This window comes from Arvicanthis niloticus, chromosome 12 (genome assembly GCF_011762505.2).
Source record: "Arvicanthis niloticus isolate mArvNil1 chromosome 12, mArvNil1.pat.X, whole genome shotgun sequence".
Classification (NCBI taxonomy): Eukaryota; Metazoa; Chordata; class Mammalia; order Rodentia; family Muridae; genus Arvicanthis; species Arvicanthis niloticus.
The window spans coordinates 2,891,285-2,962,194 of NC_047669.1; the positions used below are offsets into that span (position 1 = coordinate 2,891,285).

At 46.2% G+C, this 70,910-nt stretch overlaps 4 protein-coding genes across 7 annotated transcripts in view; 2 read left to right on the top strand and 2 right to left on the bottom strand.

Annotated features, from left to right (window-relative positions):
- Ccdc116 (coiled-coil domain containing 116) overlaps nucleotides 1–1,911 on the bottom strand; it is a 7,319-nt gene extending 5,408 nt beyond the window's left edge. Inside the window, exon 1 of one of the 3 annotated variants that reach the window (XM_076942533.1) lies at nucleotides 1,795–1,911. The gene's annotated coding sequence lies outside the window, so the exon portion shown is untranslated. Of the gene's footprint in view, nucleotides 1–969; nucleotides 1,253–1,344; nucleotides 1,474–1,794 lie in introns of those variants that run through there. The other 2 variants (XM_076942534.1, XM_076942535.1) reach the window with 2 other exon arrangements.
- Nucleotides 1,912–2,017: 106 nt separating this feature from the next.
- On the top strand, nucleotides 2,018–3,977 carry Ydjc (YdjC chitooligosaccharide deacetylase homolog). The gene is made up of 5 exons (XM_034515058.2): nucleotides 2,018–2,267; nucleotides 2,354–2,513; nucleotides 2,719–2,818; nucleotides 2,924–3,101; nucleotides 3,293–3,977. The coding sequence occupies exons 1-5, from the start codon at nucleotides 2,104–2,106 to the stop codon at nucleotides 3,621–3,623; spliced, it is 933 nt and encodes a 310-aa protein (XP_034370949.1). The 5' UTR covers nucleotides 2,018–2,103; the 3' UTR covers nucleotides 3,624–3,977.
- Nucleotides 3,978–6,439: 2,462 nt separating this feature from the next.
- Nucleotides 6,440–51,766, bottom strand: Ube2l3 (ubiquitin conjugating enzyme E2 L3). Of its 2 annotated transcripts, none has more exons than XM_034515059.2 (4): nucleotides 51,663–51,766; nucleotides 29,166–29,261; nucleotides 14,258–14,444; nucleotides 6,440–8,649 (listed from the first exon to the last, which is right to left on the bottom strand). In XM_034515059.2, exons 1-4 carry the CDS (start codon nucleotides 51,687–51,689, stop codon nucleotides 8,495–8,497), a joined length of 465 nt encoding a protein of 154 aa, XP_034370950.1. In that variant the 5' UTR covers nucleotides 51,690–51,766; the 3' UTR covers nucleotides 6,440–8,494. The 2 variants fall into 2 exon arrangements, with proteins under 2 accessions (XP_034370950.1, XP_076798651.1); XM_076942536.1 differs by having other exon boundaries at nucleotides 51,145–51,698.
- A 5,255-nt stretch (nucleotides 51,767–57,021) lies between these two features.
- LOC117717732 (RIMS-binding protein 3) lies at nucleotides 57,022–62,311 on the top strand. Its single transcript, XM_034515055.2, has one exon. It carries the CDS (start codon nucleotides 57,203–57,205, stop codon nucleotides 62,024–62,026), a length of 4,824 nt encoding a protein of 1,607 aa, XP_034370946.1. The 5' UTR covers nucleotides 57,022–57,202; the 3' UTR covers nucleotides 62,027–62,311.
- Nucleotides 62,312–70,910: the final 8,599 nt, after the last annotated feature.

The following is a 70,910-nucleotide window of genomic DNA, read 5'->3' on the forward strand; positions in this document are numbered from 1 at the left end:
CTTCCTCAGCTCATTCCTGAACCTCTTACTCCGTTGGCTTCCTCTTAGAGTCCCTTTCCCTCATCGATGCAGTGTGGATTAGCCCGCATCTTTCTTTTCAAACGAAGAGACATGGTTTTCTGCACAGTCTAGCTCCTGTCCCTGCTTTTTCTTGCTGATGTGACTTAGCCCCTCAACACCAGCTCCTCATAATGGAGCTGAGCACCCTTCCACAAGTGAGTATTACAACACACTCTGCACCTTAGGGACGCTCCATGTAAACTCACCTCTACCATTCTCCTTCCCCCTCCATCCTAGAAAGCCTACCGTTGACAACACATCCACAGCAAGTCCATCCCCCACTGCCACGTTGTTGCTTTCTTGTCTAACAGCTGCACTTCTGTAGGGCAGGAATCAAAGCAGTGAGCCCTAATTCCTAATAAGTTCATTCCTGAGACAGTAGGTGCTTAATAGTTCTCTCTTCCCAATCTGTGGTTCTTAGGGCCCCATGGCCTCAAGGCCTCTGGCCTTTCCAAGAGCAGCTTCTCAGAGGGGCCCAGTGGCTGACTGACACCCGATGGCTCAGCGATCACTATGATCAGACACAGCAGTGTTTATGCCAAGAATTTGGCTGAAGGGTTCTCCAAGGCCTCCAACCCTTACAAAGCATCACCAGGTACTGTTACAATCAAACTCTTTCCCTTCTGCCCGTGATGCAGGGATCAGATAGGAATGATGAAACCAGAGCAAGTCAGGCTCCAACCTGTAGAGGAGAGTTCCTGCTCCATCTCTCTCATGAACCTTCAGGTTTCTTGGCTATAAAACAGTACTAAATTACCAAGATCATGGGCTTGAACCAAGAAACAGACATCCTATACTGAAAACCCGACAAGCTGGGGCCGCTTCTCAGCTGGCAGAATGCTTGCCTAACATGCAGGAAGTCTTTGGTTTAATTCCTGTGCCACATAAACCAGGTGTGGAAGCACATACCTGTAGTTCCAGCACTGGACGGGTGGAAGCTCTAGGATCAGAAGTTCAAGGCTAGCCTCAGCTGATTGAATAGTGAGGTCTGCCTGGTATACTGTTAAGACTGTTTCATAACCTTAAGACTATTTCATAGCCGGGCGGTGGTGGCGCACGCCTTTAATCCCAGCACTTGGCGAGGCAGAGGCAGGTGAATTTCTGAGTTCGAGGCCAGCCTGGTCTACAGAGTGAGTTCCAGGACAGCCAGGGCTACACAGAGAAACCCTGTCTCGAAACCCCCCTTCCCCCCAAAAAGGACTGTTTCAAAACAGTATCAAGACAGCTACATTACATGTCTGTCACCATGGTGATTGTAGGTAAGTCATAGTTAAGAAAACTTACTGGACAAAGTCTGAAAGTGAGGTGATGGATGTAAATGTTTTTTTAAGCTCAAGGTGAAAATGAACTAGTGCTTTCTCAAGTAAATCCGCTGGTTTTCTTGTTGTTTAGAGCTTTTGCTAAGAAAAAGCCTCCCTTAGGAGAATCAGTGAGGAACAGACTGTTTGAAACAAAAGAAGAGAAACAATGAAATAACTTGGCATCATCTTTGAGTGATGGATGGAGAAGGGTAGGTGGCTGGTTTTTTCTTAGAAAAAAAATAATGGAAGGACAATACACTGCCCAGAAACTTAGCAATAGTAAACAGTGGGGGATTTTTCTTGAGTATTTTTTCTCCATTTTGCCATTAAAAAATTACAGTTCAAAATTTTAAAAAAAATTTTTTTGAGCTAGAGAGATAGCTCATTGGTTAAGAAAGCTTACTGCTCTTGCAAAGGACTGAAGTTTCATTACCAATATGTGTTCACATTGTGGATCACAACCATCCTGTGGCCTTTGCTGGTCTCCGCAGGCAGGTGTGCACATGCGCGCACACACACACACACACACACACACACACACACACACACACACACACACAAACAAAAAATAAAATTTGCAGAGCGTTTGCAGGACACTCAGACACCTCTAGGTGGCGAGAACAATGGCGGCGTGCAGTCGCATTTAGGCGTGCGCGTCGGGGTGGGGCCTCGGCAGCGTCCGAGGGCGGGGTCTCGATGCTCCAACCCATTGCCTCTGGTCTCCAGCCAGGGTTTGGCAGCCATGGCTTTTCCCCGAGTGCGGCTGGTTGTCACCGCTGATGACTTTGGTTATTGCCCGCGGCGCGATGAGGGCATCGTGGAGGCCTTCTTGGCAGGAACTGTGACCAGCGTGTCACTGCTGGTCAACGGCACAGCCGCAGAGAGCGCGGCCGAGCTGGCCCGCAGGTGAGGGCGGTCCCCTACAGGACCCGGCGGGTTTAGGGGCTCCCGCTCGGTGGCAGCTGGTGTTCGCTCTCGCGCTCCGCCCGTAGGCACAGCATTCCCACGGGGCTCCACGCCAACCTGTCCGAGGGCCGTCCGGTGGGCCCGGCCCGCCACAACGCCTCGTCGCTCCTCAGCCCGGAAGGCTTCTTTCTCGGCAAGATGGGATTTCGGGAGGCCTTAGCGGCTGGAGACGTTGCTTTGCCCCAGGTGCGGAGGCGTGACTGCAGGGGGATACTCGTCTTGATCTTCAAATCTCAGCCTAGAGGGTATCATGGAAGTCGTTGGGTCAAAAGCGGGCGCTGGGTGTACTCTCTAGTTCAAAGGCTGGGACAGTCGTATCGTGGCACCAGACGGAGCTCCTAGTTTTGCGGCTGCTTCCGAAAGCTCAAGATGTTTGTGTCCCTCCCCTCAGGTGCGGGAGGAACTAGAAGCTCAACTCAGCCGCTTCCGGGAGTTGTTGGGCAGGTCTCCCACTCACGTGGACGGTCACCAGCACGTGCATGTGCTCCCAGGTACGTAGCTTGATGCGCCCAGGTCGAGGGTGGGGCCCGGGGCTTCTTTCCAGGGTTGGTGGAAGGTAGATGGAGACTCCCCTTTGCGCCCACCCCTCTGAGCAGGCGTGTGTCAGGTGTTCGCCGAGGCGCTGCAGGCGTACGGGGTCCGCTTCACACGGCTGCCGGCAGAACGTGGCGTGGGCAGCTGCGCGTGGCTTGAAGCGCCAGCGCGCGCCTTCGCCTGCACGGTGGAGCGCGATGCCCGGGCCGCCATCGGCCCCTTCTCTCGCCACGGCCTGCGGTGAGCACCAGCCTCCCCAACTCCATCCAATCCTGCCGCATCCCCATGGGTCCCAGTTTTGGTTGGTTTTTCTCAAATCTCCCCCTCCCCACCCCCACCCCCCAAGTTAGGAGTTGACCTGCTGTCCTGCTCCACCCTCTACTTAGCCCGACCTCAGGCAACAAACACCTCTGATATCCTGGCACTCACAGGTGGACCGATGCCTTTGTGGGCCTGAGCACTTGTGGCCGGCATATGTCTGCTCACCGAGTCTTGGGGTCACTGGCGCGGGCCCTGGAAGACATCCCTGCTGGCCACGCCCTGACTGCCGAGCTGATGGCACATCCCGGATACCCCAGTGTGCCTCCAGCAGGGGGCTGCGGTGAGGGCCCAGATGCATTCTCTTGTTCTTGGGAGAGGCTGCATGAGCTGCACGTTCTCACAGCACCCACTTTGCGGGCTTGGCTGGCCCAAAATGGTGTGCAGCTCTGTGCCATAGACGACCTGGATTCCAAAAGGCCGGGGGAAGGGGTCCCCTTGTGAGACAACTCTGGAACCTTTCCTGGTGCCTTCCCCATTCTGACACCGAAGGCCAGCTACAAACTGCCTATCACTATGGAGGAAGGCCAGGGCTAAAGCTCCAGTTCAGCCAGGCCTTAGAGCAGGGTCTGACTTCCTAGAGTGAAAAGCCACTAATCCCGTTCGTTCCCGGGTCCTCTAAGCTGAGTAGAAGGCCGACCTTGGGCAGCGCTGCCTGACTGCAGGCAGGCCCAGTCTGATATCCAGACATAAGGTCAGCTGAGCGTTTATTTGGTGCCAGTTCATGTTGCAATTATAACCACTTGTTTAAGAACAGTGGGAAGAAGCTGGTGTGTTAATAAAATAATGTCTTTCAGATTTGGCTGGTTTATAAAGTGTCCAGGTATCTATCCTTCAGAGAAATAAGGTGGGCACAGAGAATTCCTTGGAGGCTCAGACCAAGATATACAAAAACATTTTCACACCCAATTCTGCGCATGCTTACATGTTTTAAATTTTTCAGTTAAAAAATTACATGCACTTGTGTTGGGGGACTAACATGCATGCCATGATACATGTGTTGTCTTTGAGATGGTGTCTTACCACATTGATCAGACTGGCCTGCAAGTCCTACAAGAGATCCTCCACCACGACTGACTAGTTGACACTGCAAGCATGAACCACTGTGCCCTAGCCACGCCTACATTCTTGTCTTTCTTAAGGGAGGGGAACGATTCATTAGGGTGTTCTGGGGAGGCACATGATACATTTTTATTTAAAAAGAGGTCATCTGGGGGAGAAGCAGCAAGATGGGCTCAGTTGATAAAAATACTTGACTTTGATCCCTGGGACTCTGGTGGAGGTAAGAACTAACATCTAAAAGTTGCCCTCACTCTGGCTGCCATCAGCCCACACAGACATTATACACATACTATAGAAGTGGTTTTAGTTGTCTTTTATATGTAAGCCTATCAGGGGACAGATGAAAAGAAGGTCTGCTAGCTTAGAGGAGTGTTATATTTTCCCAGGAAAGAAGTAGTCTGCTGAAATGAGTAACTAGGATTCTGGCTACATCTGATGATGTATGGATGCTCTGTAGGCAGTAGAAGGGAACACAGCCTCACGCCATTTCGGAGGATGGAAAGGCAGATGGAATACCACATGATTCTCATTTTGGTAGTGGGGAGTGAGCCTATGGTTTCACACATGCATGCTAGGCAAGACATCTGGGCTGTCTTTGATACTCATTATAGTGCCAGTGATGACATTGAACTTCTGGTTTTCCCGCCTCCACTTCCCAGTGCTGGGATTGCAGGTGTGCACCATCACTCCCAGGTAACATGGTTTTAGGATTACGCCCAAGGCTTCCTATCAACTAAGCTACACCTCCAGCCCTTACATGCCCTGGTCCCTCACTACAGACTTAGAAGTGGGAGCTGTAGAGCGGGCCTTTGAATTTGACATGACCTACATCTATCCTGCAATTGGGGGATTGGGAGAAAAGGAAGCTCTCATTTGTCCTGATGAGACATTGTGGCTTTCTGAAGGGATGACTCTTGGTCCTCCTCTCTTGCCTTCATTCCCTTGACAGGCTTCAGTCTATTATAACCCTCCTGGACCTTGGCTTGGGCAGGTTTAATACTGCAATGTCTGTGACCGAGTTTTCTATTCGCTTCCTCATCTGTTTCTAGAGACAGCTCCTTGGAGTGGAATGCCACAGTGGAATGCTGAGTTCTGCTCTGCTCTGCTGGGATACTGCCCAGCTTACAAATGGAAAATCTGTGATCTAGGCCACACTGGAGGAAAAGGAAGGTCCTCTGGAAGCTTCCTTCTCTGGGCCTTGGGCATAGCACTGGGTATGTGGTCTGTATGGCCTAGTTTCCCAGGATTGCTGTCTTGAGTCAAGAACTCAACTGTATAGTCAACCAGGAAGTGCCATGTGCCAGGCATAGCCTGGGCTGGGCACCATGCTGCAGTCAGTCTCTTCCTCACTCTTTTTCACACTGGACATGGGCAGGGCAGGAAAAGCCAAACTGACTTCACCCTTGACTACACTGCACAGCACGTGTGGGGACACATCTTGTAGGGCTAGAGAAAATGGCATACCAAATAAAAGGTGAGTGCCTTACAAGCTGCTTATTCAGCAGTGAGGAAGCCGTGGGCCTTTGGCTACAGGAGCCTTGGGGAGTAAAAGGTAAGGATAGAGGTGGACTTAGAACTACATACTCACTTGAAACATGATAGGGAGGGATGGTGAAGTGGGCTCAGGAAGGAGTATGATTGGGAGTTCAAAGCCAGCAGTGCCCCAGGAGTGTCTGGAAGCAAAGGTAAAATGAAGTCAGGAGGTATTCCCACAGGATCTGCAGACACAACTGAGGAGCTACACCTGATTACATCTGGTGCCCACGTCACAGGCCTGGTTAGTGCTATGCTCAACTGAGGCTACTGCTGTAGTACCTTAGCAGTAGCTACCTGGAGACCCTAGTGAGTCTCCAGATAGGACCATGATTCAAGGAAATGGCTTAAGATACATTAGTCTTGAGTTCTGAGACCTTCATCAAACCTCTTCTTGACTTGTTCGTCTCGACTTTGCTATATGAAGTTCATACTTTCTTGGGGCTACAAGGATGGAAGTGACATGTCAGTCTCCTTGATATCTATAAGATCTCTGAGATTTTCCCAGTGTTGACTCCCCCATCTACTCCTACTTAACAGACAGAACCACCTGCATGCCTCTTTTAGAGGCTGAGAAGTGGAGGAAAGATCAGAAGCCCAGTCACTGTAGACTCCAAATAGGCCCCCAGCAATGCCCATCCCCAAAGAAACCCATACACCCAATCTAGTGTCTGAGAACATTTTTATTAAGGACAGAATGGGGTCACAGCATCTTAGAAAGCCTATTCTCTGCCATTGTGGAAAGAGCAGGACGAGGTCCGGGCACTAAAAGGAACCAGGGGGATGTGAATTCCTGAGCCAGCTTGGGTCAGGCGTGGGTGGCGGGCTGCTCCACAGGTCTCCCTGCCAGCTTGCTAAAAGCCTGCTCAAGGCAGGGCTGGAAAGGACAGGGCATGCAAGCCCAGAGGGCCACCAGTGACTCTAAGCCAGGCCTCTGCTGCCGGGGCTGAGTCCCTTCGAGGGGCTGCTGGCCTAAGAGTACCCTCCCATGGTGAGCAGAGAGCAGTGAGGGGTAACAGGCAGGCAGAGCTAAGCAGTGAGACAGCTGGACTATCTCTAGATTCAGAAAAGCAACATCAACAAAATGGTGGTTGGTTTGGACAATTCTGACAGAGTTTGGAATTTTATTACAAATCTGAATGTGAGTGAAAGAAAATCCATTGTCACTTTTCTGCCAATGAAGAGACAGACGTAGAACACAGGCCCAGGGCTCTGACCATCCTGGGCATAAGGAAGTCTCCAGAAACCTGCCCCATGCATACCTAGAACTAAAGCACAGTTCATGTATGCACCACAGCAGCCAAACACTTGGAAAACCAATAGTGTTACACTGCCTGAGAGGACAAGCTGTCTTCCAAGTCTGTGAGTCTAGGTAGCCCCAAAGTTACAGAACTAAGGTTAGAGCAGAAAGCAAGGGTTTTTTTGAGGCAGTCTTCTCCACAGGATCTAGACCCCTAGTAGCAGAAGTGAGTTGGTGAGCACAGGCAGTCAGGCCGTCAGCTTCCTCAGGGAGTCACTACTGCTTTAAGGACAGTCCCACTTCCCTTGAAAAAACATTAACATTCAAATCTTGACAGAGTTCATTTGATGATAAATTCTAAGCTCAAATTTTATTTCTACAAAAAAAAAAAGCAATCAAAACAATATAAAAACACATTGAAAGGATATTATTGAGTGAGTTTCAAGTGGAGCTTGACTGGAAAGGCTTTGAGTCCAAAGGGAGGGGAAAAGCCATCCTGTTCCTGGGCTGCCCCAGCAGCTGCTCTGAGGAAGAGGCAGAGGCCACCATGGCTGACCCTGCCAAGGGTAAACCGTGAGGGAGGCAGTGGTGGCCTGCTGTGCCGAGGAGTGGGAGCTCCATGGCACATTCTCTCAGAGCTTGGTGGTAGAGAAGCTGAAATTTCAAAACAATATTCTGGCTTTTTTGCTTTGTATGTGATGACCAGGTCTTCTACCACAGCTGCAGGAAGGACTGCTGTCAGCCTTTCTGGAGAGAAAGTCATCACACAAGTGCACTGTATTCTCTGCTGGCAGACCTTCCCTCCAAGGTCACCACAAACCTGGTATAATAGGGTTCCCTACAAAGACCCAGCACAGCCTGACCACAGATATGGACCAAGGGGCCTGTCTGTCGAGTCTATTACTGTGAAAACCCTTTGCTAAGATTTTATGTAAAGACGGCTTCCCTTTGCATGAATGTTCCTTTGGGGCAGGGTATTGATACTGTTTTATAATTTTTTAAAGACATCAATAAGCTGGTATGGGGGACTTGAGTTATTAATTCCCACAGGCGGTGTGGCACAGAACAAAGTCAGCAGTGCTGCCGAGGCCTGTGTGGGAAGCCGGGGGCTTGGTGTGGAAGTGGGACTCGAAGGGGGAGGGGAGGAAACCACAACCTTTTTCATTAAACCTTCTGGGCTAACTGCAACTTTGAGTAAATTTGGGCAAGAAAAGAAATGCCATTCATTCTTTTGAAGTAGACTAAAGCAGTGATTTTTAAAACAAAGCAAGCAGAACTAGAACATGTGAATTCTTTAATCCTTCTTTACAGGTTACCTAGACCACTTTTGATTAAGAAAACTGTAGAAAGTTAGTAATTGCCACAAGCAGACGCCAGTTGGTGGCACGTGTCAATTTCCACAGAGTCCTGCTTTGCGGGGTGTCTGAATGCACTGCTCGGGGTCTCTGCTCAAACTTGCTGGAATCACTCATGGCAGATTTTAGTCCACAGGTCGCTTTTCCCCATATTTCTTTGTAAACTCTTCAGCATTCTTACAGAATTTTTTACGGTCCTTAGAGTATTCTTCAGCTAGGTCAGCCCGGAGTGGGTGCTCAGGCTGGGGGTCATTCACCAGTGCTATGAGGGACTGGATTACTGCAAAGAGAAAGATAAGGCATTAGGGGTTAGAACGAACTCCAATAGCGAAACTGCAACCTCTACACTGACTCAAACCCAGCTTGCTCCCTTTTTCTGACTTGTTGTTAGAAATTACAATTTCTTGAATTCCTGACCCTCCTGAGTTTGGGGGTTATAACCCAATGCCACCATATCTGGTTTTATGGAATCAGGGCTTTATACATGCAAGGCTGGCTCTGTACCAAGTTAGCTATGTCTCATGCCTACAAATGTGCTTTAAAGACAAAGTGGCCTTCTGTTTATTGGAGATTCTGACCACCAGAACTCAACCATCCCATCTGTAGTCAGGAGAGACAGAGTACAGCTAACAAACAGCCAGTGCTCAATGATCCCAGCCTCAGAAAAACCTTCGGGCCTGGACCTTGGTGGGATGTACATTCTACTGGTAAACTGTCATATGTTGTTTTGGCTCACTGAGAAGCTGCCTCTGGAAGAGGGGTTGCCTGTCCCTCCAATTTAAGAACCAAGCATGATTTCATCAGGTGTCCTCCAAGGTCTCTTATTTGAGGACAAATACTATGCCCCCAACTCAGTGACAGCAAGTAGAGAACAACAAAAAAACCCTTAGGAGTAAACAGACGGTGCCTTGAAAACAGCTAGAAGGTGAGTTATCCCCAACATGAAGTCGCCACCGTTTACCTCACAATATAAAACACCTGCAGTGGGGAGAGGTGCAAGCAGGAAGCTCAGTCGTCGAGAGAACGCCTAACTAGGAACTCCAGTTGATACGCCAACTTCCCGTCAGTTTCTGTTGTGCTCAAGCTCTTTCTATGTGCAATTTGTTTTTATATGAAAGTCTCCCCTGAAGAGACTCTGCTCTGCCCAAGCTTCTCTTGGGCAGACTCCAACTGACCACCTTTAAAGCAGCCCTGCCCATGCAGGTGGCACAGTATCTAGCCTCTCTTCCTTGATTTTCTGAGAGGGTCTCACTATGTAGCATGGCTGGCTGGGAGCTTACTAAGTAAGCCTGGCTACTCTTGATTATAAAGAGCCCCTTGCCTCTGCCCCCAACACCTTTAGTTCTGGGACTAAAGGTATATGCCACCACACCCAGCACGATTTATTCTTTTACTTTGGCTTGCTAGATACTTAATAAATTCACTCGTTCAAAACTGAAAATAAGACTAGCACAGACCGTCTTCTAGACAGTCCAGAACATCTGGACCTCCTGGCTCCAGTCGGTCCCATTCTCTTGTGCTCTGCAGACAGTAGGCTTATTCACCTTTATATGTGTTTATACATAGGGCCACTTCTCCAGGTAGTTAGTGGTGGTATGATGCACTCTACTCAGTTATAGCATTTCTAACCATGAGGGGGAAAAGCATATGAAGTGCACCTGTCTGTCATCAGTGAGCCCAGCTCAGAAGAACTATAGAAACAGGACTTAGCACAGAAATGTGTAATGACTGAGAAGTTACAAAGTATACAGATTCCCAAATTCATAAGCTGTAAGTAAATGTGCTGCCGTCACCGCTGAAATTACACCACTTAAAAACGTAAGACAAGGGCCCATAGTTCAAGGCCAAATTGGGCCACATATTCACAATCCACGAGCTGTATACAGAATCACACCACCATGTTGTTTTATGGGAGTAATTATTTCATATAACATCCTATTTTTCAAGTGTGTACATCTTCTACCATGAATCCATAATTCATTATTTTTTATGGTGTAACAGTGTGTCACTGTGTGGAAATATCACTTTTGTCTTTGGTCACACTGATAATAGGCCAGGGTCATCCGGGAAGAAAATGTGGAGAAAATGCCTCTAGTAGACTGGCTCTATAGAGAGCACTCCCTTGACTCGGAGCTGATGCGGAAGGGCCCAGCCATTGTAGGCGGAGCCACCCTGGACAGGATATATAAGACAGCTGAGCAAGCCAAAGGAACAAGCCAGTAAACACTACCATTCCGTCGTCTCTACTTCTGTTCTTTTTATTTTTTAAGATGGTTTCTTTGTGTAGTCTTGGCTGTCCTCAACCCAGAGATCCACCTGCTTCTGCCTCTAGGGTACGGGGATTAAAAGTGTGCGCCACCACACCTGACTTGCCCTTCATGATGGACTGTAAGCTGAAATAAACTCTTTCCTCCCCAAGTTGCTTTTGGTCATGTTTCTGTCACACAAACAGAAGGTAGACTAGGTCCCACATTATGTCTATCCAGTAATCTGAGTTGCTTCTCCCTCAGCCCTAGCATGGGTAGAACCGCAGTGAACAGTAATACAAGTGTTTCAGGACAGAGGGATCCTTGGCAGATAGGAGTTCTCGCCTCCAAGTTTCACAACCTAAGCATTCATGTGGGAGAAGGAAAGAACTGACTTCCTCAAATTGTCCTACACACACACACACACACACACACACACACACACACACACACACACACACGAATGTAATGTTTAAGATGTTTGTGTGAATCCATGCTTTCATTTTTAGGGAGCATATTCAACTAAAAGTTGACCTGCTGGGTCACAGGAGCATTTTCTCCCCATTATGCCTAGGTTATTGCATGTATGTGTACGTGTGTGCGGGGGTGTGTATCTTCATGTTCACACGTGGCTGTTTGCCCACTCACTGTGAGGCATCTCTCCAGCTCCTACTCTAAGAGCACTTTAACTTATGTCTACAATCTTTTCTTTAACATCTATTTTTATTTTACCTGTGTGGATGTTTTGTCTGAGCCCTGGGTGTATACAGTGTCCGTGGATGCTACAGAGGTTATTGGATCATCTGCAACTGTAGTTAAAGATGGCTGCTAGCCAGCATATATGTGTTTGGAATTAAACTTCAGTTCTCTGGTGAACTTAACTGTTGAGCCATCTCATCAGCTACCAATCTTATCATTTTTATTTTCCATACCTGTTTAATAAAACATGCCTTTGTGCCACTGCTGAGACGATGGCTCAGTGGTTAAGAACACAGACTGCGCCGGGCAGTGGTGGCGCACGCCTTTAATTTCAGCACTTGGCGAGGCAGAGGCAGGAGGATTTCTGAGTTTGAGGCCAGCCTGGTCTACAGAGTGAGTTCCAGGACAGCCAGGGCTACACAGAGAAATCCTGTCTCAAACAACAACAACAACAACAAAACCAAAAAAAAAAAAAAAAACCACAGGCTGCTCCTCCAGAGGATCTGGGTTCAATTCTCAGCACCCACATGGCAGCTCACAACTGTGAGCAGCTCAGTTTCAGGGAATTTAACACCTTCTTCTGGGCTCCCTAGATAATGAGCATGCAGTGGGTACACATACACACATACATGAAGGCAAAACACCCACACACACCACAAGCACCATGACATTATCTGAAAGGAATCATCAATGGAAATATTCCTAAGGACACGGGCAGAAGAAATCTACAAGCAGATGCTATGCAGAACAAGTGTCACGCTCACTTCACGGCTTTAGGAAATGCAGAACTGCAAGACATTAAAAGGGAAAGTGATATAGGATGGTGACTGCTACACAACAGTCAGGAAACAAGACCAGACAAACACCAACAGTGAACACAAAAGTACCACATAACCGGCGCTTAAGTATGTAGAGACGGGGCACTCACGTGGCATCTCACAAGCATTTGTAACTCCAGTCAGGAGACCTGATGCCAACCGAGCTCCTCAGATTGCATGTGCATGCTGCACAAATATACATTCAGGCAAACATGTAGAGAGAGTAAGGGAACTTGGTGCCAGTGGCCCCCTCCTCTGCCTATGCACCCACCTCTACCAACCTGAATACCCTGCCTAAGGATGTACTTGTTTGATCAACAGAATCTAGAAAGGACACGGTAACAGTAGCAGCACTACACTGAGTTGCTTCTGCTTTCATCCTAGAGCTCCTCCACTGCTATGAGGTCCAGTCCTCTTCATGGAGAATAAGCAGCACAAGGAGAGCCAGTGCCTAGCCAGCACCAACTGCCACCCATGTGAGTGATGACAAGTGGGACAATTTACCCCACAATAAGAGTACCTGGATAGCCCCAAGAATGACCATCCCTGTTTGAGACAGACACTCTACAGAAAGAGCAATAAACTGCTACTTTAAGCTAGTTTTATCTTTAATTAATTAACTAATGGACTAACTAACTGTAATATATATTAGCATGTATGTCTATGCAAGCCTGGTTGGTGCCCTCGAAGGCCAGAAGAGGACATTAGATATCCTGGAACTAGAGTCACAGAACTCTACTGTATGGGTTCTGGGGAGCTGAACCCCGGTTCTCAGGAACAACATCCAGTGAACCATCTCTGCAGCCATAAACCACTTAAGTTTCAATGATGATTATAATACAGCCACAGGCCGGGCAGTGGTGGCGCACGCCTTTAATCCCAGCACTTAGAAGGCAGAGGCAGGCAGATTTCTGAGTTCGAGGCCAGCCTGGTCTACAGAGTGAGTTCCAGGACAATCAGGGCTACACAGAGAAACCCTGTCTCCAAAAACAAAAACAAACAAACACCCAAATAATACAGCCACAGTTTAACAGAAACAGGAGAATAAGCCATCAAGTGCTATTATTGACCAAGATATCATAATCAAAGCCATGTTACAAAAACAAGTAATTCATTTTCTAGGAAGAAGCCCTAAGCTTTCCCAAATCACAAAAACAGTAATTCTAACACTATACCTGAAATGGAAAAAAAAACAAAACAAAACAAACAAACAAAAGCCAAACTTTGAAAGACAACATTTTTCTGTGTAGTCCTGGATTCTTAGAACTCTCTCTTTAGGCTGTCCTGGAACCCACAAAAATCTGCTTCCTTAGTGCTAGGATTAAAGGTGTGTGCCACCACCACACTGCATGAAATTCTTATAGCCAATAAGTATATTTACAAAAGAATAGAAACTACTCTAACCTATGTGGCTCTTTGGAGGGAGGGAAGCACCCCAACCTGAACAGTAGTGTGGGGCTGTATACGCAGACATGAGGATAAAGGAGGGCTAGGAGGAGGTGAAGCATGTGCACCCAGCTCCTGTGAGTCTTCATGTCGTCAGTTCTCAGGAAACTCAACTGTGACCAGTGCCAGAGGGCCTGGTGCAGAGGCACTTCTCCCCAGACGGGATAACAACTCAGTAAGGCCTCTGGATTTGTGAAAGAACAATGACGACACAGAATCAGATCCTTTTCTGAGAATGAGCCACGGCCACACCTACTTTTAACAAGTTACAGACACTGTACCTACCTAAGTCACAGAAATGCTCCCCAAATCTGAGTGTATATCTTGTCTTGAACCCAAACCTTCTAATGGAACTACAGTCCTTGGCTTACACCTCCTGTTAGCTGGCTTTCGGCCAGGCTGACTACAGGTGCTGACTCTCTCTATTAGGCACTACCACGTCTTTTTGCACCTTCGGGGGCCCAGGCCTCTACACAGTCAACACGCCAACTGAGACCAGGCAGCCCTACGGGACTGTGAGGTCTATCTCAGCAGCACTTCTTCACTACAGCACTAGAGTTGTTACAGCAGTACTTTTCTCAACTCTGTCTGACAGAGAACCTTCAAGCTCCCATCTCAAAGCAGTATTTCCAAAAAAGAGCTCTATCTAAGGCAGGGGGGAAAAAGGTACATGCCTCACCTTGGTCAGTCTTGGTGGCTGGCTTCCAGTTTTCAGCACTAATTACTGGCAGACACACCTGCCCCTTCTCATCGATGTTAGGGTGGTAGATCTTTGTTTTAAATGTGATCTTGGGTGGTTTGAATGGATACTCTGCTGGAAAGTTGATTTCAATTCTGAAGGCTCCCTTATCATATGGAGGGTTGTCCTAAAAGAAAAGGAGGGGGAACAATGAACATACCACAGCTCACATAACTATGGCTAAGCCAGGGCTGCTTTAACTATTCATTAATCATTACCAAATAATCAACTGAAGCCCTCTACCAAAAAGGTAATCCAACAACCAACCAGGATTTCCAGCTAAGATGCTCAGTGAACTGTGAAAAGGTCTGAGATCAATGTCATAATAGTATTATTACAGCCTCACGATTCTTCTAGTAGTATGATAGTCTGAATGGCAAGGCCTCTAATAGCTCATGTTTGAATGCTTGGTATGAAGTTGGTGGAACTGCCGGGGGAAGGATCTGGAGGAGCAGCCTTGTTGGAGAAAGTGTGTCACTGAGGAAGGGCTTGGAGTTTCCAAAAGCCCATGCCATTCCTAGTTCTCTCTCGCTCTCTCTGCCCAGTTCTTGTGGATCAGGTGTAAGCTCTCAGCTGCTGCCCCAGCGCCCTCCCTGCCTGCTTGCTGCACCTGCGATGGTCACAGACGCACTCCCTAGAACTACAAGCCCCAATACATCTCTCCTTCTATATAAACTGCCTCGCTCACAGTGTCTCTTCATGGCAGCAGAAACATGTAAATGAGATAGGTAGACTGTTTTTAATCTTTTTTAGAGTAGATTTTAGTAAAGCTGAAAGTACTGAAAAAATCCCAGAGTCCCAATATTCCCTCACTATCATCATCCTCCATTAAGAAGGTGAAATGTCACCATCCGTGAACCTACACTCACTTCTTTATCACCCTGAGGCCATAGTTCACAGTAGGTTTCTCACTGGAAGTTATACATTTTATCAGCTTTGCATAGTTATACAAAGAACTCGAATCATCTATTATAAAGATGCTATAATCTGAATGTGTGTGTCCTCCCCAAATTCACCCATTAAAAGCATCAGCATTGGCTCAGTGAATAAAAGTACTGGCAACACAAACATGACAACCTGAGTTAGAGCCTTGAAACCATATGGCAGAAAGAGAAAACTGATTCCACAGAAGTCTGTGTACTGCAGCAAATACGCCTCCTATTTTCTCCCTCTCTCACACACATACTAAACTAATAATAAATAAAAATTGAAAACAACAAAACTAAATCATCAGGGCTAAAAGTGTAGTTCGGTGGCAGAGGTTCAGTCCCTGGCAGCAACATAGCACACACACCCACTCATCGATGCCAGTCACATCTAGACAGGGGCCCTTAGGAAAGAGAGACCTACAGGGCAAAAATATCCTTTTCTCTAACCAAAAAACTAAGAACCATCAAACACTGTGTCTGTCAATTACTTGAACTAAGACTTCTCAGCTTCTCTCTGGTACCAGGAGAAATGTTTTTGTTGCTTATACGCCACACCTTTGACGGCATTTTTTTTTTAACAGTAGTCTGAATAAATGTAGATAGTAGGTTTCTGAGTGGCTTCTTCCATAATATGCATGCATGTATATAATATATATAATATACATGTGTGTATATATACATATATGTATATATTATTATATACATACATGCATATGTATATGTATATTATGCATGTACATACATATGTATGTAGCTCATGTATGTAGTGCTAAATGGTATTTGTCTGGACATCTTGATAATCATAAATAACCCTACGACAGACATCTCTGGGTAGGTTTCTGTCCAGATAAAAAAAGAGCAAAGAACACTATTGTTGGCTCGTGTTGCAAGAGTATGTTTGAACTTAACAATATTTCTCTTTTTCCTGAGCCCTGCAATTATAGGCCTACACCACCATGTCTAGCCTTAGTTAATGTCACAAGTACCTTACCCTGTCTCATTCTTAAAAGAAAAGAAGGCCCAGGCCCAGGAAATACTACGCTCAAAATACTAGGCTCAAGTATCCTTCCAGCCGCAGCCTTCTCAGTGCCTGGAAGTGCAGGTGTGCATCACCAAGCTTTGCCTGTACATCTTCATTTGTGAGTTAAGATTTTGTTGTTATTGCTATTTTACATTTGGTTTTCTCTTCTTTTCTTCCCAGAGATAACTTTTTAAATTGTGTGTGTGCCAGCATGTGCCACTATATGCATTCAGAGATCAGCAGAGAACCTGTCAATTCTCTCCTACCCTGCGACGGTCTCAAGGTCCCCAAAATGAACTCTTTGGCCTTTCCTCCCTGCCTCCAGAACTAAGGAACCCTCCATCTGTACTGCTTTCCTTCATATCTGGCCTCTTTGGTTTGTAAGACATCCAGGAGCTCAGTGGCAACCCTACTTCATCCCACCTCCTCCCAGCAGAGACTGAACTCAGTTCTTGATCAGGCTGCACAGCAAGTACACTTAACTCAAGGATCTATCCTGAGGGGCCACCAGTCAAACTTCATACTTCTAGGCCCATAATTTGCAGATTGGAGGAGAAACTATAAAAAGGCTTCATGATATTCACACATGGTGCTAAAGCTTCATGTGTTTACCTTATTTTTAGGGGAACTGTGTTGATGGTGGAGAGGTAACACTCAGATACTTACCCTCACTTCCTCAAGGCACACTTTGGTGCAAAGTTCTTATCCAACATCATAACTCTGCCTCCCTGTTTTCCAGTGTGTTCTCTATTCCCAATGGTTCCATTTCCTTACTACAAAATACCGAGAGTTCTTCACCAGACAAGTTTTACTTTTAGAGTATTTTGTCTTTTTTTATGAACAGAGCTACCAGAACAAATAACCCCATAAAGAGCATACTAAGTGATGGTAGGCTTTGAAACTGGTGCTCTGCTCAATGCTTGTGATGGTTTGCATATGCAAGGCCCAGGGAGTGGCAATATTAGGAGGTGTGGCCCTGTTGGAGTAGGTGTGTCACTATGAGTGACACACCCTCACCCGAGCTGCCTTGAAGTCAGTACTCAGCTAGCAGCCTCCAGATGAAGATGTAGAACTCTCAGCTCTGCCTGTACTGTGCCTGCCTAGATGATGCCACTATGCTCCTACCTTGATGATAATGGACTGAACCTCTGAACCTGTAAGCTAGCCCCAAATACATGTTGTTCAAGACTTGCCTTGGTCATGGTGTCTGTTCATAGCAGTAAAACCCTAAGACAGAAGTTAGTACCAGGGACTAGGGCACTGCTGTGATAGGCCTGACCATGCTTTTGTTTGGAACAATGTAGACTTTAGGACTTTGGATTTGGAAAGCCATGGAATGCTTTAAGTGGGGTTTCATGGGCCATCCTAGTTGGAATATCAAAGACTTTGTTGATGAGAGTGATTTGAACTGTGCAGATCTGGCCCAAGAGGTTTCAGAGAAGAATTTCAGTATGTGACCTAGAGACGGTTCCTGTGGTATTTTGGTGAAGACTGCGGCTACTTTTTGCCCTTGTCTGAAGAGTCTGAGGCTCAGGTGAAGAGACTCAGATTAACTGTACTGACAAAGGACGGCTCAAAAACACCCATCGGAGATTTTGTTCTCTGGTTAAGTCTCATGAAGAGCATTTTGAAAAAGCATGGCAAGCTTAGAAAGGAAAAATATAAAATTATACTGTTCAAGTATTAAAGGGGCACCAGGAAGTGAAATGGAAAAGAATCCTATGTTCTAGGAGATAACAGATTAAGGGGTTTGGGGGCAAGCTCCTGCCCAGCTAAATTTAGATCCAGGCATGGTGGTACACACCTTTAATCCTAGGAGACAAGAACCATGCAGATCTCTCAGTTCAAGGTCAATCTACAGAGTAGGGAGTCAGAAAACAGAAAGCTAGTAATAGAGTAACAGGGGATCATGTTCCAGCCCCAGAAAGAAGCAGAACAGGGTAGCTTCAGCCATGTGGCTCTAGCTTTAGAGTGAAAAATAGAAGGGACTACTGGGACAACTGATGCTGGTTAGCTGGAACTAAGAAGTTAGCTGTGATTAGGAGACCAGCATCACTGAGGTGAAATCTTTTGGGAAGTGTTTTCTGAGAGCACAAAGAAGCCGTGTTCCAGAGATAGTCAAGGTTGTACCTCATGCTGCCCTGTACTTGGTAATGTGTAAGAGTCACCCAGGTGGCATGAAGGGGCCATGGAGAGCAGCTGAGCCTTGGCAGTGAGAGGCCATGGAAGGCTATTGGAAAAGGTGCAGCCTCAGTTGTAGTTGATGGCCCAGGACTAAAGGGATCATGCAAAGGAGTTGAGGCTTGGCACCATGAAGGTAGCCTAGGAGAGGCTGCCGGTGAAGCCTAGATGCATTGGAAGACCCCAGTGTATTGGAGATGCCAGTACCATGGATGATCACCAAGAACAGCAGCAGCAGTGGAGTGGATCAACCTGAGCTTAGGGTGCTACAGAGGGCAGAGCTGGAGAAGTGACGCCAGCCCCTTTGGAGGACCCCAGAAGATCATGTGTGGATCCCAGACATAGAAACAAGAAATGGGGGTTGGGGATAGAGAGGTGTTTTTGTTAGAGAGATGACTCAGTGGTTAAGAGCACTGTCTGTTCTTCCAGAGGTCCTGAGTTCAATTCACAGCAATCACATGGTAGCTCACAACCATCTGTAATGGGATCTGTTGCCCTCTCTGCCCTGCAGGATATATGCAGGCAAAATTCTGTAAACATAATAAATAAGAGAGAGAGAGAGAGAGAGAGAGAGAGAGAGAGAGAGAGAGAGAGAGAAGCTATAACACTGAAGTTGCCTCAGAGACCCCAAGATGTTAGAGATGCCAGAGCCGCAGGCTATCTGCTGAGGAAAGCTGCTAACAGGGAGTGAAGCAGCCCAGGAAAAAGTAGTCTGTTGCAGTCAACACAGATGAAAACAGTTGGAGACCTGAAGACCGCTTTGACATCAGACATGGAGATGCAGAGTTTGGAGTTAGACCAGCTGATTTCCTGTTCTGATTTGAGAATTACAGTTAAGTGATTGCATGAATCTCAGAAGAGACTCTGGACTTTTAACATTCTTGAGACTGCTATAGACTATGGGGACTTCAGAAGTTGGACTAAATGTATTTTTTATTATGCTACAGATAGATATGGTCCCCATAGGCCCATGTGTTGAACAAGCCTATAGGGGCCAGGGAGTGGAATGTGGTGGTTTATATATGCCCAGCCTAGTGAGTGGCACTATTAGAAAGTGTGGCCCTGTAGTGTGGGCTAAAAGACCCTCACCTTAGCTGCCTGGAAGTCAGTATTCCACTAGCAGCCTTCAGATGAAGGTGCAGAACTCTCAGCTCTGCCTACACCATGCCTGCCTAGACGCCACCATACTCCTACGTTAATGGTAAGTGACAGAACCTCTTAACCTGTAAGCCAGCCCAATTAAATATCCTTTGTAAGAGTTGCCTTGGTCATAGTGTCTGTTCACAGCAGTAAACCCTAAGACAATGGTGGAACCTAAAGGAGATGGGTTGGTCATTAGTTGGTTGACATGAGCAAGTACCATACCCCAGGGTCTCCAAAAATGAACTCTTTGGGACTTCCATCCTACCCATCTCCAGAACTGAAGAGCCCCCAACACTGTACTGTTCTTCTTATATATGGGATTCCTGGCTTTTAAGATGCCCCGGAGGTCCGTAGCAGGCCCCATACTTCATCCTACCTCCATATACCCTGGACCTAAATAGAAACCCTGTAGCAAACAGATGTACCCACTGGCAGTTGAGACTGATATGCATCCAGTCTCCAGATTCCTATACTCTAACTCCAACCAAGGACAGGAGGCACTGATTGATGTCCTCAGGAAGATAGGAGTAGGCTGAGCAAAAGAAGGGAAAAGCCTTCTAGTAGATAGAGGGCTAAACCTGACTAGGGTGTCAGGTTGAAGAGAATAGCACAGGACTTGCTGGGAGGATGTAAACAGGCAGCTGGCTAAGAAGTTGCTAAGACTTTAAGTTGTACCCTAAATCAAGGTGCTGAATACACATAGAGACACTGCCAGGCAGGCTGGTTGGGAATATGGAGAAATACTGACTAGCCAGAGCGGGATACTCACAGGAAAGTCAAGTATGCCTGTGTAAAGAAGGCAGCCCTGCATTGCTAGAAATAGCAGGTCTCTCTCTCTCTCTCGGTCTCTCTCTCTCTCTCTCTCTCTCTCTCTCTCTCTCTCTCTCTCTCTCTCTCTCTCTCTGAGTCAGTCAGTCAGTCTGTCTGTCTCTCTCTCACTCATTCAAAATTCATCCCAGCAAACCTTCTCAATTCCAACGCTTAAAAACAATCATAAATTATGCTTGTTTGCCTGCTTCTCATCTGTGTGACTGTGCATGTGGAGGTCAGGAAAGCGTTTTCTCCTTCCATCACAGTGTAGGCTTGGTTCCAGGAACTTTTATCTGCTAAGCCACATCTTACCAATCCTTCAATTCCTTCTTTAAGGAACACATAGTTTTCTAGACCAACGAAAAGGCTTGTCTTGTCTGCACTCTACTGCTCCACCGAGGACAGCTAACTTTTTGTCACACCGTGTTTGGTTTTTAGGAGAGAATGAAAGAGACAAAGTGAGGAGACAGCTGACCAAAACCAGCTATTTATGTTGCCTTAGCCACGTGCAAACAGCTAGCTCCTATAGACTGCTGGCTCGTAAAAGCTGCTAAATGTCTTCCCTCCGCATCCAGGACTGATCAAACTTCCGTTTCATGCTTCTTATGCTCTGTACAAGAAGCTGGGAGGTTGAGAGGGGCGACATGTTCCTGTTAGCAAAGGTCACGACAATGAGAAACTAAACTTGTGAAGTTCCCTGTGCCAGACACAAGGGAAAAGAGACTCTTTTTGCTACAAGAGTAAAGGTTATCCTTACCAAGTGCTCATAGGCAAGCTCAAATAACTACTATGAGCTTCTTTCCTTGCTGTGGTGGTTTGAGTAGAAATTATCCCATATGCTCGGAGATTTGAATGTTTGATCACCAGAGAGTGGCACTACTAGGAAGTGTAGCCATATGGAATAGATGTGACCTATGTGGAAGAAGGGCATGGGGGGGGGGGGAAGGGAGGGAGAGGAATTTCAAACACTCAAGCCAGGCCCAGTTTCCCTCCCTCTCTCCTCTTCTCTCTCCCCACCCCTCTCTCTTTCTGCTAACTGCTGATCCAGATGTAGAACTCTTAGCTCCTTCTCTACACCATGTCTGCCTGTGTGCTGGCATGCTTGCCACCATGATGATAAAGAACCGAACCTCTAAAACTGTAAGCCCAGCCCTAATTAAATGTCCGTTATAAAAGTTGTTGGGTGTCTTTTCACAGTAATAAAATCCTAACTAAGACACTTATGTAGGCAAAGACATGGCTCTGGTATGTGTAAATTACAGACTAGGGGGACAGAAAGTGCAGCCTACATTGCCCTAGTATCAAGATCAAAGGAATTGCAACCATGTCCAGCTTGACCAAGTTATTTTTTTGTGAAAGTGCATAAAATTAAAACTGTCTGTCTGTTGGGTAAAGTTGCTGGAGTAGTTACAATTCTCATCCCTGAAACAAAATAAGACAACTTGGGGGATGATTTCCTTTGGCTGTGAGTGGCAGGGAGATCAGTCTATCATAGCAGGATAGAAACAGCAGAACAACTCTCATGACAGCAGAGAGGAAGCAGGTGTGGGGAGAATACTGCCCTCAGCTTTCCTGTCCTTCTGCATCCAGCTCACGAGGCCATGAGCCAACTCAGCCTTGGCCATGCAGCTTAGTCCTCACTGGAAATGTGCATATTCATATGCCCTCTCCCCCCTTTCTCTCTCTCTCTCTCTCTCTCTCTCTCTCTCTCTCTCTCTCTCTCTCTCTCTCACACACACACACACACACACACACACACACACACACACACACCCTCAGGTGATTCAAAATCCAGTCAAGTTCACAATGAAGATTAACTATCACAGGCTTAAAAGGCAAAAGTAAAAATTTGAAATTCTAGAGCTAAACTTGTCCAATAAGAAGGAAGCTAAAACACTGGGACATTAAGGAGAAAACAGTCTTTTACCAATTTTTAGGAATTTACTCCTCGGATATTTCACATGCATACGCACACACATTTGTTAACTTTTTTCAACTTTAAGTGTATGTGTCTGTGTGTTTGTATAACAGATGTGTATGAGCACCCATTGAGGCTAGAAGGAGGTGTCAAGACTCCCTGAGCTCCGTACTGGCTGTGAACTGTCCAAGTCAGGCCTAGTCCAGTGTCTAGCTCTCTTTTTGCTGCCTGTGGATCCAGACTCTCTATTTCTCTAGCACCATAATGTCTGCCTGCATACTGCCGTGCTTCCTGCCTCGACCACAATGGACTAAACCTCTGAAACTGTAAGCGAATCTCAATTAAATGCTTTCCTTTATAAGAGCTGCCAATGGTCAGCCAGGCATAGTGGTGGCATGTCTTTAATCACAGAATTTGGAAGGCAGGGATAAGCAGATTCTGAGTTTAAGGACGGCCTGGTCTACATAGTAAATTCCAGGACTGCCAGGGCTACATAGTGATTCCCTGTCTGAAGAAAAAAAAAAATAGAAAAAGAAAAAAGAGTAGGAAACATGGCAGACTACAGGCAGACACGGTGCTGGAGGAGGAGCTGAAGCTCTACATCTTGATCTGAAGACAGCAGAAGGAGACTGCCCCCCCCCCCAACTGACATGGCTTAAGCATACATGAGACCTAAAAGCACACCTCACAATGACACACTTCCTCCAACAATGTCACAGCTATTTCAACAAGTCCACACCTCCTAATAGTGCTACTCCCTATGGGAATATGGGGGCCGATTACATTTAAACTACCAGACAGTATACATGCTCATAATTCTAATACGCAGTGATTTCAGGAAGCTGAGGAAGGACAGAGAATTCAAGGCCACCCTAAGTACTACTGTGTAGGGCACTGAGCTGAGAGACAACCAGGTGTCTGGTTGAACGAGTAGGAATGGTGCCCCAGGCTCTCCTCACATGCATATGAGGCAGCCCCAAAACCTCAGACTAAGCCAATGAGGTTACCTGCTGCTAAAACCTTCACCCACCCCAAAATGTATATATTGAGCTTAATTGAGAAGTAAAACGCACACTAGAACCATCCAGGTATCTGAGAACTTCCTTCCGTCATTGACCCACGCTGCTACCTAGCCAGCACTTCCTGGCTTAAGAGCTGTAACGCTTCAGAGCCCGCTGGGCTCTTCCACTACCTAGCAGGCATTCCTCGGCTAAACAGAGAGCTGTACCGCTTGGCAACCTGCTGGCTCTCCCTGGAGCCTGCCTGGAACGCCCGGCTGCCTTTCTGTCAGCTAGTCGGCTCATCGGCCCGGCCCGAGCCAGGACCAGTTCAGCTTGGAGAAGCGGGGGCAACACCTGGAGAAGATTGGCCAGCAACGACGGACGCCAGAAGCAGCGGCAGGGGCAGGCAATCTCCCTTCCCCACTCATGCCCTGCCACCAGCCAGGAGACCGCCACGGGACACCCTCCAGGACCAGGGTCCAACACTACTGGAATTTATTAAATATTTAACAGATGGCGCCCCATGTCAGGCACCAATTTGTTGTTGGAACTTCCAACCCCAATAAGCCCATATAAAAAACATACAATCTAGTTATTATAAGTATAAGCTATAAGACTAGATCTAACACTATACTAACTTATTTCCCAGCTATAAGACTCCTTGTTAACTTGTGGTTTCTCCTGGCCACATGGTTCTGGTCCATCATGGCTTCCTCCTCCTCTTCTTGAACCCTCTCTCCCTCCCCTCTTGTCCTTTTCCCTTCTACCTGCCCTACTCTCAAACCTCCAGTCCTACCTTTCCCCTCCACTGCCCAGTCACAGGTTCTAGCCTTTACTGACCAAGTCAAATAGGTAGAAGGTTTACATGAGATCACCTGACTTCTTCTTTTTTTTTTTTTAGGATTATTTTATGTATATGAGTACACTGTAGCTGTTTCCAGACACACCAGAAGAAGGCATCAGATCCCATTACAGATGGTTATGAGGCACCATGTGGTTGCTAGGAATTGAACTCAGGACCTCTGGAAGAGCAGTCAGTGCTCTTAACCACTGAGCCGTCTCTCCAGCCCACCTGACTTCTTTTGAGGAAACAGAATTAACATCAGAATACAAACTGCATCACAACACTACCCACAACACAAAACATATAAAACCTTTTAACAACAGAAACACAAATACACACAACACACACACACACACACAAAACACACACACAAACCCTTATTTTATAAATATTTACTTATAAATAGCATAGCAATAATAAAAACATTTTAGGCTGGAGAGATGGTTAAGAATACTGGTTGTTCTTCCAGAAGACCTGGGTTAGATTCCCAGCATCCACACAACAGCTCACAATTTGTAACTCTAGTTCTAGGGGACCCAACACCCTCACACAGACATCCAGGCAAGCAAAACACCAACATATCACTGCCCGCCCCACCCCCGAAAACAAACCAACAACATTTCTATATAGCTTCACTAAAATTCTGATGATTTTCTGTCCTATCTTAATATATCTGTTCTAGAACAAGTCTCACAGGCAAATGCTGTCATTATTCACATCTGCAAGTCTGACAAGCAAGATGGTAGCTGAACAACCAGCCTAAAATCCCTAAACTACTCAGGTTATCTCTCCTTTAATGTAACCTATAGTACTTTCAAGTATCCAGATTTGTGTCTTCTGTGGAACCTTGAATCAAAGGCAATCAAGCAAACACACCAGTGTTTCAAATGCCTGCTATAACCTGTATTTGTCTGAGGTCTCATGTGGGATGAGCGTCCAAATAAAATGGCAGGCTACCCTAAGTTTGGAAAAGGGTAAAACATTTTAGAGTCTTCATTTCTCACCACCAATCTCCAAGACACCAAGCCATTTTATTGCAGTTAAATCCAAGAGGAAGCTTTTTGTCACCCGGCACCAAATTATCTATGGCCTTACCCTTTTGGGGGGATGGGGATGGGTCTCGCTATAGCCATCTGGCTTCTAAATCAGAGCTGTCTCCCTCTGGCTGAGATTAAAACTGTGCACCACCACACCCAGCTCCTATTCTTTCTACATGGCTCCCCTTCAAGAATCCCCAGACTCCATCCTACCTCTGGTCTTCCTCCTCTGAATCTATTACTGACCCTAGAAATGAAGTCAGGACAAGTCTCTAGCTCCCTGACATAGAATAGAATGCTCTAACACCTTGTATCTCAGCTAGGTAAGAGTAAGACCCTGTCATAAACAAAAGGAGCATCTGTCCTGGATGTCCAAATGTCCTAATAACAGCAGCAAGTTTTACATTTTGTTACCAATGGAAAAGGGCTTTTAAATGGGACAATGCTCATACAAACCATTGACCTTCAGTACGTTCATACTTTCTTAACAGAACATACTTTCTTAGTCTGAAGACTTTCTCCATGATCTAACAAAAGCACAAAGGGCAGACTGAGACCATATATGTTACTAATTAAATTAAACGTCAAGCCTAGGGCATTTGGCCTGAGGTAGCACTCACTCTTCCCAAGATACACAGGACAAGACAAGACACTGCCCAGAGAAGCTGAAAGGGCACACATTCCTTCTATTGCTCAAGATTCAACCTCCATATTTACCAAATAACACTCTTTATTACCAGAAAAACCTATATTCTCATTTAAGACATGAGATAGAGACATAGAGAAAGAAAACACAAAAGGAGAGATCCAACTCCCCTAACCTCTAATAAGTACAAAATGGCATGTACACATGACCCACAGAATAAATAAAATGTAATAAAAACATATTTCACATAAACATATACATAAAGACAAAACAAAACAATAAAAATGACACCTCAAAACACAAAATTTGTCAATAAAAATTGGCAAAATTAAAAAAGAAATATATGCTCAAAAAATAGTTCTAAAATGAGCTGGGCAATGGTGGTGAATGCCTTTAATCCTGGTACTTGGGAAGCTGAGTTAGAGGCCAATCTGGTCTACAGAGAGTGTTCCAGACAGCCAGGACTACACAGAGAAACCCTGCCCTGCAAAACCAAAAAGATCTAATGTGTTGGAGCCTACTTCTAAAAACACTAGAAAAGATGACGTTTTTTATGGTCCTAACACTCAGGGGGCTGAGATAGGAGGTCAAATGGGCTATATAATTTCAGGGCAGCCAGGACTATGTAGAGACTCAAAATTAATTAATTAATTAATTGGTTAATTGATTAATTAAAATTAATTGAATGGTGGGGCTGGAGAAATGGCTCAAAAGAGGACTTATTATTCTTTTTTTTTCCCCCCCTTCGAGACAGGGTTTCTCTGTGTAGCTCTGGCTGTCCTGGAACTCACTCTGTAGACCAGGCTGGCCTTGAACTCAGAAATCCGCCTGCCTCTGCCTCCCCAAGTGCTGGGATTAAAGGCGTGCGCCACCACCGCCCAGCAGGACTTATTATTCTTACAGAAGATCTAGGTTTGGTTCTCAGCTGCTCCCATGGGGCAGCTAACTAAATTCTGAGGGACTCCAATGCCCTCTTCTGGCCTCTGAGGACAATAGGCACGAACACTGTGCACAGACATACATGTACGCAAAACACTCATATATAACAAAAATATTAAAGGGACAAGGCAATGAACTTAGCTTTTAAATCCACAAAGTTCTAGGTTAAGTCCCCAGTGCCACAAAAGACAGATAAGTGAACCAGAGCTGCACGGTACTGATGCACCGTCTATAAAAGTGTCACTCGGCCACCTCACCCCTTGAGTGCTTCAGCCAGGCTTAAGGACTAAGGATCAGTATCTTCCTATAAAATGGAAGGGTAGGATAGAATACAGATTGAAGTACCATGATTTTATTGGCTAAGTCTACTTTCACTTTAAGTGAGTAGACTTCAGGTGAACTTAAATAGAAGATTCCTGTGGGGGCCTATTTCCTGTGATGCAAAAGAACTAAGCCCAGGGGAGGAATCACATACAGTAACTATCCTGAGGAAAGAAGAAATACCCTGGACAATGATCATAGCAGGGAAACAGGGCAATGAAAAGATCTGAGCAGCCCCTGCCACAGTTGGCACAGGAATGAAGGCAAATCTTTGGCACCTAGATACTTCCATATCCTCAAAGCACACTGGGATTTACTAACCAATCTGTACCATAATGAGCCCTCTGACCACTATGTCATAGGTTCAGCCAGGATGAACCCAGAGACCTTGGTGTGAGCTGTTGGCAGTTTGTTGACAGTGACCTGACACAATAAGGCCTTACCACTTAAAACCAGTTCATTCATTCCTCTCTTTTTCCAAAGAACCATGGATCAGCCATTGACATTTTAGTAATAATACAATCTCAATTAGAAAAGGGACAGAGAGATGGATCAGATGACTCTGGCTGTCCTACTTAACTCTGACAGGTCATACAGGCTAGAGCTATAGACACAGGGCAGCCCCTAGTAACTAAGGGCTTCCCAGCGACCCTCCCTGTGTGCTGAGCCCAACCACACCACCTTCAAGCAAAAACAAACAAAACAAACAAAAAACCCAAAAAAAACAAAAAACACCTCAGAAGATTTATTTCTACATCTACACTAGAAGCTCCCAGATTTAAAATAATCCATGCCAGTATTTGCTGTCTAATGTTATAACCAGAATCAAGAATAAAGCATCTGTAGTAAGTATACTCTGTAATCTTCCTTAATAAAGGTTGTAATCTCTCAATGAGAAAACAATTGTAAGTACCAGTGAAAGGTATGTCTGATACAGGGGAAAATGGACAAAGGAGAAAAGAAAGATAATGAGTGTGGAAGAAAGAAAGTTGGAAAGCTTATGGATGTAGGTCAACGTTGTAGGCTAAGGTGACTGCAAGTCTCCAATGTCCAAGTGAGGCAAATAGCCCACCTCTAGAAAGAAGGCAGGGGAGGGAGATGGGTAGAAATCTTTCACATATAGCAAGCAACCCGATGTTAGAAAGGTCTCCAGAGATAAAACAGGAGAAAAAGAGTGAGGAGAAATTAGTAGCAAGCCATCAAGTACCAAAATGATTACAAGCTTAAGGACTGGGACCCTGGCAAAGGATGAAAGCTTCCAGAGGCAAGCCAGCGTCAGATATGTGACCACTGAGAGGGACTGTGTGTTTGGTGTGAAGCAATTCAAGAGAGTGGGACAAACAGGAAATACATGCTGAAGTCAAGTGCAGCTCAAGTCTCCAGAAGGAGAAGGGGGTCAGAGAATATGGAGGGAGAGACACAAAATCAAGAGTGACAGAACTAAGCAAAGTCTTCTTAGGAAGAAGCTGAGCCTGTTGGAAGGTATCCTTGAAGGATGTAGGGCTACTGGGGGCAGGCACTGGACAGAAGCTTCTGGAAAGCCCAGTAGAGGGAAGAACAGAGGCATTTAGGACTAGTGATTGGAGACAAGCCAAGGGACATACTGGAGTGTGGCATGAATAAAGCACAGGTGTCTGCAAGGTTAGTCACAGATGGAAATCCATGGAGAAAGCCAACCAAGGTCTATAAGGGAAACCAGCTCTCTACCAAAACAGACAGACAGGAGTCTCAACCTTATAAACAGGGCAAGTTATTCAAAAGCCAGGGGAATGGGCAACAAGAGAAGCAGATGTATACTCCTTTTCCTTTGTAAATAACCACAGATCTGGAAGGTTTGGGGCATCTACATTTTGAAACACCATTGTAAAGCCAGGATTTTTACTCAAGAGTACAAGGCCATACTCTGTCCTGCTTGTCACCCTGTAGCCACTGCCCACTTCTGCCCCTCTATGGTCTGCTCAGACTAGAAACTTACTGAGGAACACAGAGATATGGCCAGCAGTAACAGCACACCACCTGCAAGAATAATCTAGTAAGAAGTGGAAGTTCAATACTCACAGGAACAATAAGCCCTTGCCAAGTCAATAAATTAGCTTCATCAACCTGGATGTTACGGAAGTTTTTCATTCCACATTTGCGGATCTCTTCAAGTTCCTGTTGATTAACAAAGCATAAAGGGTGTCAAGTCAGGGAAAGCACCACATATTCAGATCCCTCCTGACTCCCTCAAATTGAACCAGGTGACAACATCACCAATGACAACATTTGCATGAGGACCAGAATACACTGCATCAGGTTAAGAAACATGCAGCCAGAGTAGTCCCATCTGCGGTGTCATTGCCTCTAAGACCCTTGCCCCAGACCAAGCCAAGTCCCAGTCTCAAACAACCCACTTAACACAACAAGGGAAACCATGAATCTACAGATATAATACCTTCCTCTTTGGGTTGGTCGCACTGCCTGTTTATATGCCTCAGCAGAGGCAGCTATGGCAGCTCACACTTGGAATCCCAATACTTGGGAGAACAGCACAGATGGACTGCTATGGGTTCAGGCCAGCGAGGGCCGCACGGTGAGACTTTGGGGAGTGGGGGTGGGGGGAGAATAACTGAAAATAAACAAAAAAGTAACTATCCCCCAGCAACCACACAGGGGTAAACATGCAACAGGGACCTACAAAGCTAACTATTTCCAGCACTAGCTATGTACGGAAGTTGAGGTTATAAAAATGAATGAGCCTGGGTCTAGAAGGCAAGGAAAGGCAAATGGATACCCACAAACCTTTCCTACCTAACACTTTTTTTTTTTTTTGGTTTTTCGAGACAGGGTTTCTCTATGTAGCCCTGGCTGTCCTGGAACTCACTCTGTAGACCAGGCTTGGCTTCGAACTCAGAAATCCGCCTGCCTCTGCCTCCCAAGTGCTGGGATTAAAGGCGTGCACCACCACCACCCGGCTCCTACCTAACACTTTAAGTTGAACTTTCAGGACTCCATCCCAGGATGGGCACAGGCAAAGAGCACAACCAACCAGTGTACAGCACTGAGCCTCAGTTTCTTCAGCCATCAATAGCATGGGAAGTCAAGGAGCTAGAACTACATGATAACAAGAACTGAGACTAGGAGGGTTCTTATACACAATGTAGCAAATGTCCCTTCTCTGACAAACAAGAACCACCATGACTAGGACTGTTTCAGAACCCGGTGTAAAATGTCTTTACATTGTCTATCACTTGGTTGTCCACTGTGTATCAGCCCTATGTTTACCACAACTTCCCCAACACCAATGAACATACAGAAGGCATTTTAACCCAAGCCACCCAGAATGTATCATGACTCATGCCCACACATACTTGGTCACATCCTCCAAGTTCCTGGCCCACCACTCCCCACCACTACCCCAAGATGCCTTCTCACCTACAATATAAACATTAGCCCTGTCTCAGCTACAAGGCTACGTCTTCTCTGTCCCCAGCTCACATGACTCTAATACAGGAAAGTCCTCTCCTTATGCAGCCATGGTTCACAATGGCAAATGCCATCATACTGGCTCCTATGTCACCCCAACCCAAAAGATGCTTTGAACCACACATTCCCACAATGGGACACCAGTTTGTGAGGCACAGTAGAGCAAGGAAAGCTGAAGGGGTAATGTTCCTGAGGCCTAACTCGGAATGGACTGCAGAGGAGGATACACTGAAGGAATGTATGAATGGGCGTCTCACAGAGTACTGTCTGTTTAACAACCTCAGGTGCCTACCATAAGCAACCTGGACCAATTCTGGGAAATTCTAGTCTAGCAAGTGTGGATAGAGCTTTTTGTTGCTAAAGTCCCACAGGCCCCAATCTATACCAGGGGACAAGAAGCTGTGGTAGCCTGTGTGCTCTACATGGCGAGCTGAGTGAATAGCCTGCCAACTGGCATCTTGGTCTTCCAGCTGATATTCAGAACTCATCAGTTGTCTGGGCACTATGAAATATGGACACACTCAAGACGGGGAAGAGTTAACCACTATTCCAAAAAAAAAAAACAAAAAAAAAAAACAAAAAACAAAAAAACAAACAAACTTCCAAATAGAACTTTGAAATCAAGACAACCAAAAAAGCCAGGTATGGTGGTGAATGCCTTTAGTCCCAGCACTGTGGAGGCAGAAGCAGGCAGATCTCTGAGTTTAATCACAACCTGCTGTACAGAGTGAGTTCCAGGACAACCAGAGCTACACAGAGTGAAACCACCTCAACAACAACAACAACAACAAAAAGATAACTAAGAAAGAAACAACAAAAAAAAAATTGAATGTTTATAAAAGAAAAAGAAAATTTAAAATAGCCTGTGCAAAAGCATATTTTGTAGCTTTGGAGTGCTATATTAACAATATGAACAGTATAAACATAGGCAAATTTCATGAGAATCACAAAGATGGGGAAGGCTGGACTTAGTTTTAACAGGGGAAAAAAAATCTAGTTTAAGGACTTCAGGCTGGGTTGTAGAAGCTTAGCAGTAGGGCGAGTGGCTGACTGGCTGCACAAGACCCTACAGCATTCAATTCCAGCACTACAAACTAGTAAGTAATTAAAAAGCAGATGGTGTTTTCTAGACTAGCTTAGTTCACAGAATGCTTGCCTAGCATCTACAAAGCCCTGAGTTCAACTCCTGCACCAACAGGGTAAATCACAACCACCTCTAACTACAACCATAGGTCAACCAAAACCTCCTGGACCTCTAGGTACACAGACATACACATAGATCAAATACCCATACATATAAAATTACTTTTTAAGTAAATTCAAAGTCATGATACTCTGTCTCGGGAAAAAGAAAAATCTATGAAACTATGTGCCTAGGTGCTGAGAGGGTATTTCTTGGTGCAAAGATATCAAGTAGATACCTGAACAAAGATAAAAGTCCCAAGCCTTCTTATCACAGCAGGGTGTCACCCGTGAGTGCTGAGCTGATGGCTCAGGCAGGAAGTCCAAAGTAGAATGACCAGACAAATATCTCTGCTGTCAGGTTGTCTTGTTCCCCAAGAAAAAGAGGCAACTTCTTTTTGTACAATTTTAATCAACAAAGAACTGATTATAAGACAGAAGTGAAGGCAGATCTCTGTGAGTTGAAGGCCAGCTTGATCTACAAGAGTGAGCTCCAGGACAGTCAGGGCTAAGAGAAACCCTGCCTCAAAAACAAAAACAAGATGAAGTGAGAGAACTGTCACCTTCAGGGAAGGCTGGGTACCCTAACAGAAGAGCATTTCTCAGTAGGGCATCAACAGGATCCAGAACAGGATCGTGTATCTCAGCATTCTGAGACCTGCACATAAAAGAGATGCCAGACATTGTGGCTACACCCTACTAAAATTAACATCCTCTGTAGACCTAGCTGGGAACCACTGGCACTAGAATGAGCAGGATGCTAAAATTCCTGCATTGCCCAAGATGGCTCTGAGGGCAAGGACTGAAGAACTGAAGATCACAGTGCTCATTCAGAGGTTCCAGCTAAAGAGCTGAGAGATGGCAGTGCCCCTACAACAGAGACTGCTCCTGATAATGATGAACTGGGAAGGAATTTCAAGAAATCCAAGTAAATGCAGAGGGTAAAGTCCAAAGGCTTTATTACTAACAATGAAGGAAAGAAGTCAACTTAGAAAAGCTGGTGAGACAGACAGTTCAGAAGTTAAAGGTGCTTGCCATTGAAATTAGGCAACCATGATATATATACAGGGTGGAAAGAAAGAAGAACTTCCTAACTGTCCTCTAACCTCCACTTCCACAGTGGCAAGAGCACATACAAATGTATACACGGGCATACAAACTATAATAAGTGTAATTTAAAAACAAAAGAAAACACAGAACAGCAGCCCAGCTTTTTGAGAATAAAGTCTGAAAGACCTAACCAAGAATAACATGAACTTACAAAACATACTTCCCCAAAAGGTTTATTTCAGTTCTGCTCAATGCCAAAAGCAACCTGGGGTCAGCTGCTCAAAGCTGATGGTGCAATGCTGACAAGCAAGAGATGAGCCAAGAGAAAGCAGAACCAGCCAACCCCTTCATCCCTTCTGCTGGAAGGCAAGAAGTACACAGGGGAAAGAGAAGATGAAGTCCCTCTGACTCCAGCTGCTCACAGCTTTGGAAAAAAGCTGGAAAAAAAAAAAACCCACATTTTTTTTTCAGTTTCTCTGGGTTTTTTGTTATACTTTTGTCAAAGATAAACCCAGGGCCTCGTCAGGTCTACTGGTGTGCTCTGTGTTACTAGCAAAAGTCCCAGGCAGCAAGAGGGTCACTTGTAACACAAGCCTGAGACACCATAACAAGTTACTTACGCACATGTGTGCACACATGCACACCAGGGCCTCAGATGGGCTAGGCAAGCAAGTACTCTACCCCTAAATTATAGCCTATGATCATTTGAATCTCCCCAGTATTATCCACATGCTAGAGTAGTTCTAAGAGCCTCTAAAGAACCTGAGATTTTAAAGTAATTTGTAACCAAGAGCCTCTTTAAATCATCCAAGATTAAGCTAGGCATGGTGGTACATGCCTTATTCTAGCAAGAGAGAAGCAGAGGCAGACATTATTTCTCTGAATCTGATCTACATCTGAACTGGTCTACATGCAGACAGGGTAAGGGGGGAGAGAAGGGTACCAATTAGCTGGTGTCCAGGATGAGGCCGTGTCTGTGAACAGCTCTCAGGGCAACTGTGTGTGCACTCCTGTTCACAGACACTGTGCTCACGCCACCCACATCTTCAATCAGCAAGTATTTGAGGAAGTCTGCCACTCCTACTGCTAGAGACAGGCTCTTGGTTTTTCCAGACAAGAGTTTCTCTGTGTGGCCCTGGCCATCCTGGAACACTCTCTGTAGACCAGGTTAGCCCTAAACTCACAGAGATCACCTACCTCTGCCTCCCCAGTGTTGGGACTAAAGGTGTAAAGGTGTCCATCACCACAGCTGGCTAGAAGTGTGCTCTGTAAAGGGCAAACTCTCTGCAATGGCTAATCTTGGCTGTCAATTTGACTACATCTATAACTTACTAAACTCCAAACAACCAGACACACTTGTGAGGGATTGTTCTTGGTTGTATCATTTGAGGTAGAACACCTACCTTAAAACCAGGTCACCTGAGGTCAGAAAACACACTCTTTAACTCTGGGTGGCAGCCCCCACAAAAGGACATGGAAGTGAGCTTTTGCTGCCTACCTGCTTTCACTCTCCCTGGCAAGTTCATCCGTCCTGCCCCAGTCCTTGGCTGCTGTTTGAACCTACTTCCTCAGGATTTCAACACAGATTGCCAACTGGCAGCTCTCTAGGCCTCCCTGAAACATCAGCACCAGACTGGAGCTGCCTGGACATTCAGCCTCTTGGACTGAACAACTAAGGGATCTCAGCCTTTCCCTCAGAAGACAGCCCACACAGACCACAGCTTGTGAGCTGCTCTAGTATACCTTTTACTAATATATAGATATTATATCATTCTGTCAGTCCTGTTCCTTAGAGAACTGTGAATAACACATGTATTGCTACTGAGCTTGACAAGGAAGCAACCAAAAAGGTCATTTCTACTACAAGTCTGAGATCAGAAAAACTGAGATATTTTTCTGAAAGGGGGGAGAGGGGGGCACCGGTGGTGCACATCTTTAGTCCCAACACTCAGTAGGCAGAGGCAAGTGGATCTCTGTGAGTTCAAGACTAGTCTGGTCTACAGAGTTCTAGGGCAGCTAAAGCTATATGGTGAAACTGTCTTGAAAAAAAAAAAGGGGGGAGGCGGGGTTTCAAGACAGGATTTCTCCATGTAGGTCTGGTTGTCCTGGAACTCACTCTGTAGATCAGGCTGGCCTCAAACTCAGAGATCTGCCTGCCTCTGCCTGGGGTTAAAGGCATGTGACACCATGTCTACCTAGCCTAATTTTTTTTTTTAAAGGAAGAAAGGAAAAAGAAAAAAGAAGTGTAGGGCTAGCAGGGTGACACAGCAGATGAGAGCACTTGCTGCACAGGCCCGACGACCTGAGTCCAATCCCTGGAACCTACATGATCAAAGGACAAAACCAACACTGAAAGGCATCCTCTGGCCTCCACACAGACGCTGGGGCCCCAGAGTCCCACACCAACACTTCCTTCTCTCTGGAGCCACTGTGCCCTGGCCACTCGATCTCCCTGTTTCACACACACAATGGTAATAAATATAGTATTTTTTTAAGGGGGGTTGGAAAGATGGTTCAGCAGTTAAGAACATTTGCTGTATCAGAAGTGGCAGAGCAGGCCTTTCATCCCAGCATTCGAGAGGCAGAGGCAGACGGACGGATCTCTAAATCTGAGGCCAGCTTGATCTTTTCAAAACAGGGTTTCTCTGTGTAGCCCTGGCTGGCCTCAAACTCAGAAATCTGCCTGCCTCTGCCTCCTAAGTGCTGGAACTAAAGGCGTGCGCCACCACTGCCCGGCTAGAAGCCAGCCTGATCTTACAAAGCAAGTTCCAGGACAGCCAGGGCTACACAGAAAAACCCTGAACTAAAAAGAAAAAAACAAAAACATTTGCTGCTCCAGAGGAACTGGGTTTGGTGGCCAGCGCCCTCATCATGCAGTTCATGATGAACTCCAGTTCCAGGGGAGCTGACCTTACTGGCCTCCTCAAACTCCCTCACATATACACAGAAATAATACGTTAATATATTTTTAAATGATGGAACCAGGCACTTTCTGCACAAGCCTGACAACCTAAGTTCCATCTCTAGGATGCAAACAATGGAAGGAGAGAAGCAACTACTGTGAGTTCTCTGACCTCCACACACCTGCACAACACAGGCGCACAAACACACACTAAAGAAATACATGTTAAGAAAAACTACTAGGCCAGGCAGTGGTGGTGCACGCCTTTAATCTCAGCACTTGGGAGGCAGAGGCAGGTGGATTTCTGAGTTCGAGACCAGCCTGGTCTACAGAGTTCCAGGACAGCCAGAGCTACACAGAGAAACCCTGTCTCAAAAAAACAAAACAAAACAAAACAAAACAAAACAAACAAACAAACAAACAAAAAAAAAAACTACTAGGACTCAAGTAGCAGAGGTTTACATGGTAAATTCCAGCTCAGTGGGGACTACAAATCCTGTCTCAAAAAAACAAAATACTAGACCAGCAAGACAGTTCAGCAAGCTTTACAAGCCTCTGGCACCCTGTGTTTGAATTCTGGAACCCAAGTAAAGAGGAAAGGAGTGACTCTACAAAGTTGTCCTCTGACTTCCATAACATGCCATGACACACACAACCAAACAGATACATCATGCACAAATGCAATAAAAATGTAAAACTTAAAAAACACTCAGTATTGTGCCATGCATGGTGTTGTCCACCTTTAGCCTCAGCACTTGGGAGGCAGAGGCAAGCAGACCTATGAGTTCAAGGCCAGCCTTGAAAATGAATTCCAGGGCAGCCAGCCAGGGATACAGAGAAACCCTGGAGGGAGGAGGTTGAAGGGGGACAGTACGGCTTCCATTTCTTTATTCACTGTTATTTATTCTGAAGATTGTCATGGAGAGGGTGGTGGTGGGGATCTTATGTAGCACAGGTTGACTGACTTTACTATGTGGCCTGAAGATGACCTTGAACTTTGATCCTCCTGCCTCCTGACCTGTGACTATAGATGTTTATCACACACCGTTTTATGTGTCACTGAGATCAAACCAAGTGTTATGTGCATGTTAGAAAAGTACTCCAAACCAAGCCCTATAATAAAAACTTTTTAAAGTATATCAATAGATACATTTATTCACTTACTGAGCATGCATATATGTGAAGACTAGATGGCTTTAGGAAGTTGATTTTCTCTCTCTACTATGCATTCTCTTGGGAGTCAAACTCAGGTCAGGCACCTACTTCTACTGACTGTGCCACCACACTGGCCCATATGCTGAAAAGATTTCCTTACTCTACATGTGTTCTGCCTGTATCTAGGTTTGTATGCCATGTTCATGTTTGATGCCCCAAAAGGCCAGAAAAAAGACACTGAGTGCCCTGGAACAGTCTAAAGCTAACAGACAAGTATGAGAACCACGTGGGTGCTTGGAAATTAACCCAGGCTCCCTGCAGGAGCAGCCACAGTGCTCTCACTTGCTGAGCCTTCTCCCCAAGCCCTGCACACACATTTTCATGGCAGCTCATTCTGTGGCAGCATCATGTCCCCATATTCTAAAGACTGTCATAGGCAATAAAATGAGAATATCCAATCCCCACCTCTGTTCTTTAGCACTAAAGTGGTTTTCTGAGACAGGGTTTCTCTGTGTAGCCTTTGATGTCCCGTGTGTAGACTTGCTCTGTCAGCCAGGCTGACCTTGAACTCACAGATACCTGCCTGCCTCTGCCTCCCAGATGCTGGAATTGAAGGTGTGTGACACCACTGCCCAGCAAGTATAATTTTTTAAAAGATATATTTATTTTATTTATATGGGTACACTGTAGCTGTCTTCAGACACACCAGAAGACGGTGTTGGATTCCATTACAGATGGTTGTGAACCACCATGTAGTTGCTGGGAATTGAACTCCAACCTCTGGAAGAGCTTTCAGTGCTCTTAACCACTTGGCCATCTCTTCAGTCCAAATATTAATTTTTTAATGGGTGTGTGGCAGGTGAGCAAGGTGGCCATGAAAGCCAAAGGCACTGTTGTGCTCCCCTGGAGCTGGAACTCACACAAGCAGTTGTAAGCCACCTTGTACAGTTGCTGGAAATAAAAGTCAGGCCCTCTGAAAGAGGACCCACTGGGCATCTCTCCAGCCCAATACTAATTTTTAAAGATTTCAGCCAGGATGGGGGTAGGGGTGATAGCAAATGTCTTTAATCCCAGCACCCAGGGAGGCAGAGGCAGGTGGATCTCTGAGTTCAAGGACAGACTGGTTTACATGAAACTTCTAAGACAGACAGGGCCACACAGAGAAACCCTGTCACAGAAAAAAAAAAAAAAAAAAAGAACGAAAGAACCCAAACTAACAAATATATATAAACATTTCTTTAAATTGTTTTTTTGAGATTATAATTTAATCGTAACATTTTCCTCTTTCCTTTCCTCCCTCCAAATCCTCCCATATGCCCCTCCCTGCTCTCCTTCAAAACATTTATTTTTTATGCATATCTACGTGAGTCTGCAGAAGTGTATATATACTACATGTGCAAAAGAAACAATGGAGCCGGGCGGTGGTGGCGCACGCCTTTAATCCCAGCACTTGGGAGGCAGAGGCAGGCAGATTTCTGAGTTCGAGGCCAGCCTGGTCTACAGAGTGAGTTCCAGGACAGCCAGGGCTACACAGAGAAACCCTGTCTGGGGGAAAAAAAAAAAAAGAAAGAAACAATGGAGAAAAGAAGATATCAGATCCTCTGGGACTAGAGCTATAGATGACTGTAAGCCACCACATGGGTGCTGGGAATCAAATATGAGTCCTCTGGAAGAACAGCCAGTGCTCTTTTGTTTTGTTTTGTTTTGTTTGTTTTTGTTTGTTTGTTTGTTTTTGAGACAGGGTTTCTCTGTGTAGTTCTGGTTGTCCTGGACTCTGTAGACCAGGCTGGCCTCAGAAATCCGCCTGCCTCTGCCTCCCAAGTGCTGGGATTAAAGGCGTGCGCCACCACCGCCCAGCTACAGCCAGTGCTCTTAACTGCTGAGCCATCTCTCAAGCCTCGAACCCAGGATCTCTGCAAGGGTAACAAGCATTCTTAACTGCTCCAGAATCAATTTTGTGTATCATACTTACAAGTGATGTTTTCATTTGGCTGCTACAGAGTCAGATAGGCCTAGATTTAAACATACCCTACCCACAGGTCTTACCCTTCACCTGAAGATTCTGCCTTACCAAAAAAAAAAAAAAAGGTCATTTCTTAGGGCTTTATTATTTACAGGCAAGCTTTATCTACTTGTGCTAATTTCATTCTTTACCTTAATTGTATCATGTTTCTTAAAATCTAAAATACAACAATGTAGGTTTTTTTTAAACTGTCTATATATAATGTGACAGAGGGAAATTGAGGGTGTTTATAGTTATTCACACAAAGCTTTCTGAAATGAACTGAAACATAGACATGTTAAAATCTTATTAAAACCACATTTATCTATTAAGGGCATCAGTTCAGAGGATCATCAAGATTCCAACAACAATCAGAAACACATGCCAAGGAAAAGGCAGGTGGGGTAGAGCTGGCTGTCACGACACTCCTTACTGTTGACAATGTGCAGCACATAAGATGTGATCAGAGCTTTACATCCCAGACTGAGAGCAAGGCAGGAACAAATGTGCCATTCTACAGAGAGAAAGCAAAGTCTCAGAGAAGCCCAAATCACAGACTTCTCATAAAGCAGGTCCAGAGTCCGACCAAGGCCAGGATAGACCTTCTACAGTTATCACAGCTACATAAAGCAGTGGGCTATGCTGATTTATACTTTCATTAGAAATGGACAGAATATGAGCCAGCAAGATGGCTCGGCAGGTAAAGGCACTTGCCACCCAAACCTGATGACAGAGTTCAATACCAGGAACCCACATAGAGAGAGAAGGAAGAATCAACTCGCCAAAGTTGTCCAGTTGTGTGTCTTACACACAGTCACACACATATATACATATGTCTGTATGTACATACACAATAATTAGAAAAAAAAAAAGTTGGCCTGGCAGTGGTGGTGCACGCCTTTAATCCCAGCACTTGGGAGTTCCAGGCCAGCCTGGTCTACAGAGTGAGTTCCAGGACAGCCAGGGCTACACAGAGAAACACTGTCTCGAAAAACCAAAAACCAAAAACCAAAAAAAAAAAAAAAAAAAGTTGGGCATAGTGGGTACATACTTTTAATCCCAGCCTATCTACACAGTGAGTTCCAAGACAGCCAGGGCTGTCTGTTTCAAAGAAAAGAATTCAAGAAATAAAAAAGAAAACTAAATAGGCGAAACAAGTTGGTGCTTCTATTTCTTGTACAATATTCTAGAAAGGTTTATTAACTTCTTTTGAGTAACATTCGCACATGCCAATACTTACAAAAATGAGCTTGTCACCACTAGAGAAAGTAGAGGCAGGAATAAGTTCAAGGACAGCCTGGTAACACAGTGACACTCTAGCTCAAAAAATCTGGGCTGGAGAGATGGCCTAGTGGTTAAGAGCACATACTGCTCTTGCACAGGACCTGAGTTCAGTTCCCAGCACCTATTTTCAACAACTCATAACTGCATGTAACTCCAGCTCCAAAGGGCATCACAGCCTTTTCTGATTCCCACAAGCACCAGTATACATATGTATACATTTTCTCACACATGTATATACATATTTAAAAATAATATTTTAAGAATAAATAAATAGGTAGATAAACACACAAATAGAAGGTTGGTGAGATGGCTCAACAGGTAAAGGAGCTTGCCATCAAACTTCACAATCTAAACCTGACAACCTGAGTTCAAGCTCCAGGACCTTCATGATGAAAGGAGAAAACCAACTTTTTCTTACAAGTTGTGCTCTGACTTCTACATGCTCTCTGGCAAAAACATGTGTCTCCTCCCTCCCCTATAGCAAATAAATAAATGCATTTTTTTAAAAGTGTGTGTTGGCATGTGCACATAACACACCACACACACAAACACACACACACAAACGAAGGTGCCAGGCAGTAGTGACACATAGCTTTAATCCTAAAACTGGGGAGGCAGAGATAGGTGAATCTCAATTAGTTGGAGGCCAGCCTGGTCTACAGATCGAGTTCCAGGTCAGCCAGGGTTACACAGAGAAACCCTGTCTCAAGACACAAAAACAAAGAAAAAAATAAAGGATGGTAATGTCCCTAGCCTTCCACTGCTAGTCAGTGTTTTGTTTTACGCTCTTCTTATCTGGCTAAAAAACCCTATCAGATGGAACTGGATATGTAAGACAGGTTCACACACCACATACACAACTGGTAGGACATTAACAGTATAAAAAAAGCACCTCCCTGATTTTGTGTAACTCATCAAAATGAGTGATTTTACCAGGAGTGGTGTCACAGGCCTGACAAATCTCTGTGAGACCAGACCAATCAAGGGAACATACTGAGGGCTTTTCTCAAAAAATAAGAGTGAGGAGGAAAGATGGCTCAACAGAGGACCCAAGTTCCTATTCCCAGCACCTAATAAGCCGACAGCTAACAACCCCCTGACACTCCAGCTCCAAGGACTCTGCTGCTCTCTTCTGGCAATGTATTCACACACACTTACAAATACACAAACATACAATTTAAAATAAAAATAAAGTAAAAATGAGGCATGGTGGTGCATGCCTTTGATCAGAGGTGGGCAGCTGGGTTTGAGGCTAGTCTGTTCAAATAGTGACTTCCAAGACAGACAGGATAAGTTAATAAATAAATATTAATAAAATAAAATGAAAATGTCTGATTTTACTATTAGAGAACTTTCTAAGCTTGTATAGTGAAACTGCTTGACAATGAAATTACAATTTTAATGTGGTTACATATACTGCAAATTTAAATATAATCCTTCAGAATGCTTTAATGTAAATCTCATTTCAACTAATTTTCAGCAAATGGGAGAGAATGGCTCATGCCCACATGGCATCTTCCATGGATCAAGCTGTATGCTTCTACATAATTATTATTACAACTAACATAATATAGCTATTATCATAATTCTGTGAAGCCATTTCATTATTTTCTTTGTAAGTATGAGGATATTCATAAGGTCTAAAGAAACAAATGAGTTAAAAGCAAAAACTAACATATAATTTAGGTCCCTGCTACTCTCACAGCACACTGCTAGGCCTCAGGTCAATCTAAGAGAGTATAACTAAAGACAGCTACAACACAGGCTGAAAGGAAATGCTGCCTACACATCCCTGGGCAAGCCCAGTCAGGGCCTAGATCCATAGGCTGGCAGCTTCTCATAGGCCTAGCTCCTGGAATGTGTTTGTCTTCATCTGAACAAGGAAGGGTGTGCCTAACATTGTTGACCTACATTACAGTACAGACTCCAGAGTCCAGAACCCCAACTAAACTCAAGGACTCAAGACTCAACTAAACTCAAGAGCTCAAGGACTAAGACACCATCTCAACCCTGCCCACAACAGACCTAGAGACAAAGAACAAGAAACCAGGAATTGCCTATGTCACACTAGTAAGAGCAGGAAGAGTCGGGTCTGCAGTGAAGTGCTAGAGGTGGGGAGGGCAGGGTCACAAGAACTACTGCCATAAGCAAGCAGTCAGCACCTTACAGAGCTCAGAGGCTGTTCACTAGCCTTCTGAGTTATACTCTCTTAGCCTACTAGTGAAGAGTCAGTCAGGCAGTGTGAAATAAACAGATCCTACCAGTAAGTGCTGGCTTTGACAATAATGTCTGCTTTTGTTAAGTGGGCACCTGCTGGGTAAGCAGCTATCAAAACTACTGCTCAACTATGCTAAGGTAGAAGCAAAATACAGTAAAATAACAAAGGACAACAATACAGACCTAGAACTGCCAAAATTACAAGAACTAGGGTATACCTCAGATTCTTGTTTGGCACACATGGGGTTACCCCCAAAACTATTTTTAAAAATGAATCCAAACTACTAACCACCCCCTAAAACCCAAGAATAGCCACCCAAACAACAGGAGCAAAGTCTAAGAGCCCAATAGCTGGACAGTGAATTTGGCTCTAAAGTTCATTTCAGCTCCATCTTTGAATTAAGGCCATCAGCATCTGCTCTCCAAAGCCCCTGAGGGTCCTAGAATCTTAAAAGAGACTTGAGGACAGCCGGGCCTTTAATCCCAGCACTTGGGAGGCGGATTTCTGAGTTCAAGGCCAGCCTGGTCTACAGAGTGAGTTCCAGGACAGCCAGGACTACACAGAGAAACCCTGTCTCAAAAAAAAAAAAAAAAAAAGAGAGACTTGAGGAGGGGAGCAGTTGCCTTAATGGTTAAAAGAACATGTTGTTCTTGCAGAGGACCAGGCCGCAGTTTTCAGCACCCACATGGCAGCTCAAGACCAGCAGTAATCCCAGCTCCAGATTTGACATCCTCTTCTGACCTCCTATGGTATCAGACATGCACAGGCTGCACATATATACATGCAGGCAAAATATTTGACCATACAAATTTTAAAAAAATAAATGTTAAAATTTTTTTAAAAAGACTATGTGTTATGACCTTTTATGTGCTATATAATATTTTATGTTTGCTTGAATGTACCTCTGTGCACATCTTGGATTCACTGGGACTGAATGACATGGGTGCTGTCCAGGCTGGGTCCTCTGCAAGAGCAAACAAGTGCTCTTAACCACTGAGCCAATTCTCCATACTCTTCTCATTTTTTCAAAAACAGACTGGGGGAAAACCTTTGGAGGGAGGAGCAGGGTCTCACTGTGTAGTCTAGGCTAGCCTGGAACTCTCCAAACAGCAAGCTTCAAGATCAGGTTCAGTGGGGTACCTTGCCTCAAGGAGAAAGAGTGGAGTGACAAAGCAACACACTGGTTCATATTCATTCATATTCTCATATTCTCTCTCTCTCTCTCTCTCTCTCTCTCTCTCACTCACACACACACACACACACACACACACACACACACACACACACACCTAGGTGTGTACCACCAACGCACATGCATTCACTGGAAAAACACACAAAAGGAAAAAAGGCACACTCATACACAGGATTCTCAGTTTCTCTCTTACTTTAGTTCAGAGATCTCTTCCAATTTTGAGAAACAAACTGCTGGGTGTGGCAGTACGCATCTTATTTTCCCAGCACTTGAGAGCAGAGGCAGGCAATTACTCAGATTTGAGGCCAGCCTGATCTACAAAGTGAGACCATACTGCACCACAATGCCCAGTGTAGTTTTACCTTTATAATGATATCTATATCTTAGTATATGACAGATACTTTGCTAATACTTAATTTATCTTAATTCACTGAACCTACACATAGATGGAGTAACTTAAGGCAAAAGTTAACTTACTCAGGACCACTTGTCTAAAATGTGACAAGCACAAGACTCAGAAATTGAGAACTTAAGCTTCAATTGCCAAGTAGTTTATAGTCTAGCCCCCACCAGTATGATAAAGGACAGTCTCAATTTCTCTCTTATCCCACCACCCATCCTCTCCCAACACTTCTAGGGTTGCAATTGAAACCCAAAGGCTCTGCTACCGGTCTTTAAGTCCATCTGTATCACCTGTAACATCTCTTCCAAAGGCTAGCTGGAAAACTTGGCCAAGACACGACCCACAAGAATGGAGGGCACACCCATGCTATCCAGCCAACCCAAGGGTAAAACCAGGCCAGTTCCTCAGTGTTGCTGGAAAGCACCTACTGGGCTGGTCTAACTAAAATCTAAGGAGGGGACAATACAATATCAGAAGCAGGCTGTCTGCTTAGGAAGCTGAGAGAAGTTTCTGGGGCTCCATAAACACTCTGGGAGAAGGATTCACCTTCAGTGGTCTACATTCTAAACAGGTCATCACTAGATGGAAGAAAAATATACAGTCCCACAAGGATTTCTCTTCAACTACTGAAATTTTATTCAATTATTAAAGGACTAGGCCATAAGCCACCTACTCCTCAGTATTGGGGGCTGAAGTGTCTTTCCCTGCAGGGCATGCTACCATTGATTTGGAAAGAAATTGGGTATCCAATGGACAGGTGGAATTTCTGAGAGCTAGATGCATACCATTTTCATAACTCATTCATCAGGGCCTAAATTAGGTACCTTTAAGCAGATTCTCAAAGGACAAGAAATCACTCTGATACAGAGAAGATACAAACACATCATACTGAAGTGGATGGTTCACTAGGAAAATGCCTGCCTAGCATGCTTAAGGCCCTGGGTTGGATTCTTTGTATGACAAAAAAGGGAACTAGAGGTCAGAGATACAGCTCAGTGATAGCGTTACAAGGCCCGGAGGTAGATCCCTGACACTGAGGAGGAGTAGTGATTGTAGGGGACACCAATCCAAAAATCCAGAATTGGAGCTAAAGAGATGGCTCAGTAGTTAACAACACCGGCACTGGCTGCTCTTCCAGGGGAACAGAGTTTGATATCCAGAACATGTGGTGGCTTAACAATTGCCTGTGACTCTAGTTCTACAGGGATCAGACACTTCTGGCTTCTGTGGGTACTACACAGATGGTGCACAGACACAGATTCAGGTGAAACACTCATGTACATAATAAGACAGGTAAATCTTTAAAAAAGAAAAAATCCAGAGTGCCAAGAAAAGATGACTCAGAGGATAAAGGGACATGCTGCTCAAGCCTAACCAGAATCCTTGGTGGAAAGAGAAACAACCAATTTCCAGACTGCAGTTGAAAAACATGCCCAGTATGGTGGTGCATACCTTTAATCCCAGCACTCAGGAGGCAGAGGCAGGTGGACAGATGAGTTCAAGGCCAGCCTGGTCTACAGAATGAGTTCCAGAACAGCCAGGACTACACAGAGAAACCCTGTCCCGAAAATTTTAATAAAATAACCAAGAGGGAGGATGGAAGTGGGCACATAGTTTAGTGGTAGAATACTTACCTACCATGCACCCTGGGTATTCAGACACAGACAGACAGACAGACAGACAGACACACACACACACACACACACACACACACTTAGTCTCAATTTACTGGAATACACAATCTTAAGATAAAAATTGCAAACACAGGGGCTGGAGAGAAGGCTCCTCAGTTAAGGGCACTGACTGCTCTTCCAGAGGACCTGGGTTCAATTCTCAGCACCCACATGGCAGCTCACAACTATGTGTAACATCCTCATACAGACATACATGCAGGCAAAACATTAATGCACACACAAAAAGAAATACATTATTTTTAAGTGCAAGTGCAGTGAGACAGAAATGTAACATGGGCTTGTAAGCATTCATATTCAATTCCCAGCACAAGACAGCTCAACAGGAAATCTGTTTACCATTAAGCCTGACCTAAGTCTGATCCCCAAACCCATAATGGAGAACCAACTCCCAAAACTTGTTCTCTGATTTCTACATGTATGCACCACTTATTCAAACATACCATGCATCACAAACCACAAATAAAAAACAAATACTTTTCTTAATTTAAAAATCCCCGAATCTATTCCCAAAGTGGATTCAAGCCATTTATGATGGCTTATCATGTATAACATCATGTAAAAAACTTCTTACAGGTTGAGCAGTGATGGGAGGTGGTGGTTGACACCTTTAATCCCAGTGCTTGGAAGGCAGACTGGTCGCCGAGTTCAAAGCCAGCCTGGTCTATAAAGTGAGTTCCAGGATAGCCAGAGATACGGAGTAATCAAGTCTTAGAGGGAAAAGGAAAAAGAAGGAAAAGAGAGAGAAAGGAAGGAAGGAAGGAAGGAAGCAAGCAAGCAAGCCAGCCAGCCTGCCCTTCCCTCACTCCTCTTTTCTTTTTTTGAACTGGAGTCTCACACACACTAAGTTGGAAGTTAGCCTGGAACTCCCAGTGATCTTCCTACCTCAAGCTCTTTAATAGCTACATAAAAACACCATCACACCTAGCTCTCCCCTCACCCCTTAGGATAATTAATTACCAAACCTGTCATTGTTCTATAGTTAATTACCAAGCTGGGAGGATACAATCCTGTATTCAAGAGCAAAATAGCTTACTGCTTAGTACAATAAATTCCAAGGAATGAGCTGTTATTAAATAACGCCTGTGTCCTGGTCCATGCTTGCAGACTGAGAAAGCACACACACAGTGTGAAGTTTGGAGGGAATACTACTTCAAAAGCACTCTAAGAATGCTACAAATCCCAGTTCCTTGGCTCCACTATTATACCATAAAACTAACAAAATGTTACCTTTCCTGCCTGTAAGTCCACAAAATTCCAAGAGAAAAGCCCCTGTGGGAAGCTATCCAATGGGAGGGCCCTAGGGAAGATGTGGTGAGGCTGCAAACAAATGATTTGCCCAATCAATTTCTAAAATAGTTTGGGCTTTGTAGCCAATTTCCCTATTATTGATTAAAGCAATGGTTACAATCTAGGTGTTGCCTTCAACTCTGGATTAGCTGCTTTGCAAATTAAAATGTATTTAATGATTTGCTAACATCGCAAATCTTTTTTGCTAATGTTTTTAAATTTAAAACTTTCTCAAAACTCCCCTCTGGAGAGATGGCTCAAGAATTAACACTTGTTCTTGCAGAAGACCCAAGTTCAATTTCCAGCACTCACATGACTCATCACAATAATTTCAGTTCCTAAAGGTCTTTTTCTTTCTTTCTCTCTTTCTTTTCTTTCTTTCTTTGTTTCTTTTCTTTTCTTTTCTTTTTTTTTTTTTTTTTTTTTTTTTTTAAAGACAGTGTCTCTACATGATCCTGGATGAATTGGAACTTGCTTTGTAGACCAGGCTGACTTTGAACAACATAGATCGACCTGCCTCTGCCTCCAGAGTGCTGAGATTAAAGTGCCATCATACCCAACAAAAACCTCTTCCCACATCAGAGGGTAGCACTTGAACAGGCAACACACAAATATGCATGTATCCAAAATACTTATATGGATAACAGAGATAAATTAAAAAAATAAAAAAATGTAAGCTTCCTCAAATTCACTTTTCCTAAAATAGCTTCTCAACCATATTTATATTCAGATATAGATATAAATATGTGCTTTTTATTATTGTTGTATTATACTACCTGTTAACAATCCACCATTATAAAGAAATGTCTAAAGGAATAAAGAAATGGTTCATTGTTTAAGAGTATTAGTTCAAGGATTCAATTTCCTGCACCCACCTGGTGGGTACAAATACTGGGTTCAATTCCCTGTACCTACATGGTGGCTCAACAACAACTGTCTGCAACTCCAGTGGCCCGGATCCACCCTCTTTTGTCTTCTCCTGGCACCAGGAAAGTACATGGTACAGAGACAATCATGAAAGCAAAACACTAACAACACAAGACTTGGAAGCACTTGGGAGGCAGAGGCAGGCAGACAGATGTCTGTGGATCTAGCCTATGTTGATATATATGTATCGTGTGTGTGTGTGTGTGTGTGTGTGTGTGTTTAGATAGACAGACAGACAGACAGACGGATGGATGTTGAGGATAGCCTAGTCTATATAGTGAGTTCCAGGACAGAACATAGTAAGACCCTGTTTCAAAAAAGCCAAAAAATACTTGATAATAACAACAATAATAATCAACAACAAACACAAAATCAAACTTTCAGTTCCTCACCACTCCTTCATAAAGCACCGGTACTGCTGATCAACCAGCACTGAATCAATCATTCATTTGTGTAAGATCTCATGGATCTCAGGCTGGCCTCAAACGCATTATGTAGCTTTCAATTCCTGATCTTTGTCTCTATCTCTCAAGTGCTGGGATAACAGGTGTACTACCAAGCCCAGCTTATTTTTTAATTTTTGCTCTGCAATTAACTAACCAAGTTTAAACTCTCAAAGCCAATGATCATCAATATATAAACAGAATTTCCTACCTGAACTGAAAGTATCTAGACCCACAACTTTAAAAACTGTATCTACTCTTCTATCATCTCACCTCACCGTGGGGTCTACTCCTTAGTTAGGACTCGGCCAATCGAAGCTGGAGAGGTGGCTCAGTGGTTAAGAACACTGGGAACTCAGGTTCAATTCCCAGAAACTACATGGTGGCTCACAATTGTCTGTAACTCTAGTTCCAGGTGATCTGACACCCTCAAACAGACACACATGCAGACACCAAACCACATACAATAAAAAATAAGTCATTTAAAATTAAAACTCTCCCAATCTATCTAAACTCAAACTGCCTTGTTGGGAAAAATTAAGATAATAGACTAATTTTGAGTGTTGAAAACAAAAAAGAACTTAAGTACAGTAAGCTTGAATTCTTATGTATTCAAACTTTTTTCCTGAGCTCAAATTTTATGAAACAATTTTTTTTGGGGGGGAGGGGGTGGGTTTCGAGACAGGGTTTCTCTGTGTAGCCCTGGCTGTCCTGGAACTCTGTAGACCAGGCTGGCCTCGAACTCAGAAATCCACCTGCCTCTGCCTCCCAAGTGCTGGGATTAAAGGCGTGCGCCACCACCGCCCGGCTTATGAAACAATTTTAAAACTGTGATTCCCCTCCTAGATGTCTAACAGCCTGGGAATTCCAAACCAGATCAATGGTGCTAGACCAGGGGGATACCAGTTGGTCCTGGTGATTCATTCCTGTAATCCTAGCAGTCAGGAGGAGGCAGGAGAATCACTTTGAATTTTAAATCAGCCTGGGATACAGAGCAAGACCATGTTTCAAAAAAAAAAAAAACAACCCACAACCCAACAACAACAAGGGCAATGCTGGTTGCTGGTGGCACATGCTTCTGATCCCAGCACTAGTGAATAAGAGGCAGGCGGATTTCTGAGTTCAAGGCCAGCCTGGTCTACAGAGTGAGTTCCAGGACACCAAGGGCTACACAGGGAAACCATGTATTTTAAAAAAAAAAAAAAAAAAAAAAAGGCCACCCCACAAAGCCCAGCATAACTGATTGTCATAAGGAGGAAACGTAAGAGCTGTGCTGGGAGAGCACAAAGTCAGAGGTGTAGGTGATGACCCCAGGACTCCTCTGGAAGGAAAGGGAATGCTCCAGAAGAGAAGAGAGCTTTTCTCAGGCTGGGCAAACACAACACACAGAGTGAGTACTATCATGAAGCTTTGTTTTAGACTCTCATGGCGTCTGGTGATAAGGCACACATTACTTTCTCCTTTGTGAGGTAGTCAGAGGCAAGCCAACAAAATCTGTGTTCTCTTTTCTCTTCTACAGAACAGGAAAAGTAGTATCTAACTCAAAGAGAAGACTGATGATCATGAATGTGAAGCACACACTAAAAATTGGGAAAATGGTAGCTGTTGCAATAATAAGGTGCAAGGGCATCCGGAAACTCTTAAGTTGGAGGTGAGACTGGGAAACTGCTTTCTAAGAAAGATCTTTCATGCCAAGTAAGAAGATAGGATTGGGCTGTGAGATAGCTCACAGGTAAGCTTGCCCACCAGAGTTCGAGCCGCATTGGACCCATAGTGGAAAAAGAGAAACAGACAAGTTCTACTCTGACCTCCACCCCCACACAGACACAATGTGCACCCCCCCACCCACACACAGACACAATGTGCACCCACCCCACCCCCACCCCCGACACACACAGAGAAAGACAGAGACACTTACATTTAAAAATGTTTAAAGTTAGAATTGCTAAAGATGGAACCAGAGAGGATTTCAGAAGGAAAGGACTAAATAAATATTTGCTTTAGAGAAAAAAAACTCTGTAGTCCAAGAAAGGTAGCCAGGGAAAAGTATATAGAAGGGGCCCTGAGAGAGGGTGGATGAATTCATTTCATCAAAATTACAAGAAACAGCATGCATTCACAAATCTTCCTAAACTGAAACCCACAAGGCTCGAGGGATGACAACTTTTGGGGTTTGAACACGGAAGTGATTAGCATTCCTTTCCTTTAGGTAAAGGATGGAGTGTCACCCGCAGAACAGATAAGGAGTTTGATCACAATTGTTTTGTGCCCATTTCCACTGTAGTTTTATTATTAAATGTTCTCTCTAGGTTTCAGTGAGCAAATGGCTTTCTTTTGTTTCTTTTGTTTTGACTCCATCAACCAAGTACAAATCTGTTCTCAGCTCCTCCGGCCTTTTGTATTTCCGGTCCGGCGAGAGCTCCGCAGCACTACCAGGTAGCACTCAAACACTGGCGGGTTATCTTTAGAGAATGTCGGCAAATCTGCTAGTGAAGGACTCAATTGAGCACCTGTGTTGTATGCCTCACCAAAGGAGCCAATTAGTGTGGTGACGCTCCGATACATTCAAGATACAAAGTGCGTATACCAAGTTATTTTTGTAAACTTTGGCAGGTTTGGCCTCCAACGACAGAGGCCAGCCCCCACCCTTCGCTTCATCAGAGAAAGGAGATGAGGATGACTAAGAGGTGGATAGAAGAGTGAACCTAGCTACGCGGGGGGACGACCCCACGCCTTCCTAGAGTCGGAACTTGTCCGCTGTGTGACTGTGCAGTCACAAGGCGACAGTTTGCGAGGACCCAACACAATTTCAAAAGACCACCAACTAACTGACCTAACTTTGGCCGCCTGCCCTCCTCCTTCCTTTCCCGTCTCGGGCCTCGCAGCCTCCCCGGTCCCGGAGCTGTGGGCTGGCGGAATGGGGCTCAGAGAACGGCGACCGCGGCCCAGAACCGGGCGGCTCCGCGGCGCGGACTCCCAGCCGGGGCTCCGGCTTTCTTCCCCGAGGGCGCCCCGCTTGGGGCCTCCAGGCCCGGCCCACAGACAAACGGCGTCCTCGACCCGGACCGCGGCCGCTGCGACGGAGGGCCGGGCTTCGCTCCGGGAGGAGGGGGCACGAGAACTGCCCAGGCTGATCCGAGGGGCCGGCGGAGGCGGCTCCCGGCGCGGCCTTGCGCTCCCGCCCAGGCTGCGGCCTAAGCGGCCCCGTTAGATCTCTCCGCACGCGGCACAGCGGGGCCCCGCAACGAGGGATGAAGAACGGCGTCGCCCCAAGGAACCGCGGCCCGCCGTAGGGGTCCCGGCCCGGGGACGCTGCCCCCCGCCTGGCCAGCGCCAGAGAATGGCTTTTACCTTCATCAGCCTCCTGCTGGCCGCCATCTTGGATCTGGTGCTGCTGCTTTCCCAAAATGCATCGCGGTAGGCCAGGCGGCTAGAACCCCCTCACTTCCTGGAGCGGGGGAGGGGCTAACCGGGAAGAGAGCGGAATAGAGGCGCACCTACTGTGTGTGGGGCCCGGTGCTTTAGAATCTCGTGTAGACACGAGTGACCTGGACAGTTAAAGATCCTTACTTTATGGAGCCTCCAATCCGACGGCAAATGCATACGGTGCCTGGTACGTAGTAGGTGCACTATAAATAGTGTGTACACAAAATAATCGAATAATCAAGATTATTTCATGCACTGCTAAACATTGTGAAGAAATCAAAACTGGGAAATGAGAAAGTTATTCTGTTACTGAAGACGTGATACAGTCGGTAAAAGTGCCTGCCTGATCAAGAAAGACCTGAGTTTGGATTCCCAAGAACCCACATACAAAGCAAGTATGGTCCCCAGCACTAGGGGAGGGAAGTTACAGGTAGATCTCTGAAGTTCTTTGTCTAACCTGCCTAACTGAATTGTTGAGCCTCAGATTCAAGGAGAAAACCTGTAAAGTGCAAACAAGGAAAGAATGCAATGGACCTCAGGTCTCCACATGCATGTGTGTGCATGCCCACACTAACATTCACATAGAGCCTCCTCCCCCACACAATAACGACAAGGATCTACTTTTCAGGAAGCCTCACTAAAGGAATACTATGAATAAGAGAGAGCAGAACAGCCGAAGATAAGTGGATTGTGCCTTTAAGTCCTGCAGAGGGAGGCAGAGGCAGGCAGGACTATAAATTCTAACCAGCCTATGCTACATACTATGATCCTAGTAATGGCTGAAAGATCCAGAGAAAAAGAAAGAAACTGCCAGAAGGCAACCCCTACACTCAGTGCTTCTACCAGTGGAGAGGTGTTGGAGGCTGGGGGATGAGATGTAGATAAGGTCTTATGTAGCCCAAGGTAACCTCAAAATTGACTATATAACTAAAGATGACCTTAAACTCCTGATCCTCCTGCTTCAACCCTCAAGTGCTGGGAGTACCTGTACTCCATGAATAACTTCCATGTGCTCACTAGAAGGAATCTTTTCTTTGGTCTTTTTTTTTTTTTTTTTTTTTAATTTATTTATTTTATGTAAGCAAGTATACAGTTGCTCTCTTCAGATGGTTGTGAGCCACCATGTGGTTGCTGGGAATTGAACTCAGGACCTCTAGAGGAGCAGTCAGTACTCTTAGCCACTGAGTCATCTCTCCAGTTCTTCTTTGGCCTTTTGATGCCCTTTCTATCTAGAGTAAATTGACCCCCTAAGAGAAATCACATGACACCAGTGGGGAATGGTGGGCTAGGCCACCAAGACCTCAGACTCCATGTCTCAAGAGGGCTGAGGCTCTAAGGAGAAACTAGCAGAAGTACAGAGCTGGCAACATGAGGCCGACTGAAATGTGAAGAGAATACATTGCTTTCATTCAGCAGAATCTTCAGGACACTTAACTCAGAGGGTTTCACATCAGGTTCAAACAATATACTCTTTTTTCATTTGTTGTATTGTTGTTGTCCTTGTTTTGAGACAAGGGGTTGCTATGTAGCCTTGGCTGGCCTTGAACTCATAGAAATCCACCAATCTCTGCCTCCCAATTGCTAGGATTAAAGAGTTTTAATACCCATCTTAAAAATCATATAATTTCCTGGGCAGTGGTGGCACATGCCTTTAATCCCAGCACTTGGGAGGCAGAGGCAGGTGGATCTCTGAGTTTGAGGCCAGCCTGGTCTACAGAGTGAGTTCCAGGACAGCCAGGGCTACACAGAGAAACCCTGTCTCAAATCAAACAAACAAAAAACATATAATTTAAGCCTGGAGGTGGTAGAGCCATATCCACTGATTTTTCCACAAGCACACCATGATATGCATGATCACACACACACACACACACCCTCATCTGAAGACCCAATTTTGATTTCTTTTTTTGTTTTGCTTTCTTAGACAGGATCTCTCTGTGGAGTCCTGGCTGTCCTGGAACTCACTCTGTAGACCAGGCTGGCATCAAACTCAGAGATCTGGCTGCCTCTGCCTCCCAAGTGCTGGGATTAAAGGCGTGCACCACCACTGCCCAGCACTAAGTTTGATTTATAGCATCCATATGGTGGCTTACAGCCACCTATGGGTCCGGTCTCAGAGAATCTGATACCCTCTTCAGGCCTCCGCGGGCACTGTATACAACTGGAGCTGTTCAGACATACATGCATATAAAATAACAATACACATGAAAATATATTTAAAAAATTAAAGATAGGAGGAAATTTTGATGTGGTGAAAGGGAGACCAAGGGAGGGCAGAGGCAAGAATAATCAAAATTTCAATTCTGTTTTGTTTTGGAGACAGGGTTTTTTTATATATCCCTGGCTATCTTAGAACTTACTATTTGTACCAGACTGCCTTCAAACTTGCAGAGATCCATCTGCTTCTAGCTCCTAAGTGCTGGGATTAAAGGGTGCTACACTACACCTGGCTTTGTTTTTTAACGTTGTGTGTGTGTGTGTGTGTGTGTGTGTGTGTGTGTGTGTGTGTGTGTGTTTGTGTTGCCTGCATGTGTTATCTGTGATCCATTTATGTCTGGTGCCTGTTGTAGCCAGAAGAGGGCATTGGATCCCTGGAACTATAATGATAGGCAGTTGTGAGCCATCATACTGGAAGAGCACTGAGCAGTCTCTCCAGGCCTACTACCTCTTTGTTAAACCAGTGTCTTTTTAGAATGTAACACATGACACTTATGAGGACATCTGTACACTGGGGCAGGTTGGAATTCTCTTTCTTCAGTTCCTCGAATCACTTCTGCAGTCTTGTACTGTCTCCAGGGAAGTCTGGAACCCCACAGACTCCAGTTTGAAGACAATCCATGTAATCTTTCTCTTTCATTTTGTAAGTGGGGGAAGTGAGACTCGGAGAAAACAGTAACATGGATTAATCTGCCTCCAAGTCTGTAACTCATTCTCATATATTTCAAGCACAGTGGTGTCCTGGGTAACAAGAAGGAACAGAGTAGAGACGAAGAAAGACACTTTTCTGAAACACATCTGACATGCCTCAGGAGGTTCTGGCATGCCTAGCAATCCAGTTAGTAAGTGAGAGGATTCTCAAGAGCTCCTGCAAATCCTCCCCCTGGTGACAGGCTCATCTCCAGACCTCATAGCTTGAACCCCAGTCAAGTAAGTCACAGGAGCTGTGAAACCACCCATGACACCATGAAGTAACAACCTAACTACTCAGCCTCAGGTGCCCGGGAAAGCCACCCATGGATCTTCTCTGTAAAGCAGCATTTTGTAAGAGCTCCATAAAGACAGCCTTCCTGTAACCCAGGGCAAATTCAAGGCTAAGGCTGACTGGTTTCTCACTTGCTACCCTCATCTGCTTCTATTCTGAAAATGAATTGTGAACCATAATTCTCATGGTCTCTTTTCCCAAAGGTATTTTCTTTTTCTTTTTTTTTAAATTTTTATTTATTTAATGTATGAGTGTATACATCCACAGGCCAGAAGGGGGCATCAGATCCTCTTATAGACTGTTGTGATTGCTGGGAATTGAAGTCAGGACCTCTGGAAGAGCAGCCAGTGCTCTTAACCACTGAGCTACCTCTCCAGCCCCCAGAGGTATTCTCTATAGGGTCAGGAGAATCTTGTTTGAAAAATAACTATAGCAGTAATTTACCAGGTGCTGAGGGCATACAGCAGTTAGAAGTCCCAGGTGTAGCCAGGCATTATGATGCACACCTTTAATTCCACCATTCAGGAGTCAGGGGCAGGCAGATCTCTGTGAGTTTGAACCCAGCTTGGTCTACAGATGCAGTTCCCAAGACAGCCAGTTCTACACAGAGAAACCCTCTGTAGAAAAAACAAAAACAAACAAACAAACAAAATCAAAAATCAAAAACAAAAAAAAATGAAGGAGAAGAAGGAGGAGGAAGACGAGGAAGAAGTCATCCCAGATGCATCCTAGGCTTGAGAAGCACCACAAATTACCTTTCTGATAGAATGTATGGATACAGAAGGTTAGTTATTACTGGGGTTTCTTGCAAGCCAGTTAATGCCAGAGCCTGGAAGAACAGGGGGAAACCAGAAAGGAGGAATGTTCCTGAGCCACCCAGAGCTACAGCATAAGACCATATTTTAAAAAAAAAAAAGTTTTCAGGGAGCTGGAGAGATGGCTCAGGGATTATGGGTGCTCACTGATCTTGCAGAAAACATGGGTGTGGTTCCCTGGCACCCACATGGTGTCTAAAAACCACCTGTGGCTCCAATTTCAGGGCATATGATGTTCTCTTCTGAGGGAACTCATTCTTCTCAGGGAACCAAACCCATGTTTTCTGCAAGATTAATAGACAAAGAGCTAGAAAGAGACAGAGCGAGTGAGAGAGAGAGAGAGAAAGAGAGAAACAGAAACAGAAAGACAGGACAGAAAGACAGACTTGGGAAGCAGAGGTAGGTGGATTTCTGAGTTCGAGGCGAGCCTGGTCTACAGAGTGAGTTCCAGGACAGCCAGGGCTACACAGAGAAACCCTGTCTTGAAAAACAACAACAACAACAAAAAACAAAACAAAACAAAACAAAAAAACAACAAAAAAGAGAAAAGAAAAAAGAAAGACAGAAACAGAGAGACAGGATATGAATCTCAGTGGTGTAAAATTTGCCTAGCATGTTTGAGGTGGGTGCAGTCAATCCTCAGTCATTGCCATCTTGCTGGTTCAAAAAGACATGTTGGTCAACTGCTGCAATCCAGGCACTGGAGAAGCAGAAACAGGCAGATCTCTTTGTCTTTGATTCCATCCTGGTGTACAGAGTAAATTCCAGAACAGCCAGAGTTACACCAAATACTAATACTAATAATAAATTTAAAAATTTAAAAACTGTCTCAAACAAACAAGTTTCAGTTGATATAGGAAAAGGCTTAGCATGTTGGGGTTCTTGGAAGAGTAGGCACAGAGGGATTATAGCCACACTGGGTAACCCACTTAGGAGCTCAGAGCTCAACCACAAATTTAAGCAGATCTTGTAATACGTTTTCGGTTACCTAATTTAAAAACTCGACCAGAAACCCTAGAAGGGCCAGGTGAGATCTGACCAGAATACATTTTTACCCAGGCCCAGGAGCAGCGACCATCTAGGAACCCTACTAGGGATGTAATTCTGGAAAGGATTGCACACTGCCAGGGAGAGAGTGCAATGGGTCACAAAAGCCCTAAAGCAGATGTGTATGGGCTCAGAAATATGCCCGGGGTATCTGGGGAAGTTCAGGGGCTAGTTTGAAAGGGGTCTCAGGAGTCTAGGAAGAGGCGAAAGATGCTCAGTTTGTAGTGAGGCCGCAGGTTATAAGGGAGATCACCTCCAAGGCGGAAGAGGCGCGCGGAGGGCACCTAGGGGCGCCGGAAGGGGCGCGTGGGGCGGTTGGCAGCGGCCGGGGGCGGAGGCCGTTGGCTAACTGGCCTACCAATACCAAGCTACCGCTGGCTTCTTGCCGGGCTGCGGCCACAATGACAAAGGATTCACCCACCCCCTTGGGTGGTGGCCGCGCGTCGCCCAAAAAGTCAGGCAGTCCCGGCCCAGCGGCCGCAGTGCTGGAGGAGCAGAGGCGAGAGCTAGAAAAACTGCGGGCAGAGCTGGAGGGCGAGCGCGCGCGCGGCCGGTCGGAACGGAGGCGTTTCGCTACCCAGACGCGCCAGCTGCGGGAGTCGGCCGAGCAGGAGCGGCAGCAGCTGGCTGACCATCTGCGCTCCAAGTGGGAGGCCCGACGCCTCCGGGAGCTGCGGCAGCTGCAGGAGGATGTGCAGCGCGAGCGTGAGGCCGAGATCCGGCAGCTGCTGCGCTGGAAGGAGGCAGAGTTGCGGCAGCTGCAGCAGTTGCTACACCAGGAACGCGATGTTGTACTGCGCCAGGCTCGGGAGCTTCAGCGCCAGCTGGCCCAGGAGCTGGTAAACCGCGGTTACTGCAGCCGCTCGGGGGCATCCGAAGCCTCCGCAGCACAATGCCGCTGTCGCCTGCAGGAAGTCCTGGCGCTGCTGCGCTGGGAGACCGACGGCGAACAAGCCGCGCGCATCCGCCACCTGCAGGCGGCGCTAGACGTGGAGCGCCAGCTATTCCTTAAATACATCCTAGAGCACTTCCGCTGGCAGCCAGGTTTACCGGGACCCGCGGACCCCCAAGCCACGCATTCCTTGGAAGAGCCGCCCCAGAGCAACACTGGTGGCACCCCAAAGCCTGCTCGTCGACTCGGATCCCTTGAAAGCCTGAATACTGGCGTCCGGGTTCACTCTCCAAACGACCTGCTGCCCACGCGCGCCAGCTCCCTCGAATCTTTGGCAACAGCACATTCCTGCTCGCTGGACAACACACTGAATTGCCCCCAGGCTTCTGAATCCGAGGTAAGGGCCTCTTCCACCAGCGCCTCTATTCCAGACACCTCCAGTCCCCAGCCGCCACCTCAGCTACCATCAATACATAGGAAACCTAATGACCTGCAGAAAGAAAGCTCGGAGAACAAGCCCTGCGAAGCCTCGACCTCCTCACCTCCGGGTCGGGACTACCACGAGCTGGTGAGGCAGAACTCGGAGCTGGCCGAGGCATTGCAGGTGCTGGTTCGCCGCTGCTGTGACCTGCGCGAAGAAAACTTGCAGCTGCGGCGCAAAGGCTTCTCCGAGGAGGCCGGAGAGAAAGTGAAATGGCTCAAAGTGAAGCATGCAGAGCTGACCGATCTCGCTCAGCGCCTTGAAGACAGGGCCCGAAAGCTGCAGGAAACCAACCTGCGGGCTATGAGTGCTCCAATGCCAGGTGAGAACCTCGAAGGTCTGGGCCAAGTGTTTACCTGCCAGCGTGCTCAGGACCTGTCAGAACAGGCTGGCGCGCTGCAAGCCAAGGACCTACAGATTGAAGCATTGAGGCGGGAGTGCCACCTGCTGCAGGCGCGCATTGCCGCGGACCTTGGCAGCTCCTCACATCCTGAAGAGGGCGCCACGTGCGCGCAATGGTGCAACATCAATGACTTGGACCGGCTGCAGCGTGAGTCTCAGCGGGAAGTGCTGCGGCTGCAAAGACAATTGACTCTACATCAGAGTAAAGCTGGCGCCTGGGCGGACGCAGGCAGCCCCGGCGCACCCTCGGAGATAGCTCGGCACCAGGTGCAGGCGCTGGAACGCGAGCTGGGTTTACAGCGGCGGGAATGCGAGGAACTGAGCGTTCAGGCAGCCGCTGCTGAGCGGCGCTACGAGGAGACAGAGGCACAACTACAGGCCGCGCTGCACAAGGGCGCCAGGCTGTCAGAGGAGAACGCACGGCTGCAGGCCCTGGCCAACTGGATGAAGAAGATGGCAGATGAGAACAGCAATGTTTCCCGGCAGCAAAGTCACACGAGGCAGAGGCAGGAACTTGAAGCCACTGGCCTGCTGGCTGAGCAGCTGCTGCAACAAGAGGGATATGCTCAAGACAAGCGGCAGCAGCTGCAGCACTACAAGAATAAAGCCCCAAGTGACCTCAGGACTTCCAGGAAAGAGATGCAGGGGTTGCAGTTTCAGCCTGGCCACCCCTCAGAGACGTCAGAGACCACCCAAGCTTCAGAGTCCCAAGCCAGGGATAGCAGGAGACCCAAATTCAAGACAAAATCTGAAGAACATGTATTGCCATTGCCTACCAGGGACATACAACCTCCTGCTTGTCTCTCCCAGCAGGAGAACCCAGTTACACTTGGGGAACCGGCTGCTGCCCCCCAAGTGTCAGACAGAAATCCATCCAGTCAGCCTCTGGACTCCAAGCCCCAAGCCAAGAAAACCAGCTCACAGTCAAATTCCTCCTCAGAGGTAGAGTCCATGTGGGCTACAGTACCATCTTGCCTTTCTCTGGACATGGACACAGCAAGTGAAGTGGATGATTTAGAGCCAGACAGTATGTCCACACCGCTAGAAATGAGGAGCCTTGAGGCCCCCATCACTCCCAAGCTCAAGATCTTCTTGGCTAGATATAGCTACAATCCATTTGAAGGACCTAGTGAACATTCTCAAGGCGAGCTGCCCCTCACGGCTGGGGATTACGTCTATGTCTTTGGGGATGTAGACGAGGATGGCTTCTATGAAGGGGAGCTTGTGAATGGGCAGCGAGGGCTAGTTCCCTCCGACTTAGTGGAACCAATTTCAGGAAGCCTTCTGCTGAACCACCTGTTCCTCAAGTGCCCTGACGTTGGTCCCACTGCACTACCAGCCGAGCACAGCAAAGCCTTGAAGAAAGGCAGCTCATTACTTGGGGAAGTACAGGAGAGAGGTCTATGTCAGGCAGGAAGGGTAGACTCTAAGACAGATATGGCAGCGGAGAGTTTGAAAGCCAGGACAGAAGCCTGCTGGCTGGGCTTGGAATCAAGCATGGAGGAGCAGAGCTTCTCCAGACCCCTCCTCGAGGCCAAAGGAGCATTCTGTCTGGCCCCCATGGAACTGCAGCTGCAGAATGTCACAGCTACCTCTGCCACTATTACCTGGGCCTCTAGCAGCAACAGATACCCCCATGTGGTGTACCTTGATGATGAAGAGCATATCCTAACTCCCTCAGGTGTGAACCACTACACCTTCCAAGGCCTACGTCCTGGCACATGTTACCGGGTGAGGGTGGGGGTGCAGCTACCTAGGGACCTACTACAGGTGCTCTGGGAAACAATGTCTTCCACTGTAACTTTTGATACACCTTTAGCAGGCCCCCCTGACCCTCCTCTGGATGTGCTGGTGGAGCACCACACCTCTCCAGGGGTCCTAGTAGTCAGTTGGCTTCCTGTGACCATAGACTCAGCTGGATCCTCCAATGGAGTGCAGGTCACTGGCTATGCTGTGTATGTGGATGGCTTCAAGGTAACAGAAGTTGCCGACGCCACTGCTGGAAATACCCTGCTGGAATTTTCTCAGCTTCAGGTTCCCCGAGTGTGCCAGAAGGTTTCGGTAAGAACCATGTCACTGTATGGCGAGTCTCTAGATTCAGTGCCAGCTCAGATTCCTGAAGACTGCTTCTCTTGTCACCCATTCCTAGAAGCTCCTCCCTTTAACTACACAGATGATGACCCTTTCCCTGTCTGTCACCAGAAGCTGGTACAAACTTCTCTGGGTGCCAAGTCCAGTCCTCGTGCCCCTGGAAGCTGTGGGGAGTCCCAGGCTAAGTTTCTAGAAGCATTCCCCGAAGAACATCCAAGGAAGCACCTACCACTATCCAGCCTGAGCTCAGATGGGGCAGACAACCCAGTCCAGGGGCCCACAGAGACCTGGAAGGGCTATGAGAAGGACCTGTCCTTTCAGAAGAGTCCCCAGAACCACAAGTCACCTCTACTCTTTGACCAGTCTGGGGTAGAGGAAGGACATGCCCCACACGTATGCTTCAGTGAGAGTCCTGCTCCAGGATTTGTCCATCTCTCCTCAGAGATTGGACCCGGAAAAATACTGTGTTGGGAGAAGCCTGGCCTTGAGAAAGCCCTTCTTCAAAGTCAGTATGCCCAGATGGTGTCACCCCACCAGCAAGGTTCCAGCCAGTGCCATACAGCCGACTTCCAGCACGTTTTCGAGGAGAAGGAGGCTTTGTGTTTGGATTCTCGGTGCACAGAGAAGCAAGAGCAAAGAAAGAACAAGTCCCAAAATGGACAGAGACCAGGGACTCTGGGAAGCAAGAGAGAGTGCCAGTTTCATGAGCCTACCTCATTGCTAGGCCCAGCACCAACCAGCAAAGTCATTAAGATGGCAGGTGGTGGCCCTGACCAGCTGGAGACCGAAGCAAACAGTCCAGTCAGGCTCTTCCTGGCCCTCTTTGACCATAGCCCCCTGGTGATATCTGTCAACTCAGAAGCTGCAGACGAAGAGCTGTCCTTCCAGAAAGGACAGCTACTGAGAGTATGGGGCTCACGGGATCTCCATGGCTTCTACCATGGAGAGTGCAATGGACAAGTGGGCAAAATCCCTGGGCACCTGGTAGTTGAGGTAGAGGTAGGCACACAACAGACTGATGGGAGATGGCGTTTGCCAGCCCAGGGGCATCTGCATTCTGAAGCTCAACGTGAAGACTTGGAGGGCCTAACCAAATCCCAGGGATCTTACATGCCTCCAGGGAACTTCAGAACACCCGCACTGTGGACCCCAAAGACAATGGTGGCAGCTCTGGACTACGACCCCAGGGACGGGAGAGCAGGGGTCCGGGGAAAGGGCAAGTTGGTATTGAGAGCTGGAGATGTAGTCACAGTTTATGGGCCTGTGGATGATAAGGGATTCTACTATGGTGAGTATGGTGGACACAGGGGCTTGGTTCCAGCCCATCTGCTGGATGACTTGCCTGTCCATGGAGAGTAAGCACGACTCCCTTGTAGGGTAGTAGCCTCTGGCTGCCCGCACCCCTTGGAAAGAGAAGCAAGCACATGTATCTTCACACAATATCCCTCCTCACTAGCCACCTTAAGCAACATTGGCTCCAGGCAACATCACCTGAAACTGGTAACAGTCCTCAGAAGTCTTCCTAGTATCCAACGGCAGCAGGACTTAAATCCGAGTTGTTTCAAAAGAAAAGTAAACCAGCCAACCCCTGAGAGTTTGACAGGCTATTTCAAAGACACGAATAACCATGGTGGGTATTAGAAATGCCTTTTTCTGTGGTCAGTATGTTTTCTTTAGCAGGTTAACATTATCCATCCATTGCCTTGTATGAAAGTCTCAAGAAAATTTAAAAAGAAAAAGCAATCAGAATGCTATTTTTCTATTTTATATTTAACCCTCATTAAAATGTTCATAGAAAAAGAATACTTCGGAAGTTAAAGCACGGCCAAGGGAAATAGGAGCCTACCTCCTCTCTGCCCCCCTTGCCCAGTGGATGTGGAATGTTGGCAAGAGTGTTTTCCTGAGAGGACAGGAGGTGTATTCTCACTGTAGGGTGAGCCTTGTTCAGGGCAGGCTGATCCAGCTAAGGAGAACAGAAAAAGACAAAGCTGAGATGTACCTGGGTTGGAGCTCTGTACTGTTAGGTGGAGTCAGTGCCTCTAGGCTAGGGGCCTACTCCAGGAACTGCTGGTGTTCCCATGATGCTTTGTAAGGGATCCCTTTGGGAAAGTAGTTCATGTATCTTTACAGAAGAGCCTATGGCAATTTGAAGGAGACTGGTCATGTCCAAGGTTGTGTGACACACAACCAAGAGCCACCTCCTCCCATGGTCTTCCAGGGCTCTCTGAGCTGGTAAACAGGAAGGGTGGGGCTTCGCCCTCCCCTCAGATCCAACAGGATTGTTAGAAAAAGGACTCTGCCTTCTATAATGTAGTCAGAGATGACTGGAAGCCCCCTGGGGCCAAAATATTGAGCAGTCCAGCAGCTGTTCCAGCAAAGAGGTTAACTTGGACTTGAAGGCTACCATCTGAAAGTGGGAAGAAGAAAGGGACACCGGGAGCCCCTCAAAGGGTTTACAAACTACATGGAAAGTCAGAGTGCGGAGCCACCTGAAACTGCACTCATTCAACGCTGGAGAGCTGAGTTTGTATAGTGGAGAGGAAATCTACCCAACTCCTCATAAACTGAGGGCCATTGTCCTTTTCTCTCAGTTTCCATAACCCATGAGGAAGGAGCTCAGACTGGCTCTTCAGCTAACCAGAGGAGGGCACAGAGACCAGCTCACCTTGCTGGACTCCATTCGTAACTTTTCTCTTAATCCATAGCGGTTGAGAACAACACCTTTCACAACTGTTTTTACTTATTAGGGTGTCTGTATGGAGGTCAGAGGATGGTCCCAAAGATCAAACTGAGGACTTCAGGCTTGGTGGCAAGTGCCTTTTACCCACTAAGCCATCTTATAGACCCTACGAATGGTTTTGTTCTGTTTTGTTTTACTGTGTAAACTGGAGCTGATAAGATAGTTCACTTATGTAATGGTGCTTGCAGCCAACCCTGAAGATTTGAGTTCAGTCTCCAAAACCCACATTGTTGATGGGGTAGATTCATTTTCTTTTTCTTTCTTTTTTTTTTTTTTTAAGATTTATTTATTTATATTATGTATATGAGTACACTGTAGCTGTCTTCAGACACACCAGAAGAGAGCATCAGATTCCATTACAGATGGTTGTGAGCCACCATGTCATTGCTGGGAATTGAACTCAGAACCTCTGGAAGAGCAGTCAGTGCTCTCAATCCCTAAAGCCATCTCTCCAGCCCCCCAAGACTAATTCTTTCAAGTTGTCCTTTGACCTCCACACAGGTGCCATGGGACTCATAGGCCCACATACATACACACACAAAATAAGGGGGAAAAAAAAAAGCACTGGGCATGGTGGCAAACACCTTTAATCTGAGTTCTCAGGAGGCAGGGGCAGGTGGATGTCAGTTTGAGGCCAGCCTGGTCCAAAGGTTAAAGGGCAGCCAGGGCCATAGAGAGAGACCCCTGCCACACTCCCTCATGCCTCAATTCAAAAGGGGTAGAGAGGTAATTCATTGGCTTGAAGCACTGGCTGCTCTTCCAGAAGACCCAGGTTTCAGTCCTACATAGTTGCTCGCAACTGCATAGAACTCCAGATGTAGGGCATCGAATGCTTCGTTCTGCCCTCTGTGGCACCTGGCACACATGGTGCCAATGCTGATGTAAGTAAAGCACTCATGTACACACAAATCCCAAACAAAACAAGGTGTAAGTAAAGCACTCATGTACACACAAATCCCAAAACAAAATAAGATGTAGTGCTGGGATTAAAGGTGTGCGCCACCACCGCCCAGCGATTTGTTTATTTTTATTGCTGTGAGTGCACTGCTGCTGTCTTCAGACACACCCGAAGAGAGCGTCAGCTGGGACTCACTCTGTAGACCAGGCTGGCCTCAGACTCAGATCCTCCTGCATCTGCCTCCTGAATACTGGAATTGAAGGTGCATACCACCACCTCTGTGGCTAACTTAAATTTTTTATTAATGTGTACCAGACTAAACTCAAACTCCATGAGGCAGAAGCTGACCTTGAACTTCTGGTCCTTAGTCCTGGTGTTAGAGATGTGCACAATACACCCAGTTTATGCCTTGTCATGCTGAAGACTAACTCCGCCCGCCCTGCCCTGTCCCCTCCTCTAAGCCACCGTCTTAACCACCTTGGATCCCCCCCTCCCCACCTCCCCAGACACAGATTCTCTGTGTGGCCCTGGCTGTCCTAGAACTCACTCTATATACCAGGTTGACCTCAAACTCAGAGATCTGCTCAACTCTGCCTCTCTTGTGCAGGGATTAAAGGAGTGTGCCACCAGCACCAGGCCTTTTTTTTTTGTTGTTGTTGTTGTTGTTGAGGGGGGTGGTGGTTTCAAGCCAGGGTTTCTCTGTGCAGCCCTGGCTATCCTAGAACTCACTCTGTAGACCAGGCTGGCCTCAAACTCAGAAATCCACCTGCCTCTGCCTCCCAAGTGCTGGGATTAAAAGCATGCACCACCACCGCCCGGCAACCGGGCCATTTTTAAACACTTAACTGTACAGTTTCAACAGATTCCTAGAATCTCACCACCCCACCCCCATTTTTCATTTTTATAAACTAAAGCTACTAAACTATAAAACCCATCCCCACTCAACTCTTCCTAACTTCCTTAAACACTGCCTCAGGATGCTTTCAGAGCTTGATGCTTTCTCTCACACCGACTGGCCAGTGACCCCACCCCACCCATTTTCCTTGCCTATTTCTTATCGTGTCATCTGGGCAGATCTTTTGGGGTCATGTTTGCCTTGTAAGACCTCGTGCCAGGAAAATAACATTTTTTTTTTAACCCTAAAGGCCTGAAACCCAGCAGGCTTTGTCCCCTCTCCCCAAAACGGTTAGTTACTGGGGAATGGCAAATTCATGTAAAAGTCAGAGCAGATGGATCCTGTTATGTGAATTCCAGAAATATGACATGAGGTTTGACAACACCTATACTGACTGTGCTGGCACCCTCCTTCTGTTAGAGGAACCTAGAATGTGCCTCAAAAACCCAAGGATTTTCTCAAAGGACTAGAAGCAAGTGTCAGGCTGGCCTGGCACCAAGCTTGACTCTTCTCACACCCAGAAATCTTAAACCTCAGGGCTCATAGGAAATTTTAGTGAGTAATTTTAAAAAATAGACTGAAAGAGGCAGGGCAATAGAAAGACATGAAGGCATGGGTGGGATGCTGGGGCAGGGACACATTGTCTGGGGCCCAGCCGAGCAGCCCCAGTATCCAGGAGGTAAAGGCAGAAGTAATAAGAGGGTACGATCATCATCTAAAGTGGATCATCATAGACTGTGATGTCAGCCTTGTTTAAATGAGATTCTACTTAAAAAAAAATTACCCCCGCCCCGCCATGTGGTGACACCAACTTTAATCCCAGCACAGGAGGCAGAATCAGTTTGGGGACAGTTTGGTCTACAGAAGGAGTTTCGGGGCAGCCAGGGCTACACAGAGAAACAGTGTCTCAGAAAACAAACAAACAAAAAACAAAACAAATAAATACAGTAAGTAAAAATCAATTGTGGATGCTAGCAAAATAGTAGCACTGGCTGCTCTTCCAGATGATCAGGATCCAACTCACAGCACCGACATGCAGATCATAACCATCTGGAACTCCAGCTCCAAGGGCCCAGGAACCTTATGACCTACCAGGCACAGATGTGGCACAGACATACATGCAGAAAACAAATAGCCATACACAGAATTTTTTAAAGTGAAGTTGGGCACGGATATGTGTGGTTATGTGAGAGTGAGCATGGGAGCCCACAGATGCTAAAGGCATCAGAGCCCAGGAGTTCCTGGAGTTCCAGGAGGTTTCGAAGAACCAGACTCAGGTCGTCTGAAAGAAACAGATGCTCTGTTGACTGCTGAGCTGCTCGTCACTCCGTAGTTTCTTGTTTGACTCTCAGCTTGAGTTACCTCTCTAGTATGGCCTTCTGAGAGGACCAATAAGATGGTCCAGTGGATGAAGGTGACTGCGACCAAGCCTGATGAGTTAAGTCTCCAGAACACACCTTATTGAAAGAGATAGCTGACTCCTGCTCAGCTGTTCACACACGAACTGTAGGATGGATGTGCATGTGTGTACACACATACATGTAATGCTTTAAAACATGGCCTCCTGTCTGCCATGAGGCCTCAGCTAGATCACGTCAACTTCTTCAAAAGTTTCTTTAGAATACCAACACTTGTGAAGTGCAAGGAGGAAGATCAAGAGTTGATGGGTAGCCTAAGCTACAAATCTGGTTAGAAGATTAGCCTGGTCTATATAAGGCCATGTCTCAAAAGACTTTGTCCTAAGGCCTGGCATAGTGGTGTACACCTTTGATCCCAGAACTCTCAAGGTAGAGACAGGCAGATCCTGATGAGCTCAAGGCCAGCATGGTCTACATAGTGAGTTCTAGGATAGACAAGGCTACACAACCTGTGTGTGTGTGTGTGTGTGTGTGTGAGAGAGAGAGAGAGAGAGAGAGAGAGAGAGAGAGAGAGAGAGAGAGAGAGAGAGAGAACAAGACTTTGTTCCTTGCTGTCTCCTGTCTCCTTGGGAAACTGTGTCTCCGTCCTGCCTGCCTGTATCTCCTACAAGCTAGAACAGACCCAGGTGTAAAACCCAGCCCTGGAATACGCCTTTCCTCCAGTCTCTCTCGAAACTTAACTGCCTTCACCCATAGTGTCAACATACAGGGCTGGACATGGTACAGAACAGGCATGGTACCTAAGGAAAGGGCCAACCTACTGGTGACTGAGACCACCAAAAGAAAGCACTGGCTTCTGGGTGCCCTTTGGTCCGGCCTTGCCCTGAGCTGGCCCTTGTGCCTTAGCTCACATTTTCCTGCTCTGAACAACCTTATTCACAGTTCTGTGCAGTTCAACTTTTACAGATTTGAAAACTTCTCAGGTTCAGAGAGCAGAGGTCGCCTGCCAAGGTCGTTCAGCAAGTTGGTGGTAGGGCCTGGATCTGAAACCAGGTGTGTTTCTTTGCCCTCATGTTATCTGGAAGATTCCTTCCCCTACCCTGGGGAAAGAACAGGGGCGAGGGAGGGCAAGGAATTCAAATCGGTAGGGCTGTTGGGGGGAGGGGACAGGGAGTGGCGGCAGCTAGGACTTGGGCAACAGGGTCTTGAGCCTAGCAACAGGCCTAGGAGGGGGCCTAGAGCAAATCCTGCCTGCTGAGTCAGAGGTGCCTGAGGGACTCCAGGTGGAGACTGATTTCTGAGCGATGAATGGGGGTGGGAGTGGGACTGAGGACTGGCTGGCTGGAAAAAGCACTTCAAGATGGTAAGCCAAGGGGTAGAACTAGGTGCTGAGAGCCCACCCCAGGAGAAAGAGGCCTCTGAGAGGGCAGAGGGCCACATTCTCCAGAAGCTGGGAGTGGTCAGTGTCCACAAGGTCAGGCCAGATAAGAGCTGCAATAGGCCCAGCCTCTCTTGTGATTATGACCAAGGCTCTAGTCCCAGCCCCTGGGGCTTCCTGGTATCCTGGCCAGGCAAGGAGATAGCCCCTTCCCCCACTGCCACTTGAGACCCGTCAGACCCTGGTGAAGGGAGAAGGTTGAGATTTGGATGCTGCATGTCTTCTCCCAACTTCTCTTGCTCAGCTCCCAGCCCTCAGGTGCCCTCAATCCAGTGCAGACTGGAAGCCGTTTTTACTATTTCTGACCTTTCAGCTGCTGAGAAGGAACCTCTGGCAGGGAGGCACATGCCTAACCTCTTGGTTTTTGTTGTTGTTGTTCCCCACCACCACCCACCCACAAACACACACAGGGTTTCTCTGTGTAGCCCTGGCAGTCCTGGAACTCACTCTGTAGACCATGCTGGCCTCGAACTCAGAAATTCACCTGCCTCTGCCTCCCAACTGCTGGGATTAAAGGCCTGTGCCACCACTGCCCGGCACCTTATACCCTCTTTATCCTGGAATACCCTCTATGTCCACTTCTCTACACAGCTGTTTGTGGAGACTGCCAAGCATATGCCCGCCTTCCTGTCTGATCCCCTACGTTCACCCTAGCCTAAGAAGTAAACATAGCTATTCCTGTCGTTGAGGTGGGAAAACTATGGGGGAAACCACAGAGGTCAGTTCTGGGGCAACTGGCTGGTCAACAATATGGCTAGGATTTGAACCTATGGGTGCCCACAGAAACAAACGCTCTGTCCCTCATTTTTACCTCTGGAAGAAACTGCCCACTGCATTACTCATCTTTGCCCCTGGATCATAACATCCTGCAGATAGATCCTAGGGAAGACCCTGCCTGTCCACAGATGGATTCAGGAAATCCAGGGTCAGCTGAGAGATGGATGAGGATGTTTAAGCCAATCAGGTAAAGGGTAGGGGAAGTTTGCTGCCTTTTTTTCTTCAAGGAAGGAAGGGTTCATTTTGGCTTATAGTTTGAGGCTATGGATCATTTGGGAAGGGGAAGAGGAAGAGGCATTGACGGAGCTGTTAGGCAGCTGCCTGCATCGTGTATGTGGTCAGGAAGTAGAGAGACGCATGCATCGTGTATGTGGTCAGGAAGCAGAGAGATGCATGTATCATGTATTTTTTTTCCTTTTGTTTATTTTACTCTTTTTTTTTTTTTTTTTTTTTTTTGTTTTTCGAGACATGGTTTCTCTGTGTAGCCCTGGCTATCCTGATACTCAGTCTGCAGACAAGGCTGGCCTCAAACTCAGAAATCCTCCTGCCTCTGCCTCTGTTTATTTTACTCTTTTCCTTCCTTCCTTCCTTCCTTCCTTCCTTCCTTCCTTCCTTTGTTTCTTTCTTTTTTGGTTTTTCAAGACAGGGTTTTTCTACGTGATAGCCTTGTCTGTCCTGGGACTCCCTTTACTCTGTAGACTACACTGGCCTCAGACTCACAGAGATCCCTTGCCTCTGCCTTCCCAGCACTGGGTTTAAAGACATGCACCACTACTGTCTGGCTGTGTTTGTGTTTCTTTTTTTCTTTTTATGAAGGGTCTTCTATAATTCAGACTGAAGTTTATGTGCCAGAAGATGACCTTCAACTTCTGATCCCCCTGCCTTTATCGCCTGAGTACTAAGCTAGGGTGCAGGTTTGTAACAACACGTCATTTATTCCATACCGAGGACCAAAATTAGTGCTTTTCTCATGTCAGGCAAGCACTTGACCAAGTAAACTACACCTCCTCCCTCAGTGCAATTGTTTTTCTAAAAAGCAAGCCCTTGCGGTGACACATGCCCTTAGTTCTGACAACACAGGAGGTAAACACCATTTATAAAATGGGCTGGGGAGATGGCTCCTTGAGAGCAGAGGCAGGCAAAGCTCCACGAGAGGCTGCACACTTGTATTTATCCACAGCCTGGGACGCTGAGGCCACAGAGGGAGAGTCTGTCAATAAATAAAGGTTTTTGTTGTTGTCGTTGTTTTTGTTTCTTGGGTTTTATTTGGGGGGGGGGGTAGTTTGTTTGATTGCTCTTTTTCTCTCTTTCAGACAGTTTTTCTGTGTAGCCCTTGCTGTCCTGGAACTAGCTCTGTAGACCAGGCTAGCCTGAAATGCACAGAGATCTGCCTGTCTCTGCCTCCTGAGTGCTGGAATCTAATAGGCATGTGCCACCACTGCCCAGCTAAGGGATTATTATTATTAGTTACTTTATGTTCATTGCCTGCATGCGTGTCTGTGTGAAGGTGTCTGAATTCCTGGAGCTGGAGTTACAGACAGTGGTGAGCTGCCATAGGATGCTGGGAACTGAAGCTGGGTCCTCTGGAAGAGCTCTTAACCACTGGGCCATTTCTCCAGCCCCAGATTTTAAAAATAATAATGTCTATTTCAAAAAGAGAAGATGATGAAAATACAGTAGAAAATAAAGTAAAACCACACTGCACTGATCTTCAGGACAGTAAGATGACCGCAAGGCCACGACTACCACTGCCCCAGCGTGAGCTTGTCCCCAGGGCCTACACAGTGGAGGCGTGAACAACTCCCACAGGTGCCCTGACCTCCACTATATGCAGTGGCACACAGGCATCCACTCAATAAAAGACAGAAAAAGAAAATATTTTAAAAGCCATTTTTTAAAATTTTTATTTAGAAACAGGGTCTCGGGCTGGAGAGATGGCTCAGTGGTTAAGAGCACTGACTGCTCTTCCAGAGGTCCTGAGTTCAATTCCCGGCAACCACATGGTGGCTCACAACCATCTGTCATGAGAACCGATGCCCTCTTCTGGTGTGTCTGAAGACAACTACAGTGTACTCATATAAGTAAAAATAAAATAAATCTAAAAAAAAAAAAAAAAAAAAAAAAAAAAAAAAATAAA

Bases quoted from the DNA above. Each gene is read 5' to 3' on its own strand.
- Ydjc (XM_034515058.2), top strand. From the start codon at position 2,104: ATGGCTTTTCCCCGAGTGCGGCTGGTTGTCACCGCTGATGACTTTGGT. The intron at 2,514-2,718 runs GTGCGGAGGCGT...CCCTCCCCTCAG, and splicing joins GAGACGTTGCTTTGCCCCAG to GTGCGGGAGGAACTAGAAGC. The intron at 2,819-2,923 runs GTACGTAGCTTG...CCCTCTGAGCAG, and splicing joins GCACGTGCATGTGCTCCCAG to GCGTGTGTCAGGTGTTCGCC.
- Ube2l3 (XM_034515059.2), bottom strand. From the start codon at position 51,689: ATGGCGGCCAGCAGGAGGCTGATGAAG. The intron at 14,445-29,165 runs GTGAGTATTGAA...CTTTTCTTTTAG, and splicing joins GGCAAGGGCTTATTGTTCCT to GACAACCCTCCATATGATAA. The intron at 8,650-14,257 runs GTGAGGCATGTA...TTCTCTTTGCAG, and splicing joins AGCCACCAAGACTGACCAAG to TAATCCAGTCCCTCATAGCA.
- LOC117717732 (XM_034515055.2), top strand. From the start codon at position 57,203: ATGACAAAGGATTCACCCACCCCCTTGGGTGGTGGCCGCGCGTCGCCC.